The following is a 70,289-nucleotide window of genomic DNA, read 5'->3' as shown; positions in this document are numbered from 1 at the left end:
CTTTGATGGTACTAATTTTGCTAGTTGGAAGCATAAGATGAAAATGCATATTCTTGTACATAACCCCGCCGTTTGGGTCATTGTGTGTATTGGCTTGCAAGGTGAATTCTTTGATGGGAAAGAACCAAACCGTGAAGCTACCGCGAAAGAGTTGAAGATGCTGCAATACAATGCTCAAGCTTGTGATATTCTCTTCAACTGATTGTGCCTCGAAGAATTCAACAAAATCTATCGTCTTGGATAAAGGCTAAGCAATGGTAACCAACACCCGCACCTCTTTCTTAGGACGGTTACCCCCAACGGGTAGGGTGCAGTGGGCGGCCGCGCGAGGGTGCGCCACGTGGTGTGCCCAGCCGCCACTATGTGTCGCTAGTTGTGCGCACACACAGGAAACGATTTTTTAATTCATGCATGTGTTTGCTTTTTAAAATTTTGTGGGGTTTTGGATATTTCCTGGTTTTTCCTAGGTTTCCTAAAAATATAATTTGATTATGTTTATTTATTTATGTTGGATTTCTCGCATGAAGCACGTCCACGTCCTGTAAAAAACACAATCGTGAAACACATTTGTGCTTTCACATGAACTCGCCACTATGCTTTCCGAAAGTGAAAAAACACAGTTACGCTTCTCATAGATGTGCTTTCGCGACAAGCACAACTGTGTTTTTCTGAAAAGTGAAAAACATAGCTTTGCTTACGCGTTAGCACACCTGTACTTTTTGAGAAGTGAAAAAACAAGTGTGTTTCGTGGTGATGCGTATTTTTCGGGGCACCATGAAGCAGACATGTGCCTGAAGTGTGCTTCCCTATTTTTATTTATGTTTTTCTTCTTCTGCCCTGGTATTTTCAAGAAAAAAACATCTAAACCTGTTAACATGGGATTTTGTCTCTGAAATCTCAATGCAAGAAACCCACTTGTGAAAATGGTTCGAGATTTAGATGCATGGCTCGATAAATAAAATATTAAATCTATGAAGAAAAACCCAAAACTTCTAATTGTGACAAAAAATGGTTCGAGATTTAGATGCATGGCTCAAGAAATAAAATATTAAATCTATGAAGAAAAACCCAAAACTTCTAATTGTGACAAATATCACATATGCAATGTGTCACTTATCACCATCAAAGAATGTGTGAGTAACCTTCGCAAGGGCTACCCTGAACTACTGATTTCGCTTTTGAATTTTCCTCCGCTGATGTAACTGCTTTTTTTAGACGTGCCGATGTAACTGCTTGTTTTTGAGAGGGAGAGAAGATGTAATAACTTTTTTTTGAGGGAAAAAGCATTTATTCATTCAAAGACCACATTCAGTGGGATACAAGTTTGGTCATGAGGCTGGCCAAGCCAAACATGACGACCAAAAGCTAAGCTTAAAGCAAATCTAGCTAGCTTATGGGCTTCTAAACTAACATGACGACCTTCAAAAGAGAAATTACATTGGAACGATAATGATCTTGACTTAATTTCACAGATGATCGAACCATAGGAGCCCTTGTGTCCTCTTGTTATGTCACCAATAACCTGCTTACAATCTGAAGCAACCACCATTCTCTGAATATGAAGATCTTCCGCTAGAGCAATAGCCTCCCGGCATGCAATAGCCTCAAGTGTTGTCGGGTCCCAAATCCCCGCGATGACCAAAGATGAGCTCCCCAAGAAAACACCATTGTTGTCCCTGCAAATAGCTACCGCCGTTCCCCCTCTATGTGTCCGTACAACTGCATCAACATGGATCTTGGCATAATTTGCTGGGGGCGCCTTCGGTCTTTGTCTGACCATGCTAGTGCTTGTTGTACTTTGGCGAATAGGCTTTGGAACTCTCACTGCTTCCAAGTCGGATATGAAGCGGGTAATGAAAGCGTGTGTTGCATGGGGGGTTTGAAAAATTGCCTCATGTATAGCCTTTCTTCTCGATGTCCAGATTGCCCAAAGTGTTACTGAGAGGAGAACAAACTTTTCATGAGAAAGCACAGCAAGAAGACTAAACAGCCAGCTCTCGCCCTCATTTCTGTTGTAGCAACCAGTGTACTCCCTAGTTCCTCATCCACCAGGGCCCATATGCATCTCGAAACGGTACACTCCAAGAGTGAATGCCGCCATGAATCCACTGCACCATAGAAACTGCAAGTGCTCGTGTTTTTCATATGGCGATGCGCTCTGACATCCTCCGTCGGTACCGACTGTTTTGACAGTCTCCACAAGAACATGCGTACTTTTGTCGGGACCTCCGTCTTCCATAACAATTTCCATGACCCCTCCTCGGTTCTAGTTGATGAAGATCCAGCCGAACCCTCCAACCATGCTTCCCGCCAGTTCCTCGTCGTGACGAGCATGTTGTAGGCCGACCGAACGGTAAAATGGCCGCTCCTGTCATGAGCCCAGCTCCAGAAATCAGGCATGTTCATGGTGCATATTGGTATGTTTGATATCACATTGACGTCAAAAGGCATGAAGGTGGCATCCAGTAGCTGTTTGTTCCATGTGGCATTAGTGGCATCGATAAGATCGGAGACCCTCAGAGGCGGGTTAGCTGAGATACACCCGTAGGGTCTCATCATTTCCTCGTGGGGTAACCAATTGTCCTCCCAAATGTATGTACTCTCTCCATTGCCTATACGCTTGATTAGACCTTGTTTCAAGGTGTCCCGGCCCTCAACAATTGCCCTTCAGTTCAACATCCCACAATACATATATGATACATCAATTATCACTTCTTTTCATACCAAGGGCTTGGGTAATCCCTTTTGATGGTTGAAATGAAGATTTTAATCGTGGTAGTCTGCTTTCTCCATCTTAGGTTCACACTGTGGATGCATCACAATATCATTGATTGTTGTACGAGAAGCTAGTATTATTTTTGTTGTCGTTGGAAGGTACTTGTGATATTATTATTCTCCTGCGGCATAATAACGTTATTAAGAGGGAAAAGGGTTTGTTTCCTTTCTATTTTGATGTTTGCCTTTGTTACCAGAATAAAAGTATTGCTTATGTTATTTATTTCTTACAGTGGGTACGAAAGTGCCTTCCCTTGCCTTACTTTTTATACTTCTATATTTCACAACTCATTAGAGACCGATAGTAGGAATTTCAGAATTTCTCATAGCATGATTCAAATTTAGTGTAGTGATAGTCTCGAACTTCATGTCAAATAAGCACAGTGAAGTTTACTGCCAACTCTATTGATCTATATATGCTCACCATTCCTTTTTGTTGCCGTCGGTTGTTTCTTTTCACACGATTTATTTTGTTGCACTACTTTGCATTGCGGGAGTGAAAAAATACAGGACTTGATAATGTGTACTCCCTCCCTTGCTAAATATAAGTCTTTTCATGAATTTTAACATGGACTACATACAGAGCAAAATGAGTGAATCTACACTTTAAAATAAGGCTATATTTATTTGTATATAGTACATATTCAAATCTCTAAGAAAACTTATATTTAGGAACGAAGGGAGTAGCAAGTTACTTCTAGTTTAACCTACTGGCTATAATATTATATATTGTGACATATTTTTTATCATGTGGCAGATATTGGTTTATGGGAGCATTTTCAACAATGAAGACATGTGTTCTCACGACTTTGGTGTGGAGGGGTGGATCAAACGGCTAGGAATGTGGGACGACCCGTGATTGATGTTCGACGAGCGTTGGGCCTTGCTTGATGGGGGCGGCGCTGGTTGTAGAGTAGCATAGTGTTCTTTGAGATATGCTTGTAAAATTAATAATTTTGGCTCTTTTTTTGCTCATGTACTGGTATTTTCTAGTGTGTTTACGTAATCTTCTTTTTTAATGACATGAGCATATATTTTTTGTCAAATTATTATTGGCTTAAATTTCCATGGACCAAGTGAAAAGAGACATGGGATAATGTCCTGAATTGAAATTAGTGGGTCGTGCCATAATGGATTGAAATTCTAATGTTTGGGTTGATTACTATATGGGCCGACAATCTTGGACTGAGCTAAAATTTAGTGGGCCAAAAAATTTGATGGGTTGACTACTACATGGGCTGCCACGTCAGATCCATGTCAGATGATGACATGGTACACACGTTAATGCCGTTATGAGCATGTCAGTTAACTACCATCCATGACGGCTAGGAACCTTCATGATCCGTGACGGTTTTGGATGGTCCGTCAAGGAGCGTGAAGTGGTCAAATTATGACGCGATATACATGACGGATTTCAAATCCGTCACGTATGCCCCTACATGGCAGTTTTGTGCATGTCAGTGACGGATTGGATCCGTCACGTATTAACAGATTTCTTGTAGTGTAGGATGGCTTCCCAACGTTGCATGCAGGATCGAAGTGTGGGGGTAGTATATACTCTTAAGCACCCGGGCACTAAGAGACTTTGGGTCCCGTAGCAAGCGCCACGCTTGTCTTGCCAGCATCGCGAGGTTAAACAACTCAAAGTCTTTGAAACCCAGCCCTCCAATACTCTTAGGTTGCGTCATTGCCTTCCATGATACCCAATGAGGTATTCGCTGCCCATTAGTGCTTCCCCACCAGAACTTCCGAATCAACATGTTCAAATGCTCGCAAAGTCCTCTTGGCAGCTTAAAACATGACATTGAGAAGACAGGTACTGCTTGCGCAAGTGCTTTGACTAACACTTCCTTCCCTGCCATAGACATTGTCCGCTTAGTCCAGCCTTGAATTTTTCTCCACGGCCTATCTTTGAGATATTTGAAAGCACCATTTTTCGAGGTCCCGACATCCGACGGCATCCCCAAATATTTCTCGTTCAACATTTCATTTGGGACGTTCAAAAGTCCTTTAATCTCATTACAGACACTCTCAGGAACACCCTTGCTAAAGAATATGGATGATTTAGCATAATTTGCTCTCTGACCTATTGCTTGACAGTAGGTTTCCAGCACTTGGTTCACCTCGGTAGAACCCACAACATTTTCCTTGAAGAACAGCAAGCTGTCATCAGCGAAAAGAAGATGGTTAACTGGTGGCGCCATAGCTGCCACATGCACCCCTCTCAAATTGGATGACTCCCCTCTTGATTTTAAAAGGCATGACAGGCCCTCAGCTGCTATCAAGAATAAATATGGAGATATCGGGTCACCTTGCCGGATCCCTCTTGAAGGTTTGAACTCCTCAAGCCTCTTCCCATTAAACATGACTGAGAAGTTTACTGAAGTAACAAGACTCATAACAATCTCAACCCAGTTACTTGTGAATCCCAACTTGAGCATTATGGCACGTAGATAGTCCCATTCTACCCTGTCATAAGCCTTCATCATGTCCAACTTCAGAGCACAAGACTGGTTTTTCTTTGCCTTGTTCCTCTTCATGAAATGCAAGCATTCATAAGTAGTTATTATATTATCCGTGATTAACCTGTCTGGAATAAATGCTGATTGCTCATCTGAAATTATATCTGGAAGGATTTGCTTGAGCTTGTTGGATATAACCTTGGAAGTGATCTTGTACAACGCGTTACAAAGCCTAATTGGACGAAACTGTGAGAGTAAGGTGGGGTTTTTTACCTTTGGTATGAGGACCAACATAGTATCATTAATGCATGCTGGCGATTCGGTTCCCTCGACAACCTTGAGCACTACCTTCGTCACTTCATCCCCACAGACCTCCCAATGCCTCTAAAAGAAATGTGTAGGGAACCCGTCCGGGCCCGGCGCCTTGATAGGAAACATTTGGAACAGTGCTTGTTTGACCTCCTGCCGGGTATATGGTGCATGAAGGATCTCATTCATCGCTGGAGTAACCTTTGTTGGGGCTGTATCAAGAACTCGGTCCATGTTTTGCACCCCTTCCGAAGTGTACAAGTTTTTGTAAAACTCCATGGTCAACGCTTCCATCTCTGCACTGTCCTCCGTCAAAGTACCATCGGCACGTTGAAGTGATTTTATCTGGTTTTTCCGACGCCGTCTGCTCGCTCTCAAATGAAAAAATAGGTGTTTTTGTCCCCATGAGTTAACCAATCAAGATGTGCCCTCTGGCGCCACAACATTTCCTCGCGGTGGAACAGTTCAATCAGTCTATCTACAACCTTTGTCTCATCGTGTGACGGACCGGATCTTCCTGGGGCAGAGCGCACATACTCCAGGTGGGCCTTTAATTGGTTGATTTCTTTTTTGACCGAGCCAAAGTGGGTATGATCCCAAGCCGACAAGTCCCCTACCAGATTCCCAAGCTTCTCATGCTGAGAGGCCGCGAATTCTGTTGGCTGCATGTTCCATCAGCGGCTGACAGTGATAAATAAAGAATCTTCCCCCTCCCACATAGTTTCGTACTTAAAAAGTTTGGGACCCGCAGTGCATGCATGCAACTCACGTAGCGTGAGAAGGATTGGAATGTGGTCTGATCCGGCTGCACTTTTGTGGGTTAGGGTCGTAGATGGTAATGCCAAGAGCCACTCAGGGTTTACAAGACACCTATCAAGCCTCACCCTTGTGTATGTGCCTCCCGCGACCTTCTTTTCGAACGTCCAATCCGTTCCAGTATATCCAATGTCTGTCAGGCCGCATAAGTCCACCACTTCTCTGAACGCTTCAACTTGAGCTTGACTCCGGGTACCAACTCCGTCATGTTCACGGATATGTAAAACTTCATTAAAGTCACCTATTACCGCCCATGGCCTATTCTGTGTTTCAACTATCCCCCGTAGGGTATTCCACGTATGATATCGTTTCGGTACTTGGGCTTCACCGTAAACAAAGGTCACCTTGACCTGCACATCCACCAAACCATCAACAAGTGTATCAATATGGTACTTCGAGTAACCAGAAATTTCAACTTTTATTTCATCATTCCAGAAAATTCCAAGACCACCACTTCGTCCAGAACTACTAACAGCAAAGCTTTTATTGTAACCTAGAGTATCTGCTAACATTTCAACTCTCGAACCCTCTATTTGTGTTTCTACAATGCAAAGGATATAGGGGCAAAGTGCCTCGCTAAGTCGCGAAGCTCACGGACTGTCGCGGCTTTGTCAATTCCGCGACAGTTCCAACTTAGCAGACTCATTGTGCTGGGCGCGACCCCACTAGGAGGCCCTCCAATCGCGCATCGGTGGTTTTGTTGAGGGCTGGAGCCTTGCTCACAGCGACTTCACTAGTAGATGAACTAGTGTAACATCCCAAATTTCCAATTTGGAATGTTATACATTAGATCATCATTGCATATCATATTTCATTTTGCATTTTGTTTGATCCTAGAAATTCTACGCAACTCAATGACCCACGGAGAGAGTTGAGGATTTTGTTATTTTCATATTTGAGTTTTCTCAAATTTTGATAATAGGATCATTTGATTTTATTTATTTTATCATCAATTATTTCTATTACAAAAATATGAGAGAGGGAATAAAATGACTTTCCTAAAATAAAGAAATACTGAGTATTTAATAATAAAATCAAATAAGTTTTTATTTCGGAGTTTTTCGGTGTTTTATTTGAATTTAGGAGAAATGTGCATTTTTTAAAATTGCATTTAGGTCCCAAATAAATGTTCACCTTGTGCGGCTTGATTTTAGAAGCCCGTGAAAATTTATTTCGGAATTTTTGGAGTCCGTTTAGTATTTCTTCTTATTTTTTCTTCTGCACGCAATTATTTAAAAAAACGAACCGACATAGGGCCGTGTCCGACTAGGACTCCCGGCCCGTTAGGCTATTTAACTTGGGGGGAGGCCCAGCCAGAGCTAACCCTAGCCCGAGCCACCCCAGCCCCAGCCGCCGCCGCCACCGCCACCTCGCCACCCGCGCCGCCGCCAGCTGCCAGCCGCCGCCGCCGCACGCTCGCCGAGGTTTGCCGCCGCCTCAAAATCCGCGCCGTTTTTTTTGCTTTTTTTCAAAAAACCGTTCGGTTTTCCGTCGGTTTTTTAGATTCGTTTTTTATATAGATCGGTTTTTCCGGTTTATTTAAATAGTGAGCGTTCATCCGTTCGTTCGTTCTAGCGAACGTTCGTCGTTTTTTCTTTTTCTCAGATTAAATCCGCGATTTTTCTGATCGCGATTCCTTATCCGATTTTCATTTTAGTATAACTTTTCGCTCGTTTATCGGATTCAGGCGATTCAAGCGCCTAGAGTTTCGTCTCGAAACCCTCTATCCGTTTAACCAACTTAAACAAAATTTTGCTACTATAAAAATTGCCCTAGATTCAGATTAGTAGAACGAAGTTGTTTTCTTTCGCCGTTTGACTTTCGTTGCTTCGTTCGATTTGATTCTTTTTGCCAACCGGAGTTCTTAAGTTGAACCTTCTGGTTAGATCTCTTATTTGAGTTTTACCCGTGCATTAGATGAGTACTTATTGTATGCTTGTTTGTTTGTCTGCGATAGAATACCCAGAGTGCGCCGCTTGTTACTTCGAATCGCTAGGTTTCCCGGATCATCAGCAAGGCAAGTAACACTTTGATCATACCTTTCCTACTATCCAGTTTTATTGCATTAGATCAATCCTCACACATTGCATGGTTAGGATCTAACTAAATTGTGGGATGGGAAGTAGATGAGGTAGTACCTATTACCTGTTTATTATCAAACCTTTGGGAGTTACTTCTACGTTTGCTTAGGCATGCTATGCTAGTAGACGTGGATTGGGTGAGTGATATCCATGACAGATGTGAGTTTTGATTAATTAATGGTTTATCTAAGGTGGCAACTTAAACACATATCTGGGTGGATTGAGGCACCTGGGTATTTCAGGACTTGCCTGTTTTCTTTTGGACCGCCACCCAGGCTCAAAGGGATCATGAGACTATTCATACTAGAAACTTTCGTGTGCAACCACAAGCTATTATGGGCTCTAGCATAGTCGACTAAGTCGTGTGAACTCTTAAAGTGGTAGACTAGTAGATGTAGGGGTTGTGGGTGGTACGGTCTACCCATCGTAAGGTGCAAACGCTTCTGAAAGACTATGTCTCGGTCATCCGTTTCTCAAACACCATGTAGTGCGAGAAATCCAATGGAGGAGATCGAGTCTTGTGGGGAAAAGTGCGCAAACCTCTGCAGAGTGTAATAAACTAATCATGGTTAGCCGTGTCCCCAGTTATGGACATCTTGAGTATCTAGTACCTGAATTATCATGTGAATCTCAACATGTTACTCTAAATTAATTTTGTTGGGTTATGTTTAATGATGATGTTTAATTGGGATTGAGAATGATGTCAACCATTCTCAATGTTTAACAACTACCAAGATAGTTAAATAAATTTATTCTTTTGAAGTAGGAAAAAATTGGCTTTACGCAAAACTGTAACCATAGAGCTTTCCACCAGCCAAATATGCATATAGTATAGCTGTTTCATTCCATTACTCTCTATGTGTTACCTTGCCAGCATATTCCATGTGCTGACCCGTTTCGGGCTGCAACGTTAATGTTGCAGACTTTTCAGACGATGATTAAGGAGTTTTAGGTCGTGGTTCTATACTCAGTGATGCCGTTGGAGTTGATGGACTCACTTATCTTCCAAGCCTTTCGCTGTTATCGTTATTAGATGGCCTTAAGCCATATTTATTGTAATAAGTTCTCTTTTGAGACACTCGATGTAATAAGTGTATGATTGCTACTCTGTTATAAATCCTCCGAGTACTGTGTGGTGTCAGCATTACTGATCCAGGGATGACACCGGAGCACAGAGATCAGACTGTTTGAGGTCTGGTCGCTACAGAGATGGTATCAGAGCACACGCTGACTGTAGGACACGACCACTAAGCTAAAAGACCTAGATCACTATCCATTCTCTTCTCTTCTGACTTCTCATCTTTTCTACTCATTTAGGATGGCGGATGCAAGGAACAAGTTCACACGACCGAATGAAGATACACCCTTTGAACGTCACTTGAAGGAAGTCACTAGATACCTGAACATAGGAGTACCAAGCTTCATCGGAACCTACAACGCCACTTTACCTGAAGAAGTGCGCTGGATGATTCAAGTTCAAGTTCCAGGAAGGACGTTCATGCCAGTCACTGAGCCCATAGAGTTTTCTTTTGATGCACCAACTTGGAGTCTAGGAAAGAGCATGGCAGCTCACATCGCCATGGGACGCATTGGAGAAGTCTACCGCAAGGATCTCAAGGATACTATCTACCAGATTTGTGGGCGCCGAGATGAACACTGGGAGATGATCAGCACCAGGAAGGATAGATCCATCGTAGCTTTTATCCAGGAGCTAAACCAGCACATTCGACAACAGGAGAACCAGATGTGCGCCGACATGATAGATCTGAAGAAGGCTAAGACTAGAATTAAGGAACTGGAGGAAGAACTCAAGACTACACGTGAAGATTATGAAGAAGAAATTGAAGTATTGGTGGAGAAGAATGACAACCTGATCAAGAAGATTGGAATATTTATGGGAGGCCCTACACCAGTAGATGAAGACGAAGAACCCAAGGAGGTTAGCCCGGAAGACTACATCATCATCGACGACACCGATTCAGATCTGGATAGTAGCGATGATGACTATGTTGATGAAGCTGGAGCAGATATCATGGAGTCTATAACCGAAAAATATTTCTAGTAGACCACCTCATCAGTAGTAGTAGTCCACCATGTAAATATAGTAGTCCGAGCACTTTTGCGATAGATAGATCGATTGTATGCCTTGTTTGATTGAATGAAGTGAATTGTTTGTTTTTGCCTCATGTGCATATGGGTAGTGTTTTCTCTTTAGACCCCCTCCATTCTTACATCTCATCTTTTCTAAACCCTCAGATGCCTCCGAGACATGACCCCGGATTTGCCTTTCTACCGGAGCTCACCTAGTTGATCCAGCAGCAGAACACATTGATGCAGTTGCTAGTCCAGAATCAGAATCAGGGGAACAACAACAACAACCCACCACCACCACCACCTGTTGACCACTTAGCCCGTTTTCTTAGGCTGAATCCGCCGGTGTTTTCCAGTAGCACCGAGCCGATAGTAGCAGATGATTGGCTCCGCAAGACAGCTAGGGAGTTGACCACAGCCGGATGCACAGATGCGGAGAAGGTGAAGTTTGCCGCACATCAGCTAGAAGGACCCGCAGCATCATGGTGGGAGAATTTCACAGCCACTTTCCCTGTCGACACTATCACATGCGACCAGTTTCAGCAGGCTTTTCGTACTGCCCATGTTTCAGCAGGAGCTATGGCCATGAAGAAGCGTGAGTTTCGCAACTTGCGCCAAGGAGGACGGACAGTTGGCCAGTATGTGGAGGACTTTAGTAAGTTAGCACGTTATGCCCCAGATGACGTCGCTACGGATGCAGCTAAGCAAGAGAAATTTCTGGAAGGACTGAATGATGAGTTGAGCATGCAGTTGATGGTAGCAACCTTCAACAACTACCAGGAGTTGGTAGATCGTGCTCTTATGATTGAAGGGAAGCAGCAGCAAATTGAGAATCGCAAGAGGAAGTATGGACAAGGAAAGTACAATTCAGGAGCTCAGCAGAAGCCACGTTTTACCCCTAGACCGGGAGGACATTTTCAGCATACCCATGGAGGAGGTAGCTCGCACAATCACAATGGCACCAAGAATGGTAATGGCAATGGAGGAAGCAACGGCCAGAATCGCACCAACCCATCAACCCCAGCCAAGAAGGACCTGAGCCAAGTCACTTGCTTTAAGTGTCAGAAGACCGGACATTATGCCAATGAATGTCCTGAAGGCCAAAATGGCAATGGAAGTTCTGGGAAGAAGCCGAACCCTTTCAACAGGGGACAGGTGAACCACGTTAGCGTGGAGGAGGTTGAAGCTCAGCCCGATGCAGTAATAGGTAAGTTTTTGGTTAAGTCATTTACTGCACTCGTTCTTTTTGATACTGGTGCATCGCATTCATACATCTCAAGGGGATTTGTGGATAAGTATAACCTATCAACCCAAGCCCTTAGGTCACCCATGTTAGTAACCTCGCCTGGAGCAGAGTATGTGGCTAGTCTATGGTGTGATCGGTTACCATTAAGGATTGGTAACTATGTTTTTCCCTCAGACCTAATAGTATTGGAATCTCAAGGATTGGATGTGATATTAGGCATGGATTGGTTATCAAAGTATGAAGGGAATATTGAATGTGCTAGTAAGTCAATTTTGCTTACCACCCCAGAAGGGAGAAGGATCAAGTATGTATCCCGGCATGTGCCAAAGAGGACTCAAGTAAATTGCCTAACAGGAGTTGTGCAGGAGGAAGTACCAGTGGTAAGGGATTTCCCTGAAGTATTTCCAGAGGAGTTGCCAGGCATGCCACCGGATAGAGATATTGAGTTTTTGATTGAGCTATTGCCAGGCACAGGGCCAATATCAAAGAGACCATATAGGATGCCAGCAAAGGATTTGGTGGAAATTAAGAAGCAGATTAAGGAGTTACTGGATAAGGGATATATTCGCCCAAGTTCTTCACCTTGGGGATCGCCAGTACTACTAGTGGAGAAGAAGGATGGATCGTTAAGGATGGTTGTTGATTATCGAGGATTGAATGAAGTAACGATCAAGAACAAGTACCCACTACCAATGATCAATGATCTGTTTGATCGATTGCAAGGAGCTAAGGTATTTTCCAAGATCGACCTGCGATCAGGATACCACCAGTTGAAGATTCGAGAACAGGATATTCCGAAGACAGCTTTTACCACCAGGTATGGGCTGTACGAGTATACCGTTATGTCATTTGGTCTGACTAACGCACCTGCCTATTTTATGAACATGATGAACAAAGTGTTTATGGAGTTCTTGGATAAGTTCGTCGTAGTGTTCATTGATGATATCCTGGTTTACTCGAAGAATGAAGAGGAGCATAAGGAGCATTTGCGTTTGGTACTTGGAAAGCTCAGAGAACATCAATTATATGCCAAGTTCAGCAAATGTGAGTTTTGGTTGAAGGAAGTAGGATTCCTCGGACACGTTATATCTGGAGAAGGTATAGCAGTTGATCCCACTAAAGTTGATACCGTGACCAAGTGGGAAGCCCCAACAACAGTTGGAGAGATCCGGAGTTTTCTTGGACTCGCAGGATACTACCGGAGATTTATTGAGAATTTCTCAAAGATTGCGAAGCCTATGACTGAGTTGTTGAAGAAAGATACCAAGTTCATATGGACGGAGGAATGTGAGGCTAGTTTCCAGGAGTTGAAGAAACGTTTGGTTACCTCACCAGTGTTGATTTTGCCAGACCAGACCAAAGATTATGAGGTGTATTGCGACGCTTCACGTCGAGGACTTGGAGCAGTGCTTATGCAGGAAGGGAGAGTTGTTTCATATGCCTCAAGACAACTGAAACCTCATGAGTTGAATTATGCCACGCATGATTTGGAGTTAGCAGCCGTAGTGCATGCTTTGAAAACATGGAGGCATTTCCTCATTGGAAATCATTGTGAGGTGTACACGGATCATAAGAGTTTGAAGTACATTTTCACACAGAAGGAGTTGAATCTCAGACAAAGGAGATGGTTGGAGCTCATCAAGGATTATGATATGAAATTGCATTATCACCCCGGAAAGGCTAATGTAGTAGCTGACGCATTAAGCCGTAAGAGCCATGTCAATACGTTAATGACGGGAGAAATACCCAAGGAGTTAGCAGAAAATCTTCGTGAACTATGTTTGGAAATAGTTCCGAGAGGCTATGTAGCAGCATTAGAGATTCAGTCAACTTTGATGGATAGAATCAGGGAAGCTCAAAAAACTGACAAAGAGATTGCCGCTATAAAGGAGAAACTGAGCAAAGGAAAAGCTAAAGGATTTCGTGAGGATGAGCACAACACCCTATGGTTTGAAGACCGCGTTTACGTGCCCAATGACCCGGAGATCAGGAAGTTGATTTTGCAAGAGGCACACGATTCACCATATTCAATTCACCCAGGAAATACCAAGATGTATTTGGATTTGAAGGATATTTTCTGGTGGACCGGAATGAAGAAGGATATTGCGGAGTATGTAGCAGTTTGTGATGTATGTCAGAGAGTAAAGGCAGAGCATCAGAAGCCAGCGGGATTGTTACAACCATTGCCGATACCCGAATGGAAGTGGGATAAGCTAGGCATGGATTTTATCACGGGATTACCCAGGACTCGTTCAGGCTATGACTCGATTTGGGTTGTAGTCGATCGATTGACGAAAGTAGCTCATTTCATCCCAGTAAAGACCACTTACACCAGTGCTAAGTTGGCAAAGATATACATGACCAGGATCGTATGTTTGCATGGAGTTCCAAGGAGTATCGTATCATATAGAGGAACCCAGTTTACCTCAAAGTTCTGGAAGCAGTTGCACGAAACTTTGGGAACCAGGCTAGAATTCAGTACAACTTTTCATCCACAGACAGATGGACAGACCGAGAGAGTAAATCAGATTTTGGAGGATATGCTGAGAGCTTGTGCGCTAGATTATGGATCTAGTTGGGACGATAATTTGCAATATGCAAAGTTCTCTTACAACAACAGTTATCAAACTAGTTTAAAGATGGCCCCTTTCGAAGCTTTGTACGGAAGGAGGTGCAGGACACCATTGTCATGGGACGAAGTTGGAGACCACCAGTTGTTTGGACCTGACTTGATTAAAGGAGTCTGAACAGAAGGTGAAATTGATTCGCGATAGGCTCAAGGTAGCCCAGTCCAGACAGAAGAGTTATGCAGATTCTAAACGCAAGGAGACAGTTTATGAAGTCGGAGATAGAGCTTATCTTCAAATATCTCCACTTTGGGGAACAAAGCGTTTTGGAGTTAAAGAAAAGTTAGCGCCACGATTTGTAGGACCATATCGAGTTTTGGAGTGTATGGGAGAAGTGGCCTACAAGTTGGAATTGCCTGAAGGATTGTCAGGAGTTCATGATGTGTTCCATGTTTCTCAGTTAAAGAAGTGCCACACGGAGATGGCTGACATACCGTTGAGAGACACAGTGCCCTTGGAAAATATTCAGTTGGATAACAATTTGACCTACGAGAAGAAACCAATTAAGATCCTCGAGTTTGCCAGCCAAGTTACCCGCAGCAAGGTTATCAAGTTTTGCAAAGTTCAGTGGATCCACCACACAGAGGATGAAGCCACCTGGGAACGAGAGGACGATTTGCTCAAAGACCACCCTCACCTATTTTCTAGCCAACCCGAATCTCGAGGGCGAGATTCATCTTAAGGGGGGTAGGTTTGTAACATCCCAAATTTCCAATTTGGAATGTTATACATTAGATCATCATTGCATATCATATTTTATTTTGCATTTTGGTTGATCCTAGAAATTCTACGCAACTCAATGACCCGCAGAGAGAGTTGGGGATTTCGTTATTTTCATATTTGAGTTTTCTCAAATTTTGAGAATAGGATCATTTGATTTTATTTATTTTATCATCAATTATTTTTATTACAAAAATATGAGAGAGGGAATAAAATGACTTTCCCAAAATAAAGAAATATTGAGGATTTAATAATAAAATCAAATAAGTTTTTATTTTGGAGTTTTTCGGTGTTTTATTTGAATTTAGGAAAAATGTGTGTTTTTCAAAATTGCATTTAGGTCCCAAATAAATGTTTATCTTGTGCGGCTTGATTTTAGAAGCCCGTGAAAATTTATTTCGGAATTTTTGGAGTCCGTTTAGTATTTCTTTTTACTTTTTCTTCTTCGCGTAATTATTAAAAAAAACCGACCTAGGGCCGTGTCCGACTAGGACTCCCGGCCCGTTAGGCTATTTAAGCCGGGGGGGAGGCCCAGCCAAAGCTGACCCTAGCCCGAGCCGCCCCAGCCCCAGCCGCCGCTGCCGCCGCCGCCACACGCTCGCTGAGGTTCGCCGCCGCCTCAAAATCCGCGCCGTTTTTTTATTTTTTTTCGGGAAACCGTTCAGTTTTTCCGTTGGTTTTTTTAGATTCGGTTTTTTTAAATAGAACGGTTTTTCCGATTTATTTAAATAGTGAGCATTTGTCCGTTCGTTCGTTCTAGCGAACTTTCGTCGTTTTTCTTTTTCTCGGATTAAATCCGCGATTTTTTTGATCACGATTCCTGATCCGATTTTCATTTTAGTATAACTTTTCGCTCGTTTATTGGATTCAGGCGATTCAAGCACCAAGAGTTTCATCTCAAAACCCTATATCCATTTAACCAACTTAAACAAAATTTTGCTACTATAAAAATTGCCCTAGATTCAGATTAGTAGAACGAAGTTGTTTTCTTTCGCCGTTTGACTTTCATTGCTTCGTTCGATTTGATTCTTTTTGCCAACCGGAGTTCTTAAGTTGAACCTTCTGGTTAGATCTCCTATTTGAGTTTTACACATGCATTAGATGGGTACTTATTGTATGCTTGTTTGTTTGTCTGTGATAGAATACCCGGAGTGCGCCGCTTGTTACTTCGAATCGCTAGGTTTCCCGGATCGTCAGCAAGGCAAGTAACACTTTGATCATACCTTTCCTACTACCCAGTTTTATTGCATTAGATCAATCCTCACACATTGCATGGTTAGGATCTAACTAAATTGTGGGATGGAAAGTAGATGAGGTAGTACCTATTACCTGTTTATTATCAAACCTTTAGGAGTTACTTCTACGTTTGCTTATTATGCCATGCTATGCTAGTAGACGTGGTTTGGGTGAGTGATATCCATGACAGATGTGAGTTTTGTTAATTAATGGTTTATCTAAGGTGGCAACTTAAACACACATCTGGGTGGATTGAGGCACCTGGGTATTCCAGGACTTGCCTGTTTTCTTTTGGACCGCCACCCAGGCTCAAAGGGATCATGAGACTATTCATACTAGAAACTTCCGTGTGCAGCCACAAGCTATTATGGGCTCTAGCATAGTTGACTAAGTCGTGCGAACTCTTACAGTGGTAGACTAGCAGATGTAGGGGATGTAGGTGGTACGGTCTACCCGATCGTAAGGTGCTAGCGCTTCTGAAAGACTATGTCTCGGTCATCCGTCTTCTCAAACACCATGTAGTGCGAGAAACCAAACGGAGGCGATCGAGTCTTGTGGGGAAAAGTGCGCAAACCTCTGCAGAGTGTAATAAACTAATCATGGTTAGCCGTGTCCCCGGTTATGGACATCTTGAGTATCTAGTACCTGGATTATCATGTGAATCTCAACATGTTACTCTAAATTAATTTTGTTGGGTTATGTTTAATGATGATGCTTAATTGGGATTGAGAATGCTGTCAACCATTCTCAATGTTTAACAACTACCATGATAGTTAAATAAATTTATTCCTTTGAAGTAGGGAAAAATTGGCTTTACGCAAAACTGTAACCATAGAGCTTTCCACCAGCCAAATATGCATATAGTATAGCTGTTTCATTCCATTACTCTCTATGTGTTACCTTGCCAGCATATTCCATGTGCTGTCCCATTTCGGGCTGCAACGTTAATGTTGCAGACTTTTCAGACGATGATTAAGGAGTTTTAGGTCGTGGTTCTATACTCAATGATGTCGTTGGAGTTGATGGCCTCACTTATCTTCCAAGCCTTCCGCTGTTATCGTTATTAGATGGCCTTAAGCCATATTTATTGTAATAAGTTCTCTTTCGAGACACTCGATATAATAAGTGTGTGATTGCTACTCTGTTATAAATCCTCCGAGTACTGTGTGGTGTCAGCATTACTGATCCAGGGATGACACCGGAGCATAGAGATTAGACTGTTTGAGGTCTGGTCGCTACAGCTAGGCTTGGTTCTCTTCGGTTCCTGCTTGGACGAAGGACTTGCTGGAACAGTTGGTGCAGGGAGCGAGAGCATCATTTTAGGCAGTACCGCTTGGCTTGGGGGATGTTGATCATTCATGAGAGCAGCCCCAGAAGCTACCCTATTCCTGTTCTTTTCTACCTCCTCCATAACAACATCTTTATCTGAATCATACTCTGAGCTTTCTCGTTCCTAGCTGTACAGTGGGTTATTTTGCATGGTCGAACGGCCTCCATCTCTACCAGTGCGCCCCCTGCCACGGCCTCCCCTGAACCAGCTCGCCCCGAGATCCTTGAACACCAACGCCTTCGCAGGATGAATCCCGTCACGACATTCCTTAAACAAATGCCCCAAGTTGCCGCACACAGCACACCAATCCGACAATCTCTCGTACTTTACCCTGAATATGACTCGTTCTAGAGAATCCTTCTTTCTGACCACAAGTGAAACAGCGTTTTTGAGGGGCTTCGTCACATCAATCCTCACCCAGACACGAACGAAGTTACCTTCAAAGTCATGCGATTTGGGTTCAGCAAATATGAATTCGCCCACTGTCGATGAAAGAGCCTTTACTTTAGGGAAGTATCCATCTGGTAGGTCATGGATCTGGATCCATATGTCAATTTTGTTTAGTTCAATCAATGAGGGCTTCGTGAACCCATCATACGCCGCGAGGGCCACCGCCTTCCCCTTGAAACTCCATAGTCCTTCTTCCATCACTCGTTCCCAATCACCCAAGCAAGAGAATTGCAGAGTGTAGAGATTATCCTCAAGCGGCCTGATCTGCACCTCTTGCGCCAGATCCCATGCTACCCACATATTCCTATAAAACCAGTATTGACTGTAGGATTTGTCGGTGTGTACCCTGACGATCGCCATCCAGCGGGTCGCCTCCCCTGGCAACTCGCCTTCTTCCACCACCACATCCTGCAGTTCATCCTCCTTAAGCCCCAGCTCCACCATCATTGCTTCAAGATCCGATTTGCTTGTTCCCGAGCTTGACGCAAAAGATTCCATGATGCCCTAGCCCGAGATTGTCTGGATCCGCGGGCGGTATGAACCCTAACGCCATCGCCGATCCCCCGACAACTCCATGGCACCACGGCCTTAGAGATCACCGGAAGGCAGCGGCGGAGCCAGCCTATAAGCGTTGGGTTCAAGTGAACCCAACGGAATTTGCCTGCTACGTGCGTGTAGGTACTTATTATTTGATCACTTGAACCCAGTACAAAATGGTCACTGACCCCATCAAATAAAGGGCCTCACGTGGATGGCTAAATAAAGGGCCCAAAAAGCCCATAAGCAAATGTCGATTAGTCCATTCCTAGGCCTAGACCATGATTAGCCTATAGAAAACACACGCAGCCGAACGCATAATCCCTCATCCGTTCGTTTTCAAATTCGCATCTCTCCTGATCGACTCTCCTCTTGCTCGGTGCCTCGGCCGCCGCACGCCGCCAGCAAGCAGGTTGCTGCAGATCCACAACAACTACAACTGTAGCCCAAAAATTATGGCAACTAGATTACGCCGCCACATCTTCCCTCTCTTGTACATGTTCTATCTAGACTATTTGCCTAGCACTATAGTATTTTTTTGCCCTAGGTTTTTTATTTGTTTTTCTCGATGGACTTTGACTGATCTAGGCTATCAAACAGTATTTTTCAAAGAGAACTCTGTCATCAGATCCAGATATCTGATACAGGCATCTCAATGTCACCCATTAGACGTAGGTATGTCTTGCACTTTTCAGTTTTTAATTCAACATAATATGTGATAATGTATTTCTTATTGTTATATTGTTTATGGGTGCTATAATTTTTGTCGCAATTAGACTTTAATCTTCAAAAATTAATATAAAGTTCTCATAGAGTGAATGAGTGAACCCAATGGTCAAATTTTCTGGCTCCGCCCTTGCCGGAAGGGTAGGACAATAGGGGAGAGAAGTCTCTACGGGAGGTCAGCCACCGTCGCCGAGAGTACGAGAAACCCTAACGAGAGGGGAGGGAGGAAGATGTAAGGGCAACTCCATCGCGCGACCCTATCTTTGTCCGGGTGTGTCCGTTTTGGGGTAAAACGGACAAATAGCGCGGCCCAATGCGCGGCCTCAAACGGACAAATGTTCGGATTTCGTCCGTTTTCGACTCATCCCCGGCCCAAACTTGCGCTCGGTTTGGGATGAAACGGACGCGCGCGGACGGCCTCGACGCACGCCCTTGTCCCCCTCCCCGTGGCACGCCTGTCGGGGACACTAGTAGTCCCTTCGCTCCCAACGCTTCCACCCTCTCTCAGTCGGCGCCGCCGCTATTCTCCGGCCGCCTCCTCACCGCGCAGTCCCTGGCCGTCCATACCAAACCACGTCTTCGCCATAGTTTTGGCCGTCGATCGGAGGAGGTTTGGCCGTCACCGTCTTTGCCGGTGGGAGAGGGGACACGACAGCCGGTGACGTACCACGGCGGCCGCGACAGATTCTGACGAGAGCTCCAGAGCGGCCAGTAGCCGGCCGGCAACCACCCCTGATGCATCGAGATGATCATCGCGGCCTCTTCGCCACCACAACCGCAAGGTGTTCGACATTTTGCCAACAAAGATATGGACAGTGGAGACGAGTTTTTCTTCCATCACTTCCTTTGTTCATCGGATGATTCGTCGTCGGATGATGATGATCTTGTGGTGGTTGCATTGGTCGTTCACGACCATATTCAACGGCAGCTTCCTCGGTACAGGGGGTCAGTCCCTGGTCGTGCTCCCAACCTGAACCGCAATAGGGAGAGAGGCCACGCCCTGCTCTATGCTGATTACTTTTCCAACACCCTGCTCCTTAAGCCGGATAAATTCCGTCGCCGTTTTCGAATGGCAAGGCATGTGTTCAATCGTATCCGAGAGGGAATGGTTGCTCATGACCCATACTTCGAGTGCAAGACGGATGCCCTTGGCAAGCTTGGATTCTCCTCTTACCAGAAATGCACCGCGACCATCTGCATGCTTGCATATGGAATTCCAGGCGATCTGGTGGATGAGTATGTGCCTATAAGTGAGACAACATGTCTGATATCAATGTACAAGTTTTGCCAGGCTGTGATCGAGGTGTTTGGCCCAGAGTACTTGAGGCAGCCAACTGCAGCTGATATAGAGAGATTGTTGGCGACCAACGCAACTAGAGGCTTTCCAGACATGCTTGGCAGCATAGATTGTATGCACTGAGAGTGGAAGAACTACCCATTTGCTTGGCAGGGCCAGTACAAGGGGCATGTCAACGTGTGCACTGTCATATTAGAAGCGATGGCTTCGTAGGATCTTTGGATATGGCATTCTTTCTTTGGCATGGCAGGTTCTCACAGTGATATCAACGTGTTGCAACGTTCTCCAGTCTTCGCAAGGCTTGCAGAAGGCCACTCCCCACCTGTCAACTTTAAGATCAACGGCCACCAGTTCAACAAGGGATGCTATCTAGCTGATGGTATATATTCTCGGTGGTCAACTTTTGTGAAGACAATCTCAAAACCCCAAGGTGAGAAGAGAAAGAGATTTGCCCAAATGCAAGAAAGTGTTAGAAAGGATGTGGAACGTGCTTTTGGTGTGCTTCAATCCCGGTGGGGTATCGTTCGAAACCCTGCACTGTTATGGGATGAAAGGAAGCTTTGGGAGGTGATGACTGCTTGTATGATCATGCACAACATCATCGTCGAGGACGAGCGTGATGAGAGTATCTTCGACCAAGGATTTGATTATCAAGGTAAAAATATTGAGCCCCTGCACCAAGACCCGGCCACATTTAAACAATTTGTGCAATTCCACCATGAGATGCATGATTGGCACAGTCATTTGGATCTTCAAAATGACTTGGTTGAGCATGTGTGGGATCACATTGGCAACCAGCAGACGTATTGGTTCATTTTATGTTCAGTCAAGACAATTTCGATTTGATTGTAAAACTTTTTTATTAAGGACAATTTTAATTGGATTGTAAAACTATTTTAATTTTCAGACAAATATTTGAACGTGCAAACTAGTTTTGATGAGAATATATGCATTTTCGGCCATAACGAACAGAACGAGGCAAACGGATGCAGCCGCGCGCTGGACGCACGGTCACTGCATCCCAGAACACGACTCCAATTCGCTATCAAAACGGACAAAATCCGGACAAAACGAAAGTCACGCAAGAGTTGGCCTAATAATTGCTAAAAGGGTGCTTGGATATAAGGAACTATTTTTAGTCTGACTAAAAATAGTCTCTTTTAGAGGCTAAAGTTCCAAGCACCCTTGACTAAAGAGAGGCTAGGACTAGTCTTGAGGCTAAAATCTTTTAGTCATGGGAAACCTACTAAAATATGTATTAGCTCTCTCTCTCCTCATTTAATTCCTCTCCTTAGTTCTGGATTGGAGGATTTGGACGATAATAAATGCTCAATAACTAGATTTTAGTCTCTTTAGTATTTGAATCCAAGCATGGGTGAGACTACTAGCAAGTTTTAGTCCCACTACTTTTAATCATGGGACTAAAACATATCCAAGCATGCCCTAAATGTGCCACCTCCAAGGCACAACACCAGCCCGAGAGTCCCAGACTGCTCTTCGATCCATGCGTTGCCCCAGACCGCACCCAAGACCCCAATCCCGTGCCCGCCAATCCCATCGCGGCCTCTTCGCCACCACAACCGCGCGGCCCCCGAGGAGATGAGAGGCACGGTGGGGCGCCTCGTGAGCCTTTCCTGTGTCGGTGTCGGAGTACTGTACTACAGTAGTGCGCCACAGACAAGAGTCCAGATCAAAGTGGACTCCGCGCTCTGGCTCCGAGCACGAGAGCCACCCTCCCTCGGTCGCCGCGATATTTCTCCTTGCCCGACATCCGTCCAAGCTCCATGTGCCGCCGCAGCGCGCCGCACCGGAAACCCCCAAAACTCCACCGTGCATGCACACACAAAAGAAGCTCAACACGGAGCATGGCATCATGGGTGGGGTGGGTCGCCCTGATGATGCGAGGCCGTGACCGACAGGCCCAGCGCCAAGACAAACACGAGACGCGGTGATCATGAGCTAGCAGCACAAAAGTGGCATGCAAACAGACGAGGTTGGAACGACAACACATAATTATATGTCTCGGAACACCGTCACCGCTACGAGAAGGAAGAAAGAATCCCCTACCAGATCTCATCAACTCTACCACGACCCGCACCGGTACAGACACCACATGGGGTGGTCAGCTTAATAAGAGTGCTAGTACTCATGGACAGACACACACACACTACGCTGCTACCAGTACGTCCGATCGAACCATCAAAACGACGCCGGAAATGCAGGCGAGCGAGCGGGCACAAAAGCGGCGGGGGCGCGCCCACCGAATCCGGCGCCGCACCCGCATTGCCGACGCGCGGCCAGCCAGTGGTCACCACCGCATCAGATGAGGTGGAGGAGGAGCGGCGCGGCTGCCGCCACGAGAAGCCCGGCGGAGGCCACGCGGCGACCGACGGCGGCTGCGTTGTAGTCCTGGTTCATGCCCGACGGGCCGTACGCGCCGCCGCCGAAGGGGCTCCCCGGCATCCCGGTGCTGGTCGCGCCCGGCGGGGTCATGCTCCCCATGCCGCCGGTGCTGACGCCCGTGCCTGTCCCGGTGCTGCCTGTGCCGGTGCCCATGCCGCCGGTGCCCATCCCTGTGCCGCCGGTGCCCATGCCGCCGGTGCCTGCTCCGGTGCCTACGCCGCTGCACAAGGAAAGAAACATACACAAAGCGCGCACACACAGCGTCCGTCAGTACAGTACATTGCACGGCGAAATGTCTCACACGTCCCATCTTCAAGAAAGCGAGAAAGTTGCTTGGAATCTATCTATCTATTGCATAATGCGGATGCAATGATGCCGACGCGCTTGCCCAGGTCCGATGCCACTTTGAACGGGTGGCATTCGGCGAAAGACGGGTGTATCTTTAAGGTCGGACTAGAGATATCCGATTCAGACGCCTTTTTGGTTCACATGGGCAAAGCAAGAACTCAAGAACAGTAGCCCAAAGGGAGAACACGTCCAGCTACTAGAGCGGACATCAGCAGTGGCACTACTACCATGTGAAGATGCATACTATGTTGTTAAGCTGCAGATGTACTGTAATATTCGTGCATCATTAGTGGGCACGGCACATATTCCTCGAATCTACTTTGACAGCCTTTGCCAATGATTTTTCAGATCAGATTTGTGTTTGCATATTGCAAGCTGAAACACGGTACTACTACGCACTTCAGTATACAGGTCTGGTAACTCACCTAGCTGAATGAACTATCATGTGCGTACGTGGTGTATGTGCGGCCGTGTGAAGAATCTAGATTACGGCGCACTAATAAGAATAACCCAAGTAAACTATGCCGAGCGACTGGTGACAGCAGTCAGGGGCAGTCCTGCATCTCGCTTATTAAGATACTCTGTATACTTGCCAGATTCAAGTAGTCCAATCCAATCAGGAGTATTAAAAGGGAAATGCCAGTAAATCTATTATTAAACAGCTTCATTGATCTAGTAGAGTGGTAAGCATGTTCTAAGCCAAGCAAGCATGTGGGAGGAAGAGCATAGATGGGAGGGGCTATTAACCTAGCGCTGGCGGGGTACTTGCAGGATCCGGCGCTGGGGTCGGCGGCGACGAGGGTGGCGACGCCCATGAAGTCGCAGGTGGCGCCCATGCCGGCGTTCTTCTGGTAGTAGCTGTTGCAGGCGTAGGAGCAGTGGGCGACGACGGAGGAGGGCTGGAAGCAGGGCCCGCTGGAGGTGATCTGGGTGCAGTCGGCGCCCTTGCCGCACGCGTAGTCGATGGCCTTCTGCATCGCCGCCGGGTTCGCGTCCGACTTGCACACGCAGTACATGGCATCTGCTCACCGACTCAAACAGCAATAATAAGCCGGTTAGCTCACGAATCTGACAATGAAATAAATCTCTGTCGTTCTACAGTTACGGAGAATGGGGAAAACTAGGCACAAATAGCAAGAACACCATCTAGCATCTCTGATCTAGGGACAGCAACAGTTCAAGAACATACTACAAGGGAAAGTTTGTTGGAGATGTTGCATAGGACATTCAAGAAGTGCTCTAGAGCAAGAAAGATTCAGGTCCAGGGAGTGAATGGAAAAGAAATAAACCTAGGAACTCAATCTAGACGGTCAAAAACTACTATGTTTGCGCAGGGCGAGCTGGGCCGCTGACCTGAGCCGGTGAACATGGCGACCAAGAGCACGAGCACCAGAGGAACCGCCATTGCAGCAGCAGAAGGGAGCTTTCGCTCTCGCTCTCTCGCCGAGGTCCGAGCAAGCAAGAAGAGAGGAGGGGAACGGAGGAGGCTAGTCGGCGTGGCGTGGGAGAGTGGGGAGTGTGGTAGTGTGTGCAGTGCGGTCAAGCTCCCGAGCGCGGCACCCTTTTTATCGGCGAACACGGGCCACACAAGCCCGCATCGAGCCGTTCGTTGGCCCGCCCCCTGGAGGTGGAGGTGGAGGTGTCTCTGGAGGCGTCGGCGTGCGACCGTGCGGCAGTGTCCTTGCCACGGGGTGACGAGCCGGGCCGTGTCCGCATGCCAACGGCTTTATTTCGCTCGCTCGCTCGCATCAAGCGGCGGTGGTGAGTCATGGGTGGATCGTCCTGTGCGGCTCGTGCAAAGGCGTGCAGAGAGCTCTGGCCGCGCTGTCCCGCTTTGGCGCGGCATGGGTGGGAGTGGCCGATGCGGCGGGCATGCGGCACTGTGCTCCTGCGCGGCTAAATTTCGTGTTTTGACCATTTTCTAAAACATATTTAAGATTCGATCTTAGTTTGAATTTTTTTTGAGATCTGTCTTTTTTGCTACCGCAAGAGACCATGACGGTAGGGTTGCATGCCCTATCGCCAAAAAAACTCCTAAGTATTGAACACATTGCGTGCTCATGCCTACCGCAAAGCACCTTGACGATAGCCTGCACAACCCTACCGCCAGAGAGCCCGGTTGGCGGTAGCAATGTTTCCTACCGTCAAAGTCTATGGCGGTAGGCTATTAGACCCTACCGTCATGAACTCTGACGGTAGCAAAAGGGTTAAATCTCGAAAAAAATTAAAATAGGATCAAATCTCGAATAGGTTTATCAAAATACGAAAATTTGCCCTCCTGCGCTCGCCCGGGATGGCTTTATTTCTCCACCAAACCCAGTACTACTACTCCTACTCGCGCAGTGTGCATGCGGTGGTGAGCCACTGTCAAAAATAAAGCGAGTGGTGACGGCCAGTCGGCAGTGCGGATTAACGGTCGGATGGTGTACTTGGTGCTCTTTATTTTTGCTCCATCTTTTTATTACTAGATTCTGCACTAGTCCAGCGTGGATTGACAGTGAAGTGCTTTTGCGCTCGCTTTTGTTTCCCCGTATGATGGGTGCTCTCACATGGCCTGATGCGTCGACTGTTTTCTGGGTGTTTCTCACATGGGACGTTTACCCTCTTCCTGTGTCCTCTTGCTTCATGGTTTGCTGTGTCCTTCACATGTGGGCAGTGGGCACTGGCCCGTCGTGTACATGGCAAAAATGGCTTGTTCCTTGTGAGTGGTAGGGACCTATGTCTAACATGTTTACAAATGCACTGCAGTTATTTGTTCAAAATAGTAATCACTATGCCTATCAACATTTAGAGTCATCCCGCAAAAAGACCATCAATCAGACTCACAACAATCAACTTGGAACGGAAGCACAAACAGGGGTAAAATAGCAAATAACGTGGCAGATGCATTTAATAGGAGAAACGTCTCCGCAATGATAAGAGCAACTCGAATAGCTCCCATAAAGAAAATTCTGTAAAAAAAACATTTTATGGGATGACAGTAAAATTTTAAGGAAGTTGTCTAACAGCTACTTTTCTCAGTTCCTGCAAACCTCTTCCCCTCAAAGGTTCTTGAGCGGAGGCGTGGCCTGGTGACAGCGGCTAGAGCGTGGAGGCGAGGCAGGGGAGGAGGCTGGGTTGTGGGGCGCAGCAGCGGGATGCGGCCTCGCGGTGACAGAGTCCAAAGCGGGAGGCAGGACATGGAGGAGGTTGAGTTGCGACGTGCGGCCTCGTTGCGGCAGAGGCTGGAGCTAGAGCTGGTGCAAGGGAGGAGGCGCGGCGCTGACCCCGTATGGCGGGGCGAGGAGCTCCTCTCCTGAAGTTTTAGCCCGCCAAAATTACTACTCCCTCCATTCCCTTATACAAGGCCACTATGAAAAATATAATTTGCATCTATACAAAGCCACTAATTGTAATCGAGGCAAAAATTAATAATGTTTTCTCGTATTACCAATTGTTTTAATACATTGTACGTAAGAGTAAGTGCAACCGGATATTAACATAACACATTATAATACACAACATATAAATTTGAACTCACATATGAATGATATTTAAGATGTGGGTTTTACTCTCACCGGCCATCCATTGGAAATCAAATTAATACTACAAAAAAACAGATGAATGCATGGTATACACCACGCAAAACTCATGTGGATAGCGAAGTACTCCATCTACAAAGAGAATTGAACTTTAGGACCATGCTACCTTACCTTGAACCAAAACAATATAGTAAAAAATGTTTATTCTTTTGCAAGAAAAAAACTTGAGATGATTAAAATATGGAAGAGCCTGGAATAAATAAGAAGTGTATGTGTTATTCGCATATTATGGCATGTGAATGATAACATAAAAATGAATGTCAATTCTTTTAATAGATTTTTTTTGGAGAATTAAAGTACTCCCTCCATCCCAAAATAAGTGTCCCAACTTTACTACAAAGTTGTAATCAAGTTAAGGCACTTATTTTGGGACGAGGGAGTATGGAATAATCTAGACGACGGGAGAAGTATCTCTGTTTTGAGGTTTGTGCATACTGTGATTGTGTATAAGCTCAAGTATGGAACCTTCTAAATTAGTACACATGGCACAATCCAGTGTAGTGGAGATAATATCCGACGGTCAACACTACTCGGAATTGGCACCTCTCAACCATTGGATCAGCTTCACCCAACAACCGACATTCAAAGATATTCATACACTATACAGTGGTATACATAAAAGGAAGGCTATGTTCATGTAGATGTGAGGGGAGATGGGCGGAATTATACGGGAATCCGTGAAAAAATCGGGTTTACGAGAGTTGTTTGAGGGCTTTTTTGCATATCTTCCCGTAAATAGTAGTTTTTTTTACAGAATACGGGGTCTATTGAAGTTGCTCTAGCTAGACTCACTATTGATCACCCATATATACATTGCATATATATATGAATAAGATTACAAATCTAATTATTGAGTACTTTCCGAGTGCTAAAAAGAACTAGATTTATAGAGCATGTGATGTAAAGATGGATATGCATATAAACATACAGACATTAGGAGAATTGAAGTTGTTTTGATATTCTACAAATCTTTGGTGTTCCTATGAAAAATGATTCTTCAGTTCAGTTGTAGCTTATGAATATATAGAGTGTTGTTGCATACATAGGTGTCTCGCCACCCTGAATGTCTCTCTCTTTATATCAACAAAATAAAAATGTATATGTGTAACGTAGGCTTTGAAAGCATACAAACAATTAGTTCGAAGGATAGTAGGCATATGAAGATGTACCCTAAGGTGAAAGCTTTGCGCTTCTGACGTTTCGCTTCAAGAAAAAAATGTGACATGAGGTTTGAGCTCGTGTTGACTGTGCTTTGATATACAGGGGAATAATTGATAAGATATATGCATATCTTTTCCTTCCATCATTGTTTTCCCTGTATCTTTCTACTTTGGTGTTCTCATACATGTTTATTTCATGAATTGTCCTTGACGAATTGATTTTTTTCAATATATAGTGAGAACACATGTCATTAATAATCTAGATAATGACACTGTTAATTGGATTTTTTTTCTGACAAAACCACCGTGTCTTGTCAAATAATAATCCATGTCCGAGATTTGCAACAGGGAAAATAGCTAAATATGATTATTTATATTACAATATCATGCCACGCAATATTGAATCGAACATTATGTCTCACTCAAGAGACACAATTTATGATGAGATCCACCCACAGTTCACTATAGCCAAACTTTAGCATCATTGCTCTCAAAATTTCATTTCACTCTATCATAATCCTTATGCATATCCAACTTGACAACATATTACTCATCTTTACATGTTCTTTTTATTCTACATACTATGCATGCATTCACATGCCATCAAAACATTATTAGTTATGAGTCAGTCTGCCACAAATGCACTTTGAGTTGGAACAATTATTTCTTGCAAATCGAATTTAAACGACTAGATAAATACATTTTTTAAACAACATTACAAATCCACGCGCCCCTCCTGTGGGCTGGCCCAGCAAGCGAAGCTCGTCCAGCTCAGAGCTCACTCACACATCTCTCGGGAGAAACTGGTCAACATGGTTGGCCTGTTAACCAGCTGCCATTAACTTTTTGGAAATCTTAAAATTGAAATTTATTTTGCCATTTTTTTACAATATTTAATAGAAAGTTCATGAATTTCAAAAAGTTAAAAAGACCACAAATTTGAAAAAGCTTCTTAAATTAGAATTTTTTGTGAATTTGAAAAATTCCCAAATTTAAGAATTATTCACAGATTTTAAAAAGCTCATGAATTTCAAAAGGTTCATGTTAAAAAAAATGGAAAAAGTTCACAAATTGAAGAGAACTTCACGAAATTAGAGAAGAAGTTCACGAATTCAAAAAAGTTTGTGCAATTAAAAAGAAGAAGAATGAAAAATGAAAAATCTAACAAAACCGGACATAAAACTAATCCAAAAACCATTAACCAAAAAAAGAAAATGGGACCTTCTAGAAGCTTCTCGAAACCGGGACGAGCATCTAGTGAGACTGCCTTAGATGGGCCGGTCCATTGCTATGCAGGGTGCGCACCATGTAGGCTTAACGCTATAAGCAGCACCTTTTGTGCTGAATAGGATCAGGAGGTTGCTTTTTTAGTTTTTTTAGTGGAAATTGGGGGTTAGAACCACCAATTGAGGACCGCTCGTTCGGGAGCCTCCCCAAAAGTCAGTTGGGATATGTTGACGTGCTCTCAACCGCTGCCACAGGTCGCGCTCTAGGCGCTCCCTCTGAATTTTTTTTTATTTTTTTTGCACGTGTTTTCGGCTTTTTATATGATATTTTCCCCGGTTTTATTGGTCTTTCGTTTTTCACATGTCTTTCTTAGCTTTTGAAAAGATATGCGAAAAAATGTGTTTCTTTTTCGTTCGCGAGGGCACGGTTTTGCTTCATCGAAAGGCACGGTCGTGCCTGTTGAAAACAAAAAAAAAACGCATCTTTTTTTCCTTCCGCGAGAGGTATTGTCGTGCCTCATGAAAATGAAGAAAAAACACATTCCTTTTTTCCTTCGCTAGAGGCACGGTTTTGCTTCCGTGAGAGACATGGTCGTGCCTCTCGGAAACAACTCTCGGAAAAGGAAAAAAAATGTGCTCCTGGTATGGTTTTTCATCCTTTTTTCGTGAGAGAAAAGTTTGTCAAAACCTATTAACATGGGATTTAATTTTGAAGATCTCAATGTGAGGAATCCAACATGAAAATGATTTGAGATTTGGATGCACAATTTAATAGATAAACCATTTTAAATAAACGGATCTTCAATAAAGGAGAAAACTCCCGTGTTGCGACAAGTGACGCACATGCAACACGCCGCTTGTCGTAACCTGGGGAGGTGGAAGTGATCTTTTGGAGAAGTATTCCTCAATTAGTGATTTCAGGGATTTGCTGAGTAACATCGTGTGACTCGTGTTAAAGAAAAAACATCGTGTGACTCAACCTGGGCTTCCCCTCGTACCCACACGGACGGCCTACTAAGTTGAACGACCATGTAAAAAAAACCCTGAGTTGAACAACCACGGGCCGTTAGTAGGCCACCATCCCCCGTGTCCCCATGCCTTTCCTCTAAGCCTCACCCGGCCCACCACAGTCTCTTCGTCTCGGTCACCGGGCTCCCCAACCAATTTCGTGGTGGCGCACGCGAAGGGTTCGGGTATGGAGGCGGCCGCCGACGAGGAGCAGGAGGGGCTGTCCGCGCAGTCGCCGGCACAGGCGCCGCCTTCATCAGCGTCCTCCCTTCCAAAGGTCCCTCGCCGTTCCTCCCGACTCCCCCCGCCCCCTCCCCCACCTCACCCCCTCCTCTGTTTTCGCCTCTGAAGATCGCGCGTGGTCTCGTGGCCTGATGCGTTTCCCTCGTATCGCAGGAGCAGTCGCAGGTGGAGCTGGAGCTGAGGCTGCTCCAGGCTCTCGAGTTCTACCCTCCCTCCAAACTCAAAGGTGTGATGCTTCGCCGTTGTGGATACCCGTAACGCATCTGTCTGTCTTAGTGGCCGTGATTTCATTTGTGTATGTGCCACACGAGTAGTTAGTCTTTCAATCATGGCTGACCTAATTGCTAATTCTGTGGATAGCCAACCTATGGGACACTGAAAGAGAAACACAACGACTGAGCCTCCATAGTAGTGTAGTAATAGTACTATCGTGTCCTTTCTCGGTTTCTCCCATGATGAAACAAGTTCACTGCTGCTGTTGAGGATCTCCAACTTTTTTCCTATGATGCTATGAATTTTATGGTCAGGGTTTCAGCTAAAGTAGGTTGACTGGAGTCCATTCTTTGTACCTAGTTAGTATATGAGGAAAATGGGCCTCTGAGGAAATAAGTTCAGAATTTCAGGCGAGCTGTGTACCCCTGCAGGGCCTCCTGTATCATTACTGTTGTGAAAAATGGGGAAACAACTACATACTTGTGCTGTCATTTTAAGCAAAAGGAAAAGGCATTTAACCGAGTATACTCTGAGTGTGTCATAAAGCCTTGCTTGGTCAGGCTTAAGAGCCAACCATATCCTGCAATTTAGATACTTGATAGTTCCAGAGTAGGACACATTTCAAAAAATACTAGTGTAAAAAAGGCTCTTATATTATGGGCCGGAGGGAGTATTTTAGGATTAGGAGCACTCTTTTACTATTAGGTTTTTGTCGTGATGACCGGTGTTTTGGTTACCGAACATTAAAAAAATTACCTTGGGGGGGGGGGGGCGAGAAAAACGTGGTTACCATGGTTACCGCGAAATACCGACATAATACCGTTCAAAATTTTGAAATGAAATTTGACTTCAAATATTTGGCTCAAGTCAAATTGCCACGGGAATTAGAAATTTTCATAAACTGGTTGTTCCTCAGCTCTACCCTTACGTCGTCGGTGCCTCGTGGTCTCGAGTTTGACCCCTGCCCGCCCTTTTTAAAAAAAAAAGAAGATTCTGTTGTATATCCATATAATTAGACAAAAAAGATACTAGAGGGATTCGAACCCAGGACGTTGTCGTCTTAAAAGTCCCAGCGCCCTAGACAATACACCATCGTTTTCTGTGTCAAATGTGAGTTTCCATCCTACTTGACTACATGTTGATTGTTCAAATTCAAAAGGCTTGAAACGCCCATTTACCAGGGGGCAACGAAATATTCGGTAACCGCTCGAAATCTCAAAATTTCGTTCGGTAACCAAAACACTGGTGATGACACCAGAGACAACTGAAATTTGGAATAGTGTGCCATAAGTTACCAAGTTAAACAGCAAACAAGAAACACGCAGAACATGGCAAAGAATGTTGGCCAGCCTTTGCATAAATCCTCTCTATAACTATAATTTTTGGGGCTAAGTTTCAATCACCCTGTAGTTAATTGACATACAACACTGAACTGCATCATCTCTTATGCTTATTATCTATGATTTATTTTAAATATGGTACACGCAAGCTGTACTGCCCTCATTTGACAAAGTTGCTATATTTAGGAGATCTTATTTCATAGCTCGAAACGAGTGCATGATTGTTTAGGAATAGGATGTTCAAACTTAACCATGGAGGAAGACAGCCATCCCTCCATATGTAATGGAGTTCGGCTGTGTGCATAAATTGCTTCTTTTGGAAGGGCGTCCAACTAAGAAGAATAGTCTACCATCAATTACCAAGTTTAACAGCAGAAGAGAAACCACGGAACGTGGCAATCAGTGCTGGCGAGGGGCGTACCCAGCGCTGAAAGCTCCCACACAAGGTGGGGTCTGGGGAAGGGAATTTCTAGACAGCCTTACCCTTGCACAATAATTCTGCAAGGAGGCCGGTTCGAACCCAAGACCTCCAGGCCACAAGTGGAGAGACTCTACCACTGCAACAGGCTCGCCCTTCCGAGCAGTGCTGGCAAGGCTTTGCATAAATCCATTATGTAACTAGAATTGCTGGGGCTAAGTTTTAATCTCCCTGTGGTCAATTAGCATTAAACATTTAACTTTAGAATTTGGTACACACAAGCTGTATTATCCTCATTTGACAAAGTTGCTACATTTAGGAGATCTTATTTTGCAACTTGAAACAAGCACATGATTATTTAGGAATATATATTCAAACTTACAATATTATGTAGCGCAGAGATCAGAAGAAACTTAGAAGATACCGACACCTTTTTCTGTAGTGTGCTTGGTCTTGATTGTTTTTTCCTGGATTTGATGAGGTTTTAAGGAGTAGCTAGTCATTCATTTGTCTTTTAATTGCACTCTGTCATGGGGGCCAGCAACCATGGAGGAAGACAGCCATCCCTCCATATATGATGGGGTACGGCTGTATGCATAGGTTTCTTATTTCGGAGGGGCATCCAACTATCTGTTGAAAGCTGTACTCAGCTAGCTCTAGCTGGCATAGATTGGTCCTTGAGTGCATGCAATTAGAAAGTATTGAGTATGGATTTCTTTGGAGCGTTTTCAGATCTGTCACAAAAGTAGAATTTACAGAGTTTGGTTTAACGTTCTGAAAGAAATGTCCTCCTAGGGTTAACTCTGTGTGTGTGGAGGTGTGGAGGGGGGGGGGGGGGGGGTAAATAGCAAAGCAGAAATAACAATGAGTTGCGCGCTGTTTCTTTTAACATGTCAATGCTTGCATACAAGGTGAATATAGCAAAAGAACTTCAGAAAAAAACAATCGGACACGGAACTAGCTCAACTCACAGAGTTACAAGACTTTGCACACCGATTCGGTGTCCTCCCTTGGCCCTGGGAGTTTTGGCAAAAAATGGTTTTGCGGATGTTTGTTACATACAGGATACAGCTGTTGAAATGCTGATGAAGAATTTTGTTTTTGTTTTTGTTCAGTATGCATTCTAAAGCTGTGTGCTTGTAGGCATTCATCGCCACTTCATTCTCTACGGCCTCATGGAATACTTGAGAAAAAGGTGACCATATGAGAATCCTTCAGTTTGCACTTTCATGAAATTAGCGGGATCTGAGAGCTGACAACCTATGAATTCTTTCAGCCTCGACAGACAATTCTCGGCGGATGAAGTTTTGCAACTGCTGGACCGCTTCTTCAACCTAGAAATGCTGGTGATTGAAACACTCGTCGATTTGGACTACTTTGTTACCGCTCCTCTTTTAGCTTTGTGATTGTTTTGCATCGACGCTACGACCCAAATGAGATCTTGTCTTTTGAAGACATGTTTACTTTAATCTTCTTTGTTCCTAGTTTCGGGAGCATGGGCGTTATTTTTACAGAGTTTTGTCTAAACCAAATGCAGAAACCGGACGACGATGAGAAGGATAACTTCGGTCAGACGGAAGAATTTGCCTTGCCGGACAATTTCTTCAAGAAGGAAGAATGATGTGCAAGTTAGCTGTTTCTTTGTGTTCTTTTCCCCCTGTAGTCTTTGCCCTAGAAGCCTGGAACAGAACACCCATATATATGCTGATGAGCTGTGTTGGTGCTCACTGACTTGACCTGTGCTGTTGTACAGATTCTGTTCTGCTCGGGTACCCGATGAACTGTTATGAGTCTGCTCATTTAGGTTTGGAATTATGTGTTTCGCTTCAATCGTTTCCTTTGTGTCGGCAGTTCGTTGTTAGCTGAAACTGAAAGCAGTTTGCCGATCCGTGTCCCCGTGGTGTGCCTGGGGATGATGGTGTGGCTGCTGCATATTGACAGCATTGTTAATAGTATAGCCAACTGCTGGCTATATAGTGTTGTCATGTCGCGTATAGTCATCACTTATAGTCACCTATACAATAAAGTTAGCTATAAGGTTGGCTATAAGAGTAATTTTTTTTCATTTTATCTCTATCTTCCTCTTTATATGTAATTTGCTTAGGAGTACGCATATAGCTAGGCTTTTGCATGAGAGTCCTCTTCCATCATTATTTTCACGTCTCTCTCCTTCATATAGGCAAAAATGCCATGTAAGCAGACTATAAGTTCATTATTGTACTTGCTCTGATTACGATCACCCCGACACCTCCACTGGCACAAATCAGTCCCCTCTTGTTGTTCAAAGGGTGGTCCGGACAAATCTTTCAGGCCCTCTTTGGACTGCATGGATTATACAGGATTATTTCCTAAGGATTAGTGGATTGCCTTTGGATCAAATGAATGTTGGCACTCACATTCCTTTTCATAGAAATTTGAACATCCATTGAAAGTCTGGAACCCATTTTAAAAGTTGATCATGTAGGATCGAGACTTTCCTGTTCACTGGCTTAACCTGTGCTGTTGTACAGCTTCTGTTTTGCTTGGATACCCGATGAACTATTATAAGTCCGTGCATTTAGGTTCAAAATCACGTGTTTCGCTTCGGTTGTTCCCTTTGTGTTGTCATCCCGTTGTTAGCTGAAACTGAAAGCAGCCTGCCTATCTGTGCCCCCGTGGTGTGCCTGGGGGCTGGGGATGAGAGTGTGTGTGGCTGGTGCATCTTACTGCAATCGCCACGCCACCACCGTTGGCACAAATCAGTCGCCTGCTCTCTCGTTGTTCAGCAAGGGTGGTCCGGTCGAATGGTCCAGGCCTCATTCGGTTTGAAGGTTTTTTTACAGAAAAAAAAGCATAGGAACAAAGATTCCAGAGAAGAATGTCCTATAGATGCATTCGGTTTGTAGAGCGGACGGGAATTTTATAGAAATATTATTCATTTTTTGTATTTTTCAAAGAATCTATAAATCCACTTAAAGCTCTTTTTTGTGCGTATAAACGTGGGAAGACAATTCCTTAAAATGACAAGTGACATCCTATCAACTTTCTATACTGTTCCTAGATCCTATGGATAAACCCTGGCGACGTCAGCGCGCACCCCACCAGTCGGTCACCCTCACCCACACCGCGGCGCCACCACGGCCGGCACGCACATGGCGACAGGGGACGGGGCACACACTTCCTCCGCTCCCTTTCCCTTGCCGATGTGATCCCCCGCCGCCTCCGCCCTCGCCCTCACTCCGTCCCCGCGCCGATCCCACCGCCCCCAGGAAATGTCTCGCCACCGCCACCACCACCACGACCCGGCCCCGCCGCCCTGCTGCTCCTGCTGCGCCTGCGGCTGCTCCCCGCCGCCGTGCGGCTACTACGCGGTGCCCCCTCCCCAGCCGGCGCCCGGGTCCGACCAGCTCCTCCACGCCATCGCCGCGCATCTCCTGCTCAGCTCCGCGCCCCCGCCTCCCCCACAACCCCAGCCCCACCCGCAGCCCCACCCTCAGCCGCCGCCGAATCCCGCCGCGCACCACGCGAATCTCTACGCCTCCTACGCTTACCAGCACCAGCACCAGCACCAGCAGCAGCCGGGATCCGCCCCCCACGCGGCCTATTCCCACCCGCCCGCGGCCGCCCCTGCGCCGCCGCCGCCGCAGCATCAGCACCAGCAGCCGAACCCGCCCGACCACGGCCAGCTGCTGCTCCACTCGCTCCTCCACCGCGTGGCCGCGCTCGAGACCACCCTGCCGCACTGCTTCCCCTCCCCTCCCGCACCGCCGCATCCCCAGCAGCCCAACCCCCGCCGGCATCACCGCGCCGCGCACGCGCACCAGGAGGACCCGCGGTCGCGGTCGCCCTCGCCCCCGCCCCCGCCCCCGCCGCGTCGCGCGCGCCAGGGGCCGCCGTCCGAGAGGGAGCTCGCGGCGCGCACCATCCAGGAGCACTTCCGCCGCTTCCTGGCGCGGCGCTCCCGCACGCTGCGCCAGCTCAAGGAGCTCGCCATGCTCCGCTCTAAGGCCGCGTCCCTCCGGGCGGCCCTCTCCGGCTCCGGCCGCCGCCGGTGCAAGGACCCCATGGCCGTCTCGGAGGCCGCCCTGGGCATGCTCTACCGCCTCGACGGGATCCAGGTGATGCAACGACCTCTGTTCGGTCCCATCGGTTATATGCCATTGGTGTGGGGTTTTGATGCTGGATTTCGGACCAGGGAGGGGACCCCATGATCCGGGAGGGGAAGCACGCCGTGAGCCGGGAGCTCGGCCGGATACTGGAGTTCGTTGACAAGGTGCTCCTCAAAGAGCAGGAGGAGATGGGCGTGGACGGCGCATTCGACGATTATCCTGAAGGTTGTCATGGGATGAATCGCCCAACTGTGAACAGGAAGGTAAGTTTCCGCGGTAATGAGGCCAATACCGAGGCTGATGAGAGCTCTGAGAGCTCGAGTTCTGCCGAGGCCGATGAGAGGAAGGCTGCAAACAGCAAGAAGAGTGCCAATGGCAAGCCTGGGCTTGCAGCCCCAGTGCCAGTACACATGGAGTCAAGGAGAACTGGAGGGGAAATGTGATAACTCGGTCTCGCATCTTGTAATGTTACCTCATGTTTAGAATCATGTTTCTTGAAATTAGATTGGAGCCTGCTAGTTGGTAGAGTTTGTGCTGCAACTACGATGTTTAGACTGTTGTATTACCTCTCTTGTCACATTTGTCTCTGCATTGTACCACTGGTAGTTTTGAACATTCAGAATCTAGATTGGATCATTTTGTCACACACGTGGACCATTTTGTTGCACTAATTATGTCATGTTTCTTGTGGGATCTTGGTCAAACAGCATGTGTTTAGGTGAGCTGTACGTCATGCTCATCTCCTTATCAATGAATCGGAACATGTTTACACAACTGCACCTTGTTCTGATGTTGTCATTAATAGTTCTAGATCGCTTCTTGACCTTGACAGATTGAAGTTGTGGCTTTATCCTTTGACCCGCTTGTTAATTATCGCATGGGGTCAGTTTGGTTATGCCTACGTATGCTGCTTACATGTGCTGGGTAAGTGTTTCTCCATTAGTTGGGCCATCCATGTGATGATGTTTTCAGCCATAACTTGTAACAAGTTTTCTCTGGTGGTTTCATCGTTAAGTCGGTATTGTCTGAATCTGTTGAATGAAATCAACTTTTCCCATTTTGGATCTAGAAAATAACATTTTGTTTGGGGCCCGCTAATTTTTCTTGCTTCGTCTGATCGTTGGGCCTGGTTTCTTATACAGGGTTGATCATTTTAGCAGGACGATGAAAAACAACATGTGAATCACAGCAGGCCTTGAGTCTCTTCGGTGCTCAATATACACCGTCAGGTAGGCATTTATAGCATGACCGTACAGGGTTCTTGAAATTAGAAATGAATAAGAGCCGTTACTGGCCTGTTGCTAGAACATGTGACTTACTAAGGCTGAGGTGATGCTAGTTTTTGTATGCTGAAAGATTCATGTTGTTTTAACGCTTCAATAGGGGATCTGCGTTGTTTTTCGCAAATGTGTATTTTCTTTAGTTTTTGAGATTTGTGATAACTCAGTCTTTCACTGAATGCTACCTCATGTTTAGGATCATGTGGATTGTCTTGCTCTTACAGTACTAAGGTTCTTCTGCACCGGTATTTCTCGAGAAAAGATTGGAACCTTTTAGTCGGTAGGGTTAGTGCTGCAACTACTATGTTTAGACTGTTGTATTGCATCTCTGTTACATTTGTTACTGCATTCTACTACTGGTAGTTTGAACATTGAGAACATATATTGGATCATTTTGTTGCACTAATTTTGACATGGTTCTTCTGGGATCTTGGGCAAACAGCATGTGTGTTGTTTGTCAAGGTCATTTTTGTCAATGAATCAGAACGTGCCTACACAACTGCACTGAGTTCTGATGTTGTCATTAAGAGTTCAAGATCGCTTCTCAACCTTGATTGATTGAAGTTGTAGCTTTATTCTTTGGCCCACTTGTTGGTTATTGTATGGGGTCAGTTTGATTGTGTCCACGTATGCTGCTTACATGTCTCGCATAATGCTAGTGTTTCTCCAGGAGGTGGGCCATCCATGTGATGATGTTTCGAGCCATAAGCCCATAACTCATGACGAGTGTCTCTGGGTGCTTGTTAAGTCGGTATTGTCTGAATCTGTTGAATGAAATCAGCATGCCCATTTTGGATCCGGAAATATAATCTTCTTTGGGCCTTGCTAACGTTTCTTTGCTGGGCCTGGTTCGTTATATGGGGGTTGATCATTTTAGCAGGACTATGAAAAAAGGACATGTGAACCGCATCTTGGATCATGTTTAGACTATTGTTTTCTCTCTCTGTTACATTTGTTACTGCATTGTACTCCCTTCGTCCCGAACTAAGTGTCTCAACTTTGTACTAAAGTTAGTACAAAGTTGTACTAAGCTTGAGACACTTATTTTGGGACGGAGGGAGTACTACTGATAGTTTTAAACATTGAGAGTCTAGCTTGGATCATTTTGTTCCACTAATTATGTCATAGTTGTGGGATCTTGGGCAAACATGTGTTTAGGTGAACTATACGTCATGCTCATCACCTTATCAATGAATCAGAACGCGTCTACACAACTGCGCCGATTTCTGATTTTGTCATTAATAGTTCTAGATTGCTTCTTGACCTTGACAGATTGAAGTTGGTGCTTTATCCTTTGGCCCGCTTGTTAATTATCATATGGGGTCAGTTTGGTTGCGTCTACTTATGCTGTGTACACGTGTTGCATAAGTGTTTCTCCATTAGTTGGGCCATCCATGTGATGATGTTTTCAGCCATAATTCAGTAACAAGTGTCTCTGGGTGTTTCATCGTTAACTTGGTATTGTCTGCTCCGTTGATTGGAATCATCTTGCCCATTTGGATCCGGAAATAAAATTTCGTTTGGGCTTTGCTTGCGCTTTTTCTTTTTCTTTTTTCCTTTTTTGATCGCTGGGCCTGGTTCGTCATACAAGGTTGATCATTTTAGCAGGACCTTGATGAGAAGAACATGTGAACTGCAGCAAGGCTCGAGTCTCTTCGGTGCTCAATATACACAGTCAGGTAGACATTTCTAGCATGGCTGTACAGGGTCAGGGTTCTTGAAATTAGAAATGAATCAGATCCGTTACTGGCCTGTTGCTAGAACAAGCGACTTACTAAGGCTGAAGTGATGCTATCTTAATGTAGTTTTCTGTATGCTGAGAAGACTCATGTTGTTTTAACGCTTCAATTGAGGATCTGTGTTGTTTTTCCTAAATGTGTGTTCTCTGTAGTTTTTGAGACTAGATGTTGTGCCTCTCAATGCTGCACAAGTCCTCGAATAGCTGAACTGATAGATGGAAGTTTGTGGCTGGAAAACACTGAGGTTAGACTCTCTAATGGTGCTAGCCTGGAGTGCTGAATCATTAGCAAAGGGGTGCCTCGCCCTTTGTCGTGCCGGTACGCCAAAGCTAATGAAACACCCTTGTAGACCTCGATGAAAGGAGAACGTGTCATTTTTGCCTGTGCAACTGATGGAGAGTGTTTCTGCAACCCTTAAACTATTCGATGTAAACATACAAATGAAAGGATAGTTGCAGCCAAAAGGAGGTATGCCGACCAAGTGGTTAACCCTGAACTGGCGGAGGTCATCGCTATGCGTTGTGCACTAGAATTTGCTGAATAAGCGGGCTTCCAAAGAATTGTCGTGGCATCCGACTCTACCACTTTGGTCAGCAAAGAGCAAAGTGACAAGTGATGCGATTGGTTTTTGCCTGGCTTTTTCATCGATTATTTGGGCAATTCTCTTCTGCTTAATCAATCGACAAGGCAAATTTATTTTTTTGATAAAGAATGGATTTTATTAACTCAAAATGAAGCATCAAGAAAATACATAACACAATGAGCGTACATCCGGCCCTCTGCATAACTAGGATGCACACAGTCGATACCAATTCGCGCACACGAAAAACACGCCGATAACTAGCAACCTCATATAAGACGGAAGCTATGTGTAGGCGAGGAAAAAAGGAAAAAAAGCCCTAAAGTGGTCAGATCTGCGCGGCAAACTACAGTAATAACCATATCTGCACCAACCATCTCATGACATGACATGAACGGCGAGATTCTTCAACAGCAATGCCTTTAATAAGAGAGCGACACTCGAATGCCGCTGTCATTGGACGACGAGGCAAATTTGTTGCCTCCGTTTTTTTAAAAAAAAGTGCTGCGATGGACCGATCTCAAACAGGTGCCATAGATTTTTATATTATAAAAAGAGTAGGGCTCCAAAGTTTGTGTCTTCTTTCTTTACTCATGGTAATCAGTCATGTAATATGGCTGCTCATGTTCCGGCAAAACCATCGGAACATGATCCTGGGTCCTGCCGGTTGGTTTAATCAAGTTCCTGAGATTATCAGGACCATTGTATGCAATGAACAATCTATGTTTGTATAAAAATGAAGCTGCCATTTGACTGCGTGTACAGTTTGCATAGAAGCCCGGCTTCCCTTTCACTCGCCCACGCCATCGTAGTGATTTTTTTTTTGAAACAGAGGCAAAAGTTTCTTTTGCCTCATTGATTAATTAAGAAGAAAAGAATTGCCCAGTTAATTACGGAAAATCGGGCGAAAACCGATACAAACAACTCATACGTGTACTACTCACAAGGTACAAAACGCCCACACCACACCACTCAAGGGCCATCGTAGTGATTGACACGGCTGGTAACAGCATCAGAGAAATCTTCCGTGTCTTGTGCTCGTTGACGTTTGCCTACCACGATTTTAGTGCATCCTTCCTTCACACCGCGCGGGCAACAAAAGTCGAATGGCAAGACTTGGGAGCTGGGGGCCGTAGTCTTTGCGTCTTCTTCTTCCCACACGGCAGCGGTGTCTGCCCAGCACAAGGCTTGCCGACATATATAGGTGAGGTGAAACGGCTGCCCGGGCAGTTTTTAGACGAGCCGGGGAAGTAGGCGGATCTCGGGGTTTCATGGCGGCATGGGCCTCACGGAACTCTCCAAAAATGCATGCAACTTATTATTGACTTTGCCATAACCAGCAGATTCCCCCAAAAAGAGAAGAGGCACTACTATCTACCTCTTCGGTTGGTTCGCTTGAGAGTTTTGTTACATATATAAATGCATTTCAGAAAACGGCGATTCTTGCATGGTTTTAGTATGCTCAAAACTGCAACTTTTTCCAGAAAAGTGTGTGTATAGCTTATACGTAGTAAAAGAAACATTTGAGATCGCATGTTTAACTAAACTGACGTTGCATTTTTTTTTCCGAACCGACTCGGATGGTGTAAGAAATTCAACCCCGGACGACATAAATGTAGATGGACCGTTATATATCTTTAGTCTAGTTGTTTAATTGTCCAAGTCAATGTAAACCATTTTTTTGATGAGATTGTTATGTTGTCGGTGTTGTACTAAATAGCTGGTGATATTTATAGCGGCGATCGAATAGTATGTGTGATGAACGACACCCTTGATGATATAATCCAAGATCTGCTACAGCAAGGGAAAAAACTGAGTGCCCATCTGTGAGTCTTTTGTGACTTGATTAGGTTGCCAAATTGAGACAAAAGTCTTTGATTCTCGCCGCATTTCAGAAGAGGGTGGCTTTAGCATAGTTTAAGGATATTGGAAATAACAACTTATTTTCCAAGAAAAGTGTATCTTACTGTAGTAAAAAATAAGAACTTGAAGTTGTGCGTTTCACTATATTGACGTTGCATTTCTAGAAGCAGACTTGGACATAAGAAAATCAATCCCAATCGATTTAATGTGGATGGACCGGTATATCTTAGGGATAGGCTAGTTGCTTAATTGTTTAAGTCAATGTGAACCATTTTTGGCGAGATTGTTATGTTGTCAGTGTCGTACTAAATGGTTGGTGATATTTATAGCAACATTTGAATAGTATGTGTGATGAATGACACCCTTGATATAACCCAAGATCCACTGCAGCAAGACAAAATTGAGTGCCCACCTCTGAGTCATGTGTGATCTCATTAGCTCGTCAAATCAAGATACACGACTTTACTCCATTGCATCCTTTAATCCTAAAAGATTGGCTGCTCTATTGCCCTTACTTCGTGCCGAACCATCTCTAGCAGTGAAAAACCACATTTTATCGGCGTAGAGACCTAGATGGGCCTCTGCTTATCCATTTTCTATAATGTCTTCATCATCATAGTCAGACGCCCTTACCTTCTCCCATTCTATTGTCGTTTGTGACTACTGAATCAACACCACCTCCTGGCAATAACCTCTTGTCGTCATCTTCTTAGTCTTACCATTGATCAATACGCCAGCTCATCCACCCCCGCCCAACGCATCCTACTTGAACTACCACTAGATAAAATTACTAACTGTTATTATAAGTCCAGGTGGCGGTATGAATCTTATACCCCGATGAACCCTAACCCGAACCATCATCGGTGAAGATGTCGCGACTTCCTGGCAGAGATGAAGGTGATGTCAACAACATTATCAGTTATGTTTTATTTTAAAAGTCAATAAATAAATTAAATTACCAGCTAAAATCTACATTTGATATGGAACCACATTAACAATAAAAAAAATCTTCCACATCGTATTGACTTGACTAACGTGAAACAAAAGCTTGCTTTTTGTATCTCAATAAGTAGATTCAACGGCACATATGTCCATTTTCAATATATAATCACATCATAACAATATACGAATCTCCGCGTAAAATCAATGACATAAAATTTTGATGTGAGATGAAGTACGTCTTATCGATTATGTTTTTCTCGAATACGCACGAGTGTGCGTATCATATATTAAGAGAGGAAAGGGGAAGAACCCCAAGCACAGTTATTTACAGAGTGTTTACACAATGCACTCCACCACACGCCGACCTAAAGGGACTACTCACCCTCGGCCCGCCCATCTACCCCTACAAAGGAGACTTGGAGGTCACCATGCAAGATGCCTGCCTGCCTCCATGTCACACACTCGGAGGCAATCCGTCGTAGGACATGTTGCTCGTCCGGCCTCACTCCTTCAAACACGATAGAATTTCTGTGTTTGCAGAACTCCCACATGACTAGCAGGTGGATGGCTCGTAGGGTCTTGGCATGCTTTCCATGAAGTATGGTCCTTGTGCACCATGTTGGTAGCTCATCTCCCACCGACGGTGACAGGCCCATCGTGCCCAAAACTTATCGATTATGTTTTATTTTATGCGTCTTACCGGTTATGTTTCATTTTATAAGTCAATAAGAAAACTAAAGTGGCGGCTAAAATCTACATTTTTTGCAGGCCAATAAGTAGATTCGATGGGCACGTACGTCTGTTTTCAACATGTAATCACATCATAACAATACATCACATTTATGTGCAACACTTAGGGCACATCTAGATGTAACTTTAGAAAGACGGTTATTAGAACCAGGCCTTTTACCCCTTTCCATTGCAAAGAACGGAAATACAACCAGTTCAAACTAGAAAAACAGGAGGGGGGAAAGAGGCATAGCGAGTTCTTGCACTACCAGGAAACCCACCATACTCGCTCGCCGTCGAAACGAGTATCATGGGGCGAAAACCTGGGTAGCACAGCATAACACCTAACCTATTACATTCTCAAAAGATCAGATCAAAGTATCAAAACACACAGTCGCATGAAACTCGAAGGGGAAACAGTATTGGGATCGCACGCCCGTCATCTCCTCATCCAGCACACCTCCAGAGAGCATCAGGCACCTTGGATTGGTTTCTTGACAGCACCACACATCTTCATCAGCTGCATCGTCACAGTCCTGATCATCTCAGCTCCATCGCGAAGATCCTTGGCGTCCTCTCCTTGTTGAAGCCCTGTCCGATATAATAGAAAGGAACATAGAGAAAACACAATCTTAAAAGGAGTCTTAATTTGTTTCTTTTCAAAAGTAGCTCGATTGCGTGCCAACCAAATGGCCCAACATACGGCCGCTAGGCTCACCGTATGAAACTTTTGCTTCCCAGGAAGGAATTTGTGGCACCACACAAAATATTGCCAGTAGTCCGACGGGCATCTATCGGTGCCAAGAGCTACTCCAATGGATCGCCAAACAATTCTGGCCACGGGACAAGTAAAGAACAAGTGCTTCACTGTTTCCACCTGTTTGCAGAAAGAGCAACAGGGATTCCCTGTCCAATTTCTTTTGCTCATCACTTGTCTAGTAAGGACTGCGTCTTGCGACATTTGCCACAGAAAGATCTTGATTTTAAGAGGGATCTTGGCTTTCCAAATCCATCTATAATGGCACCCACTCAGGGGTTTCTCCAGCATTTTATATACTGACTTAGTGGTGAATTTGCCATTCTGGTTGAGTCCCCAGAAAATACGATCATCCCTCTCAGTAAGGGGGATTTTATTGACCACAACACGCATATCTTCCCATTGCTTGGATAATTCAGGGGTAAGCCTACGTCTGAACATAGAGGCGTCGTCAAGCCTATCTTTTCGGTCCAGGGTGCTTGTTGGGTAGTTGCAGATTTCAAACAAGCGCGGATACTGATCTTGAAATGGGATCAGCCCATTTATCGGATCTTTCCACAACCTGATCAAGTTCCCAGCCCCAGTCTCAATCTTTCTGCCCATCATATATATATCTTTAATCTTGAGCAAAGCTTTCCAACAGGGCGAGTCAGAGAATTTGGGGGAAACTTCAGCAACAGAGGTGTTGCGAAGATATCTGGCCCGGACTATATCTTGCCATAGCCCGTTTTGTGTCTCTAATTTCCACCACCATTTGACCATGAGACTAATATTTTGCTTTCTAAGATCTTTAATACCTAAACCCCCTTTGTCTTTGGATCTACATATCTTGCTCCATTTAACAAGATAGTATCTCCTCTTTTTGTTGCACCCTTGCCAGAAGAACCTACGTCTGTGTTTGTCTAGCCTCTCGATGAAAGTCTTATTCATGAGCCACATAGACATGTGGTAGAGAGATATCTGTGTGACAACAGAATCAAGCAAAGTGTGCCTCCCTCCTATTGAGGCACCGTTGCTGATCCAGGCCTCGAACCTCTTGAGGTACTTACCAACAATAAACTCCCAGTCGGAAGATTTTAGATTAGTATAGCTCACAGACATTCCCAAGTATTTGAGCGGGAACTGCCAACCTCACAGTTGAAGATTTCTGCATATTTTTTCACCGTATTTTCATCTCCACCCACAGTGAGGATCTCACTTTTCTGAAAGTTAACTTTCAGTCCAGACATCATTTCAAACATATATAGCAGCAACTTCAGGTTGACAGCCTTATCAGCATCATCCTTGATACAAATGATTGTATCATCTGCATATTGCAGGACCGCCACCCCATCAGGGATGAGGTCTGCAGCCAAGCCCACAATAAGTTTGTTTTTTGGGGCATTTTTGATCATTTAAGTGAGGCATTCAACTGCTAGGTTGAACAGGAAAGGAGAGTGTGGGTCCCCCTGCCTAACCCCTTTTTTGCTTTGAAAATACGGCCCAACACTACCATTTAGTTTGATGCTCACCGTCCCATTGTGCAGTATCTTTTCAATCCAACCACACCAGGTTTTGTCAAAGCCCCGCATCTTGTGGCATTCTAGGAGAAAGTCCCAATTCACCTTATCATAGGCTTTTTCAAAGTCCAACTTAAGGACGATTCCCACTTTCTTCTTAACATAAGTGTAATTAAGGATTTCATGAAGGGACAGGACCCCGTCCATGATGTTTCTCCCTTTTACAAAGGCGTTTTGAGTAGTACTAATGAGTTTGTTCGCATAAATGGCAACTCTACGGTCAAGAACTTTGGTGATCAACTTATATGGGCATCTCAACAAGGAGATAGGCCTGTATTGTTGGATTTTCTCGGCTTCAGAAACCTTAGGGAGTAGAGTAATAACTCCATAGTTAAGCCGTTGAACATCCAGTGTCCCTTGGTGGAAAGCTTTAAAAAGGGCCATAATGTCATTTTTGACTATATCCCAACACACCTGATAGAACTCAGCAGGAATATTATCGGGTCCAGGGGCTCTATTAGGAGCCATGTCGAAAAGAGCCTCTTTGACCTCTTGTTCTGTAAATTCTCGACAAAGATCTTTATTATCTTTTTCGTCTAATTTCTCTTCAGGGGACCAGGTTCCCGGGTCAAGATGAACCCGGTTATCAGGGGCTGGTCCAAACAGCTCTTTGTAGAACTCAGTGGCATGTGCAATCAAATTGTCAGTGCCTTCAATCAATGTCTCTCCCACTTTAAGTGATTGGACTGTATTTTTACGTTTCCGTCCATTAGCAATTTTATGATAATAGTCAGTGTTCAGGTCTCCTTTGAGCAGCCAGCGCTCGTGGGACTGTTGAAGCCAAAATATTTCCTCATTAACCAGGAGCTCATAGAGCTCAGCGTTGATGTCCATTTTTCTACTATACAAGTCAGGAGGCAACATATCTTCTTCTTCCAGTTTCTCAAGCATAGCTAGTTCCATACGTAGTTCTTCTTTCTTTTTCTTATCATGCCCATACTTATTCGAGCCCCAACCTTTAAAATAAGTTTTGATTCTTTTCAGCTTGATGTTCAGGGTATCAATTGGATCTGATGAAGCTACATTTCTAGCCCAAATTCTCCTCACAGTGGGCATGAACTTGTCATCATTGATTCAGGACAGGTTAAAACAAAATTCGCGGGGTTTCGGGGCTTCGCGCCCCTCTTCCCTGGAGGACAGCAGGAGTGGGTTATGATCAGACAGCTCCCGAACTAGTTTCCTCACTGAGACCAATGGGAAAATATCTTCCCAACATTCAGACATAAGGATTCGGTCTAGTTTTTCCAGCGTGGGATGAGTCTGGTTGTTAGTCCAAGTATACTTCCCCCCATTGATGTGGATCTCCCTAAGAGCTAGTGTATTGATAATGGAGTTAAACAGGTCAGTGGCTTTATTGTTCACCATCTTTTTATTCTTCTCTCCCGAATGTCTCAGGATATTAAAATCTCCCCCCCACAATGTAGGGTATGGTCATGCCACTACAAAAGGATGCTAGCTCCACCAGGAATTCATTTTTGAATTCATCATGCGCCGATCCATAAACTACCAGCAACACCCATTGAATTTTCTTCTTTTTGTCAAACAACACTAGTTGTAGAACATATTTGCCCTTAGCACAGGATACTATATCAAAAGTATCTTTCCTCGTACCACATAAAATGCCCCCAGATTTGCCCATAGAGGGCACCCAGTTCCACTGGAATATGTCAAAGGGGTCAATTTTTCTCAAACACTTAGGTGTGAATTCTTTTTTTATAGTTTCTTGTAGACCCAGGAAGTCAAGGGAATGGTCACTAATCATGTCTGAGAGGCAGGTGGCCATCCCTTTCTTGCCTACCCCTCGACAGTTCCAAATGAGGCCTCTCATTTGAAACATTTTTTGTGGAATTTGGCTCTAGTAACCCTACCAGGAGGCGGGGCAGGGTTACATAAGAATTCTTTCTTAGTGTTGTTTCTTTTCTGACTCCTAGTCACAGGCCTAGAAATTTTGATATTGGATTTATTATGTTTTTTCTTCTTAGGTTTCACAGAAGAAATACGCTCAAAAATATGCTCTTCCTGGTCCAACCACTCTAATATCACAGGGGTATTCCTGCCTAAGCCATTTGTCACAGTCATGTTATCCTCCTCGTTATCATCATTATTATCTTCTTTTTATCATCTAATTCTTTTCGGGCGCACTCAAGCTCTCTAATAATGTCAACAATAACGAAATCATCATTGGGTATTTCTACCCCTATCTTATGAGCTCTGCTAATTAACTCATTATCAGAAAGCACATCAAATGAATTTTTGGAGGTAGGAATATTATTACCTTCCAGATTCCTCTTACTAGCCATTTTTTTGGCCTTATCCTGCACCTTGTCCTGCATTCCAGAAAGGTTACGCTTGCTGAATCTCAGCGGGGCTTCAGTTGCTAGTGGAGGAGTGAGAATGATCTCTTCAGTGCTTTTAGGGGACGGGAGTTGTACCACATAGCTGCACGAAGTCTTGATCCCAGGGTCCACCTCACCAGTTACCTCCACAATCTGAGAATGGTTAGAAGCAGCCTGACAGGGTGATGCAAAATTATTATGTATGGCTCTCTTCACCTGAATGATTTGAGCAGTTTTCTCCATGACAACAGGATTCCTGGGGACAATCCAGTTGGAGGAATCTCCCTCGCCATCCTTCATTTTCTCCTCAATTTCTCTCTGTAATGTTTCAATGAGCAGGGAATTGTCCTCATCACTTTCAGTAGAGGGAGATCCCTCTTTATCATCGTATAGCAGGCGACAGGCCTTGCCACCACGGTAAGAGCCCCCAGTATTGCCATGCCCAGCAGACTCAGGTTGCGGCATCCCTTTTTCTTGTTCAGTACGTTTCCTCTTGGGAGTCTGGTATGGCTTGGTCCTTTCATCAGGAATAGGATCAACGGTTTCTGTGTCCACAGGATTTTTAACCAAAACCTCCTCAACCTCATATGTAAACCTGTAGAAACGTCCTGCAAGCACCCCTTCAGCAGTGGCAGGGAGTTGAGCTATCGATCTACAACGGATTTTAGCTCTGACAGAGGATGGGCGATTTATGGTAGACATATCAACTTCCAGGGTAATTCCAACAAGGCCTCCCACATAAGCTACAGTTTTATCACATCTCTTGTTAGGTGGAATTTTTCCGATCTTAACCCAAGCAATCTCTAACAGTCCCTCAGAATCAATATCCTCAGACCAAGGAGAAAACTTGACACTGACCCCACACTTTTTCAATTTAATATTTTCAACAAAAAGAGCTCTGTCAACCTCTCTAGGGTTCGGCATTCTCATGACAAACTTTTGTGGAGTAAAGAATCTAGCAGAGCATCGCCATCCCTGGACAACGTAAACACTCAACTCATGTTCAATATCTTTGGTCTGAGCAGAGCCATCAGTAATGGTAACAACAATGTTGAAAATGTTATCCCTACTCTGCCTATCCACGCTGTAATCAGGAATGTAAAAGAAGCCCTGACCCTTAGTTTGAAAAGCACACATCACAGGTGTGTAATCCCAAGGAAAGAACTCATTGCAGACAAAGGACAGGTGACCTCTCTTTTTACATCTATCACAGAGAGCCTGAGGACACCTAACAGTGAAATGCCCAGGAAGATGGCAGATCTGACAAGCATCACAAGGAGGAACGATAGTACCAGAGGAGGAGTACTCGCGGTTAGCAGCAGTGGCAGTGTTCTTGTCGAAGGCGTGGTGAGCCTTGTCGCTTCCGGCATCACCACCACGCAGCTCCTGGCGGTGGGGAGGAGGTGCCTGCTGCCCATCGGTTGTCGCCGGCACCTGAGACTCCTGCAGGTCGCCACCATCCCCATCCCATCTGGATTGCCGGGTTCGGTTCGCGTGCAGGGCGCCGGCCGCCTCATCCCACTTGTCGTTGGTGGTGGAGGAGCTTCCCATCACCGTCTTGCGCTTCCAGACGTTAGAATCAAAGCCGCGGCCACGGCCACGATCGAAACGCCCAGCGCCGCGCCCATGGCGGCCCGCACCAAATCCGTCCCCTCTCATCTCAACAGGTGGCTTCTCTTTGGATCTAGCAGCAGGATTCGCGAAAGAACTCGTAGGTGGCTTCTCTTTGGATCTAGCAAGGGGATTTGTGGGGGATTGAGAGGCAACTACTTGGGCAAAAGAACGCAGATCGCCATGGATTTTGCCCTCCCACCAAGCAAAGCTAGGACGAACCCTAGATCTGGCGAGAGGCGAAGCGCTCCAGAAGTGGGTGAGCCCCTCGTCGAGATCCAAAATGGGGGAAGGAGTAGCAGCCGCAAGATTTATACCCGCGGTGCCCCCGGAAACCCTAGCTCCATCGCTCTCATGGCGGTTGGATCTCCCCTCGCCTACGTGTCGCGCATCCGTCCCATAGCGGACCGGTCCTTCTGCATAACTTGTTTTGTTTTTCGAGCGAGAGGGTCGCCCTTCTGCATAACTTGCCTGCCTCTAAATCAGTCGGGGGGTCGAAATCCCCAGATACGTACGTACCGTAGCTTGACTTCGCCTTTGGCCCGTCTCTGTTTTCCAGCTCCTCATGCACCTCACGCCACCGCCTTTAAAGCCAACCGCACCCTCCCAGCCCAATTTCCACCGCGTCCCTCTCGGCTCAACTCCCCCGCTCGCCACAGCCCCCCTTCCACCTCTCGCCGGGCCGCCCCTCGCCGCGCACGCGCTCCCCGAGCCACCATTCCGCCCTCCAAGAACCACCGGAGCGACGCAAGGCAGGCGGCCCAGTCGCGCGCGCGCGCGTGCGCCGGCGCAGCCATGGCGCGTTCTTGGTCCTGCGCCCTCCGCCTCCTCTTCTTGGCGTCCCTGCTCCTCCTCTGCTCCGCCCTGCCGCCGCCGCCGCCTCCGGGACGCGGGAGCGCGACGGAGCTGACGGACGCCGACGAGGCGGTCCTCGCCAGGATGTGCAACCCGCGCGCCGGCCCGCGCCCGGCGTGGTGCGAGGAGCTGCACCTGATCAAGCGGCGCGCCCTCAGGGGAGGCGCGCGGCACCGCCACCACCGCCACCACCACCGCCAGGGCGCGCCCGCGGTGCCGCTGCCCCCGCCGGGCCGCGACGAGGTCGACATGCGCTACGGCGTCTCCAAGCGGCGCGTCCCCACGGGCCCCAACCCGCTGCACAACTGAGGACGGCCGGCGACGACGGCGGGGCCAGTTCTTGCTTTCTTGGACGGATCACCGGCAGGCGCCCGGGTTCTTCAGCGAGGATCGATCGTCCTCTCTTGTTCCTGCTTTCCGCGGCGGCGCACCCCTCGACTGCGCGGCCGGAAAGGACTTACAATGGAGGAACGATCGATGCCCGCGGCCAGTAACATAGATATAGCATATGTATAGGCCAGTTCTTCTTCTTCTTCTTCTTCTTCTTCCTTGGAATTCTTGGTTCTTTCGTGTCATTTTTGCTCTAGTCTAGTAGCATAATTTCGCCGTTACCCGGCTCGCGCCATCAATCAATGCAAAGGAAGAAAAGCCCGCAAGTTTTTGTGCCGCCGCCGACGTGACGTCCGCTCGATTGTCAATTTCTCGCTGTGGCTGACGGCGTGGGCACCGGCGCGACGCCACGCCATTATTTTTCTTCTCTTTCACACGTATGATGTATCCGTTCTTAAACTGAGAATGAGGCCAGGCTTGGCGTGCCTTGTATCTGACCAGAAGACGAGGCCATGCGTGCCCTGCCAGCGGCCACGGCCGTGGACGGCGTCGGCGGCCGGGCCGCGCCGCTGGGGTTTAATGTGCGCTGCCCCTCCCTGTGACGGCGAGGCAAGGTTGGAGGAGGTTTAATGGCGCACCACCGTCTGTCTGCCTCCGTCTCGCCCTTGCGTCGTGTGGCATTCATTTCGCTCGCTCGTGGTTACTAATTTCGATCTGCATTGCGAAGTTACAGTGGGAGTACGGTAGTAATTTTGACTTGTGATGATGATGACTTGGTTCTGACTTGTGGCCGTGGTAACTGACTTAACTACCTGGTCTGGGCCTGACAGGGATACGGACACGCAGTGAGGCCTCTGACTTTGGGAGTAGGACAAGTCGCGAGTACTGCTACTGCGCCCACGTGTAGTGGCGCGACACCGGCACCGTTTTCAGTCATCGTGCGGTAAGTGTAACGTGTTCACATCTTTTTTACGGGCATAGTGCAACTCTAGAGATTGGCCAAAATTTCTCCGTCGCGTTGCATTTACCCGTACGTGGTGTCTTGGGATGTACTAGTACAGTGTCTCAAAGAAACTACAGTGTCTCAAATAAAAATTGATGTACTAGTACGTGGTACAGCAAGGCCGACTGCAGCACACATGATGTGCTACTCAACGAGCGATGTAAGTACGTACGTGCAGGTTAATGAGGCAACTGTCTGCCGCGTGAGGATAGTGCAGTGCAGCTCCCCGTGTGCCCGCCGGCTCATGGAGGCATTTACTCGACGGAAACTGGATCGGTCGGGCCATGGAATTAACTCCCAAATCCCAATCCACCGTGCATACCATCCCAATCTTGTGCCGTCTCAACGTACGATTCACTCGTCCGTGGCCGGCCAACAAGATGCGTGCTGTAAGTTGCAACGAGATGCACACCAAGGCAAACGCTTCACTGTGTCCTGGCCGATTCTAGCTTTCGGATCACAGATTTTCTATTGGAAAATGTAACCATTTCATCGTACTGTACTGTATAATCTGGGTAAACTAACTCTATACACGCATTCTGCAACAATGTGGATAAATCATTCACAGCAGCAGCCAGTGACGTTTCATTTCGTGACAAAACTAAGCAGAAGAAAAGACAAGGCAGCGGTTTCTCTGGTATATGTATCATCGCTTCCTTCCGGAGACGGTCTTCTTGACGGCGCCGACGGAGACCAGGAAGTCATCGAGCGACGAGAGGGTCTTCATGTCGTCCGGCGGGAAGTAGCTGGCCGCCTTGCCCATGAGCGACGCGAAAATGAGGGAGAGGCCGGGCGAGGCCGCGGGGCGGTCCGGGAGGAACTCGTCGAGGAAGGCGAAGGCGGCCAGGAAGTCGGACCGGCTCGCGTTGATCGGGGCCGCGAAATGCGCCGGGATGATCCGCCGGAACGGCCAGTCCGCGGCGATCCTGTCCACCCAGTCCCTCACCTGCACAACAAGCGGGTGATGTTAGCATGCCATGAAGGAATGACTGAAGTGTAACCATTTAGTCTAGTGCTAGCTATGACAAAACATACCTTCTCTGGAACTTTGCTGAAAACGAGCGTCTTCACGATTGGTGAGACGATCAGTTTCTGTGACATTTGAGCGAAGCTCGCGTTGGGCTCGAGGAGATTTGAGGGACCAAGGAACAGTATTTGAAGTACCATCCTCTCCCATCCTGTTGGAACATAGACGAGGTTAAAGATAATCCTGTCGATATTGTTGATGCAAATATACAAGATTGTTGGTACATCAACATATGATTTGTGCTATGCAACTAGTAGCAATTACAATGTTGCTTCTATCTGTCACGTTAAAGCTTCAAACTGAAAGTTAACAGGTTTGATCATTGGCAATCTTGAAACAATACACATGATCAGGATTGATGATGTACATATCAAGAATACAATGACAAGATAGTAGGAATGATGGTATTCCTGAACGCAGGAAGATAGTAGGCAAATGAGAAAACCCAATCACAAGCGCGTGTACCCGGCGTACTCTACTACGAGTACTTTCTTGATTCTAGGACATGGAATCGCTGAGGACAGAGATTGTCATGTAAACAACATTCAGATACACAAAGCCTAAGCAACAAGAACATAAACAATACACCAATACTGGCAAGATGACCTTCCTACTTAATGTTGCTGCTTTTCAAATTCAAAAAGGCTAACTGAAGTGAATAAGTTAATACGGCCAAGTTTTAGCACTAACCTTTTTTCTGAGCAGTACATACCTAGATGCCTACATGGAAATCAATCTAGTGTTCTACTACACTACCTTATTCCAAACATGCATTCTACATTTTACACATTCCAGATAATTCTTGTACCGTTGTGATAACAATTAGTACAGAATGGAAGCATTTCCACGATTAGACTGCAGTTAAAACGTTAGACTGCTGAATGTTGCCCCTTTCCAAAATGTGGGAAAAAATAACTGAAAAAAGCAAATATGGACAAGTTTGTGAAAACACTTCTCTGGATGAGCATACCTAGACGGGAAACAATCTTGCCAAGGTGTTACTACTACACTACCTCAATTCTAACATGAAGTGCAGATCTCACTGCTTCCAGCTAATTCTTGTTCAGAAATGGCATCAAACTGTATTTACCTGTCTGCCGGGTAAGCTTGTTGTCCTCAACGGGATCATCAGGAACCTCTCTCCCTTTGCTCAATATCTTAACTGCCAAGCCGTTCTTGGCAGCTGCCAACAAGGACTCTTTGCTGATGCAATCGGGCGGCTGCCGAGGGACAAAGATGACAGCATCCGTGACCAGCAATGTCCTGGAAGGCTTATGGTAGAACGCCACCTCCACATACGGCCCAATCCCTGAACGCACCCAATTTACAGAGGCATAATTATCATGTATAGTATGCATCAATGCGTTCACGACGGTGTTCAGAGATGAGAGTGGGCGGTGAGGAAGTGGGAATACCAACTTCCGGCGAGCTGAGCACCTTCTGCTCGATCTCGGCGGCCCAGGGCGTGGCGTCGTCCTCGTCCTCGAGGGGCTTGGAGCGGAAGACCCCGAAGAACTCGAGCGGCAGGTTGACGGGCCAGCTCCACTGCCGCGGCGCCACCCACACCTGCGCCCTGGGGAACTTCCTGGAGAAGGGCCCGAGGAAGACCTTGTGCTCGTACGCGAAGGTCGGCAGCACGATGTGCTCCACCGGCGCGCCCAGCTCCTTGATCAGCTGCGCATGGCATGGCGCCGGATTAATGTCGAACAGGAGTCGCGCGAACTGTTGCTTCCTTTGCAGAAACTGAAGCGTACCTGGATGCACTCCTTGGTGGGGGCGATGGGGGCGTGCACCCAGAGCCCGCCGGAGCGGAGCTTGACGACGGTCATGCGGGTGTTGGTGGAGACGCTGCTGAAGCCCAGCGCCTGCTCCTGCTCGAACAGCCATACGCTGCCCTTCACCGCCTGCATTCGGAGAGGAGCTCAGACTCCAGAGAGCAAGCGAAGTGAGGCGAGAGAGGATCAGGCTGAGGCGATTGTCTTTTACGTACCTCGGTGCGGGTGGTGCGGCGGTTGAGGAAGGGGCCGAGCGGGAAGGGGAAGCCGGTGAAGTTGAAGTAGAACCGGGACGACGACGAGGAGGAGGCGCTGCTGGCTTCGTCGGTGGTTGAGGAGGCCGAGACGGCGAGGCGCGGCCTGCGGAGGGCGTGGGGCGGCGCGGCGTGGTGGTGGCGGCAGGGCGCGCAGGGATGCGGGCGCGGCGTCGCGCGCAGCGGGCGCGGGGCGGAGGCGACGGATGTGGCTGCCATTCGTTTGGGCGAGCTCGGCCGGAGGGAGCTCGCGGCTGGAGAAGTTCGAAGATGGGCCCGGGAGAGAGTGAGAGGTGTGGTGCACCTGGGTTCGGACGGATGGCTGGATTGGGGGACGCGTGGAGACGCGCCGGCCGTTGAGTTTGCAGATGGTTCTAGGACCTGCAACCCCGAGACTGGTGATACGGGCGATCCGAAATGTGGTGAATTCTCTTCTCCATGCGCAGAGCCGCACCTAGGCTGCTTTTCTAACTACTAGATGACTCGTTGCGCCAATGGCGCAAAGGTCAAGAGGGAGCCAAGTATTGTGAGAATATTTAGACACTCAAGTCGAAAACTAAATGTGACCAACACTCCCTCATTTTTTGCTTGGAAGCCGCCTTTTCTCACCGGATCTAACATAGATACATGATTCTTCAAGACCAAATTTCAAAGAAAATATAAAGCATGCAAGGCTTTAAGTTGTACTATTGAGACCATACCACCATATCTTCATTTAGTTTTTTTGGAAATCTAAAGGTCTAAGAGGATGGTACATGTGAGAAGATGTGAATCCACAACAAAAAACTAAACTAACTTCCAAACAAAAATTTCAAGTTTGGAAGCCACAAAGAAGCAGCCCAGATCTCTCGTTGTAGTGCAGGTACATGTCCTTAATCCTGCATCCACATCCCATAATTTTTCAACACCTAAATCCATGAAAACCAACCGAAGGAAATCATGGCAGAAACATGCGTCGTGACTTACGTCTCCAAGGACTTCTTGGCATTATTGAGCAGGTTGGACACAACAATCCTCGCTGCGAGCTGCAGAAGAACCACACAGGCACCTTTCTTCACCATGCCCTTGGGGAGGAGGGGGCAACACTTGCAGCGTGGTGACAAGGCTTTGCGAATGCCGCCGGCGAGAGCGTGCAGCGGAGGGCGTCGAGAGTGGCAGCTGCCTCCGCCTCGGCGCGAGCGTAGTGGCCGCGCGACTCGAGGCAGCACACGAAGCGGTCATGCTGGAGCATTACGCTATGCACAGATGTGTAGGCAAGTAACAAAGATTGGTCAAAGGGAAACAAATTATCCAAAAGAAGAAATGTTTTATATATTTTCAGCGTACCCAGCCATAAAATCAGATGCTTTTTGATTAACAAAATGAACACACAATTAAGTGGGCATAGGAGGTGTACAATCATGTACTGACAAAAATCAGAGAGGTTAGATTATGTTCAAATGAGATAAATTATCAAGGTTCCAATGATAGAAAACGTTGGGCCTGATGCACTAATTAATGTTATAGCACACAAGCAAGCTAGACATCTTCGTCTGGAGCGAATACTTTCTTCTTCCTATATTATCAAAGGTGTCTGAAAGTATGAAGACTGGAATCAAAAAATAATAGGAGACAAAACATAAGTAAGCACTCATTGCAATGTACCTGATCAATCGGTATTAGGTTGTGAAACAAGGGCAGGCAAAAAGAAATGAAAAATAAGATGATAATTGATGCAGCCTTACTATACCGGCCATTGAAACGAATCACCAACCAAGATCTTTAATTTTTTGATGAATGCTTGTTGGGTTCTAAAGAAGGGTGAAAGGAACCTTAGCAGAAGACGATGCCTATCCATTGGTTTTACAACTTCCGTCAAACTACATTAGCATGATATCTATGTGAGGTTCACGCATTCAAAAATATGGCCAGCTATAATTCTATGGTCTGTAATTCTACATAACCAGATAAATGTTTTGGAATGGCTAAAGATAACAAGAAAAACAAAATTAGTAAATTTCGGCCAACAAAGCAGAAGTCCGGGATTACTGATTTGGTGTCAGCCTATTTCTTAAATCACAAAGTAGCATGGCTAGACAACCTTTCTTTGAGCAAAGTGAGCATAACAGCCACCTTTAAATGCAATTATGAAGGAAAATTGGCAACCTAACTATAATTGCATAACAACTTATTTTCCAGCAGAAAATACATCATTTCATAGGCCAACCTGGAAGCAAGGATTCACCTTAAATGAAGAAGGAAGCCGAACACACCCACATTATAGCAGCAACAAGAGAACTTCCAAGAATTTATAGACTATAAAAACTCACAGAAACTCCACTATGTGGGATAAACTCACAATTGGTGAGGTTGGTGAGCAATTGCACAGGGACACGGTTAAGCAAGCAAACTCAAGAACCTGATTCTAAAAATTGGCAAGCATGAGATATTACAATTGGCGAGTGTGAAATATTAGATGCTAAGCAGGCAAATTCAAGAAGATGATTCTAACAACCACCTCTAGGAAAGTAGTCTAGAATTCATGTAACATGTGGTGTTCTCTGAATAACTGAGAAAAACAGAGGAAACAATAGAAGACGGTAAGAAATAACAACTACCTCTAGGAAAGTAGTCTAGAATTCATGTAACATGTGGTGTTCTCTGAATAACTGAGAAAAACAGAGGAAACAATAGAAGACGGTAAGAAATAATTTTATATTGCATAATAAGAATACTTAATGAAGCATTGGGGCATAAGAATACATAAATGACTCCATGGTCAACTCTTTAGCAAGATCTGCACTTCAATCCAAAAGTAAGAGATGCATGTTGCTGATCACTTGCTAAACGATGAAACATTCATACGGACATTATCACTCACTAACTGGTAAACTGGAACACAAAATACACATGCACGAGGTAATGGCTCTATGGGCATCAAAAACATCACCAATCCATACCTGCACATGAATTGATGAACAAAGGTGAGGACACATGCGACTGGCAAGGTAGGAGGAAGCATTGGCAGGTAAGGAGGGAACTGCAACCAAGGAGCTGAGTTTGTTTGCATTCTCAAATCACCGTGTTGATGTTAAATTTATTCCTGAAGATAGAACTAAGGCATCACAAAATATTTGAACGACTGCAGCGTAGAGGAATCTGGGAAGCTACATCAGTGTTCAGGTTCACCCATGAACGAAATGATATCACCCCCTACCAAATCCAGCAATCAGTTCAGTGCGGATGCACTAAACGCCAGAATCCGAACCTAGCCAAGCATAAATTTGCCATTCAACAAGAGAAAATTGAAATTATGGGCTGGAGGAAGTACACACTGGGATGGTACTTCTCGACCAGCAGCATCACCATGCCATCCCTAGCTTATGCATTTTTTACAACGTCATCTTTGTGAAATAGAAGGAAGAGATTGGGATTCGGCACAGCCCATAGGGCGGCCGGGGGAGTGTTTATATATGCAGCCTCTAGGGCACGGCATAGCCGAGATTACATAGGTTGTTACAAGAGATAAGGAGATAACTACAAATATTAATAACCTCCTAATCTATAACAATATTCTGTTTAACATCCCCCCTCAATCTAAACTTCCCTCAAGAAGGTTCAGATTGTATCTATTTGAGACAAACATTGTCTCAGCCAGTGGTTTTGTGAATATATCAGCAACTTGCTCTTTAGAAGAGATGAACCGAACATCTAGTGCCTTGGCTGCAACTCTCTCTCGGGCAAAGTGAAAGTCTACTTCTATGTGCTTAGTCCTGGCATGAAATACTGGATTGGCAGATAGATAAGTAGCTCCCAAGTTATCACACCACAACACAGGTGGTCTTGCCATGAAAACCCCAAGTTCACCAAGGACTGATTGGATCCAGATTATCTCAGCTGTTCCATTTGCAAGTGCTTTACATTCAGACTCTGTGCTTGAGCGAGAAACCGTGGCTTGTTTCCCCGAACTCCAGGACACAAGATTAGGACCAAGAAAGACAGCAAAACCACCAGTAGATCTCCGATCATCACTGCACCCTGCCCAATCTGCATCAGAAAACAGCTCAACAGCATTGAAGGAGATTTCCTTATAGAGAGACCCATGCTCCGAGTATACTTTAAGTATCTCAAAATCCGTTTGGCTGCTGAGAGATGTACAGTTGTGGGTGCATGAAGAAACTGGCAAACACGGTTTACTGCAAAGGATATATCTGGCCTGGTAAGTGTTAGATATTGAAGAGCACCAACCAAGCTACGATACTTTGTGCTATCATCTTGAGACAATGGCGTCCCACTCTCCTTGGTAAGCTTCTCGGCCGAAGACATGGGTGTGGTAGAGATATTGCAATTCTCCATATTTGCTCGATGAAGAATGTCGTCAATATACTTCTGTTGGGAAAGTACAACCCCCCTGGCGACGATCTCACCTCAACTCCAAGGAAGTAATGCAGGGGACCGAGGTCTTTGATAGCAAAGGAAGCCTGAAGATCAGCAAGCAACTTGGTGGTAGCAGTAGAAGACGAGCTGGCCACAATGATATCATCCACATAAACAAGCATAAACATGGTGAGACGAGCATGATGAAAGACAAACAAGGAGGTATCCGCCTTAGACGCCACAAAACCAAGTTGAAGAAGCCGAGAACTGAGCCTGGAGTACCATGCTCGAGGAGCTTGCTTAAGACCATAGATTGCCTTCTTGAGCTTGCAAAGATGTCGTGGGGCCCTGGGATCCACAAAACCAGGTGGTTGTCGCATGTACACCTCTTCTTGAAGCACACCATGAAGAAAGGCGTTTTGGACATCCAGCTGACGCAAACACCACCCACGAGAGACCGCAATGGAGAGAACCAAGCGAACAGTGACCGGTTTGACGACGGGACTGAAGGTATCATCATAGTCCAAGCCATATCGTTGTTTAAACCCCTTTGCAACGAGTCGTGCCTTATGACGATCAATTGTTCCATCCGCCTTGTGCTTGAGTTTGAAAACCCATTTGCAGTCAATTACGTTGACATGAGAAGGTGGTGGAACCAAAGACCAAGTGCCATTGTGATGAAGAGCCGCAAGCTCGAGTTGCATGGCCGCACGCCACGCGGGAGAATGGAGAGCTTCACGATGATCAGAAGGTTCCCGTGAGGCGAGAAACGCACGTCGAGACGAGTCATACATGACCGTGCCATCGGTACGTTGCATGGTCTTGCGGGTGTTGTCACATAGGCGAGTCACCATGGGGTGGCCGGGCGGAGCATCGGATCCGCGCGGAGCAGAAGATCCAAGCGGGGGATCCTCTTGGGATCCCGTACCAGCGGCAGAGCGAGCGGGGCCGAGATCCGCCTGGGATCCCGAGTCAGAAGCTGGTGGGGCGGCAGGAACTGCTGCGGCAGCCCGCCCGAAAGCCACATGTGGCTTGGCCAAAGGCATGTCGGGCTGGAGGGAGGTCGGCCCAGATGTGGACCCCGCCACTGGCGCGGGTGAAGCCGCGGGTGCGGGTTGAGGAGAGGCCGGCCCGTCAGTAGGTGCCACGTGGCCCGCTGTGGAGGCCGCGGCACCGCCGCTGCCTGTCGCGGGGGAAGACGCGTCGCTGTCCGCCGACAGCGCGGGATCCAAGACCGGATCAGTCTTGGATCGGGCACCAGGATCCTCCTGGGATCCCATGGTGGTTTCGCCTGGGATTTTCTGTGCCGTAGGAGATCCTGCATCCAAGTTAGCATGCAAACCAGGTGTACAATAGTTCATGTGGTCATGCGGAAATAATAATATGGCATGTTCGGCTATCCTGGGTGGTATGGGAGAAGGGAGAGGACTAGAGAATGGAAAAACCTTTTCGTCAAATATGACATCGCGAGAGATGTACACGCGGGCAGTTGGCAAGTGTAAGCACTTGTAGCCCTTGTGACGAATGTTGTACCCAACAAAGACACACTGTTGAGATCGAAAAGCTAGTTTGTGTGTGTTGTACGGGCGTAAGTTGGGCCAACACGCGCATCCAAACGTACGAAGAGATGTATAGTCAGGTTTGGTGTTAAACAGTTTTTCCATACGACTTGTGTTGCCAATGACACGACTAGGAAGTCTATTTATGAGGTAGCAAGCTGAAAGATATGCCTCATCCCAAAAACGAAGAGGCATAGACGCATGAGATAACAGAGATAACCCCATGTCAACAATGTGGCGGTGTTTTCTTTCGGCAGAACCGTTCTGTTGATGTGTATGTGGACAGGAAACATGATGCATAATACCAAGTTGGCGAAAAAAGGTGTTGCTGAGTTTCTCGTACTCACCACCCCAGTCGGACTGAACACATAGGATTTTGCGAGACAAGAGGCATTCAACGTGAGCAAGAAGATCACGAAAGACATCAAACACATCACATTTCCGTTTGAGAAGATAAATCCAAACAAACTTACTATAATCATCAATGAACGGGACATAGTACTGGAACCCGCCAGAAGAGGTTTTGGCAGGTCCCCACACATCCAAAAAAATAAGTTCTAAAGGAAAGGAAGAAACACTCGATGATCTAGGGAAAGGTAGCTGGTGTGCTTTGCCTTGCTGACAAGCATTACACACATGGGTCAAAGACCGACTAGATGAAGCTAGCTTATTTGAAGATAAAACTTGCTGAACAACTTGCGTGGAGGGGTGGCCAAGTCTTGCATGCCAATGTTCAGCAGATAACCTAACCGAAGACAAAGCACGAGGAGGTGATGGCCGAATGGGATAGAGCCCATTCTCACATCTGCCTTGAAGTAGAACCCTCTTGGTGATCAAATCCTTCATAAGAAAATGAGTAGGGTAGTACTTTAGATAAGCATGATTATCAACGGCAAGGCGATTAACGGAAAGCAGGTTTTTGTCACCATTAGGAACATGCAAGATATTACGAAGTTTCAGATTGGCAGAGGGAGTAGGAAGGATTGCATGACCACGATGAGCTATGTGCAAACCTGAGCCGTCGGCTGTGTGGATGCGATCCCTCCCTGGATACTTCTCCCGGATCGTGAGGCAATCGAGGTCGTCGGTGATGTGGTCGGTGGCGCCGGTGTCAGTGAACCAGGCGGGATCTCCTAAGATGGAAGGAGGAGATGCAGCAGCGAGACCAGCCATCTTGATTCTTGGGGTTGAAAGGCGTGGTTGTAGCGCTGGCCGCACTCCCAGGCATAGTGCCCAAGGCCACGGCAGAGCTGACACTGGACGCGGTTGTCACCACGATCGCCGTAGTCGCCGCGGTCCGCCGCGGTTGCCACCGAAGTCGCCTTGCTGGCGCGCACCACCACCGCCACGGTTTCCGCGGTCACCTCCGCAAGAGTTGTTGTAGCCGCCGCGGTCACCGCCGTTGCCGCGACCATTGCCGCGGTAGTTTCCCTTGCCCCGATTGGGAGGGTTGTTGTTGGTGTTGCCGTTGGAGTCCCGAGCGACGTAGTTGATGGAGGAGCCGCTGGGATGAAGGCGAGCGGCGTTGTACTCACGACGGCGCTCGAAGGCGATGGCGTGGGAGTAAAACTCCCCAAGAGACATGCCATCAAGACGAGTCATGGCAGCAGTGATGAGTGGCTCGTAGTCGCTGTCGAGACCGGTGATGACGGCGGTGATGATGTCCTCATCACGCATGGCACGGTCGACGGCAGCAAGTTGGTCGGCGTTGGCGCGGATCTTGGCGAAGTAGTCCGCCATGGAGAGGTTGCCCTTCCGGAAGACCGCCATGTCCAGCTTGATCTGGACGATGCTGGCACGGCAGTGGATGTTGTACATCTCCTCGACATGCGCCCAGATGGCGCGAGAGGTCTCAAAGCGATGCACCTGCTGCAGCACTTCATCGGAGAGAGAAGCGAGGAGGTAGCTGAGAACAATCTGGTCCTGACGGTACCAGTTTGCATATGCAGGGTTTGGAGCGCGCTCACCCTTGTCATCGGGTTCCAGGAGCTTGGCAGGGGCTGGGAGTGTGCCGTCGACGTAGCCCGTAGCTCCGGCGATGCGCAGAGGAGGAAGAACCTGAGCTCGCCATAGGAGGAAGTTGGAGGTGGTGAGCTTGGCGATGATGAGGCTGGCAGAAGGCGGAGGGACGGCGGACGCCGGCGGCCCGTTGAAGGCGGCGGGCAGGGATAGGGTTGTGAGAGCAGCGGAGGAGGAAGCGGAGGCCGTCGGGGAACCCATCTTGCGATTAAGCGGGATGGCCTCATACCATGTGAAACAAAAGGAAGAGATTGGGATTCGGCACAGCCCATAGGGCGGCCGGGGGAGTGTTTATATATGCAGCCTCTAGGGCACGGCATAGCCGAGATTACATAGGTTGTTACAAGAGATAAGGAGATAACTACAAATATTAACAGCCTCCTAATCTATAACAATATTCTGTTTAACAATCTTCAAACAGTAGCTAGCATGTGCAGTTTGGCAAGGAATGAATAGTCTGCATGTGGTGATCTGCACATATTATGAACATACATACTAAGGCTTTAGTTCAAATAAATTAGTCCTATTGAATTAGTAATGTACTGTGCTGATTATTAGTCCGACCATGCAAGTACAAGAAAATCAATACAGTGGTGCAAGGTCATACAAGAAAACTGGTCCTACAAAACTAATTCTTTTAGTGTTCAGAATTTATCACCTCAAATTTGTTAGAACCGTACATGCCAAAAACATTTTCTGCAAATACAATATATGCAGAACTTGGTTCTGTTTACAGTACACATGCCTACAAGCTTAGCTGCTTCAGTTCGCTGGAAATTACCTAGTCAGTCATGCTCCTTTAGTTCTACAAAATTAACATATACTGAGATCTGTTCAAGCTCCTTCTTAAAAAATAGCTATATTAGACAGTTCCCAAATTCAACAAAAGGTGGGTTCAGCCATGCGTACTATCAAAGACCTGACCACTTGAATTTAAAGCAAGATGACAGTTTTATGTACGACCAAATAAGGGCGCAGGTGACAAGATCTCTGCAAAAATCAATCCATTCAAATGCATTTGAGATCAAAATACATCATGCAGGGACAAATGATATTAGTTACGCTGTCGTTATCCTACTTTGTTTCTTGAGCAGCGACTCAATTAATATTCTCACTGATCCAGTTTACTCAAGAACTTTTGAACCAGTTCCAGGACTCCTATGGACTAAGGTACTCTAGCTGCTTGGATCTTTCATAGGATCTAATTAGAACCAATTCTATGGGTGGTTTATCTTTTTAGAACTATTAGCATTCACTCAGTGGAGAAGTGCAAGCAGGAGCTGACTTCAGTTGGAATAAGTGTGCTAGAAAATGTGGCCAATAGATTGTACGTCGGCAAAGTACGAACTGAAACACTTGAGGAACCCAGTGTTAAAAGTGGATGTTAAATTCAGACCTTATCAATGCAGGGTGTGAATCCCAAACACTAAACACGATATGCAGGCATAAAAAGAAACAAATAATCTTTAGATTCTCCCCTGCAAAATAGTAAAATAATAACATTTTGATTCCTGGACAACTCCTTCCTCCAAATCACATTCAGGTGACCCTTCTCCACTCTCAAATCCTCCTTCTAGGGCCGAAGATTTGGAGGGCCGCATCTCAGATTCTCAAATAGATAATAGAGCAAGTAGAAACCAATCCAATCCAATCCTCCTGCAGCAGCAGAGAGGGAGCTGCATGAGCGCGAACACGAACAGAGGGCATCTCATATTCCTCAAATAGATAATAGAGCAAGTAGAAAACAATCCAATCCAATCCTCCTGCAGTAGCAGAGAGGGAGCTGCACGAGCGCGAACACGAACAGAGGACAACAACCATCCGCTTGTGTGAGAAATCTGAATCAGAGGACCAAATCGAATAGAGACAGACGCGTGGAGGAGGTGAAGAGGGACGAGAGGGCACCTTGACGAGCTCCGTGGCGTCGACGTCCCGAGAAGAAGCACACGGACGGGGGACGGCCGGTGGGCGGAGCGATCGCTCACGGACAGGAAGCTCAGGCGCAGGCTCAGCGGCCTCGCGGCGCCGACGAGGGGAGGAAGTGGCAGCTGACGCCGGCCATCGTCGTGGCTCTCCCTGTCGACTGCCGCTCGCTTCTCCCCACCGCTTCCCGTTGTCCACCCCGTCGTGGCTCTCCGCCTCTCCCTGCCGGCTGCCGCTCGCTTCTCCCCACCGCTTCCCGTTGTTCACCCCTGCTCTCAATGGAGATGACCTGAGCCCGATCTGGACCAGGCGACGTCGAAGGAGGAGGGAGGTGGAGGGGCTACGCCGAGGGAGAGGAAGAGGAAGAGAAGGAGGCGGCGGGAGGAAGCGAGCGCTCGGGAATAAAAGGAGACGTGGCCACGGCCGCTAGTTGGGCGCACTGGCTCATCCTTTATATGTTCAATGAATGTTACATCATAATTTCTGTTGATTCGATTTTGGCCCTGTTTGGATCCCTAAGTTAGAGTTAGTTTTAGTTAGTTGAGGCTCAAATAACCCAAAAGTATACAAACATGATGGGTTAGTTTGGGTTAGTTGGATCTAATCCACACCAAAAAACTAGCCCACACTAGAGGAGCTTATTTGGGTTAGTTCTCCTGGGCCCACTAGAAAAAATATTAAAAAAAGTTACCCCTCCCATCCAAACAGGGTCCAAAGTAGTCAAATGATTGAGAAAAAATATTTATTATCAATCTAACTCTATCATCCAAACAACTTTTTGGTTAGAGTTAGTTCAAGGTTAGTTCAGGGTTAGAATCTAACTCTAACCTCTAACTGAGTTAGAGTATCCAAACTGGGCCTTTGTAACTATGAATGTAGCAGAACTGATGGTACTCTTGTGCATAAATTATGATGTGACAGAAATTATGATGTAACATTCATAGCTGACTGGATTTTAGGTTTTAACTTTTTTGCAAACTTGGTAACTATGAATGTTACATCATAATTTCTGTTATATACCAACACCTTGTGCATAAGCTCCTCAAATTTGTGATGATACTCTTCTACTATAGTAGTCTATCTAATGCATTCCAAACTTTCTAAATGCCTATGATACTTATCTCTATCAACTTTTTGAGAAATAGCAACTGTTAATTCTTCCCAACTATCAATGTTATGCATAGCTTCATAAGTTTGTAACCACAAAGCAACATTGCCTCTAAAATGCAGAGCTGCAAAACTGGCCCAAGTAACATGTGGCAAAGATACACAATGAAGTACTTTTCGCCCAAGTTTTCCAACAAACAGGATTTTAACCATCAAATTTTGGGAAATCAATTTTATGCATATGTCCACCAGGATTTCCCGAACGAAATCCAGACCCAAGAGTGTGATTACACGAATAAGCACCGGCCTCCAATTCAAACTGAACTAACGTGCGAGGGGAATTTTGCTTACCCCTGACCAGGGCAGGCACACGGCCGTTGTTGGTCATGACGAGACCCAAGACGCGGTCGATAGGCCGAAGCCAGGGATTGACTGATACAAGTGTCGTGTGGTCTGAGGGGTCACCGACATCAAAGAAGAGGATTATAGTGATGGTCGCGGTGCCAGACCCGTACAAGGTTCTCACACAGGATGACACGGTAGCATGACACCAGCCGTGGGTGGCGGTCGAAGATGGTTCGATCACAAGGAAGACAATGGCGGAACAATTGATTGGTGTCAATAAAATTTAGGTAACCAAAGAACAAAGAGGGCCATAGAATTGCATCAAAATTTGAAGTGTACAAGCTATGTACATTGTGGTGGTATGATTGATGGCAAATTATTCAATTATCAATATACATATGGGGGAATAGGGTATACCTCTGCGGTCGTCTGATCGGGCGCTTAACGAGGACGCGACTAGTGGGACTGTGGGAGATGCTCATGATGCATAAATGCCTCCGTGCGTGTGTTAGAGGGTCTAGAGACCGGACAACCAGAGAGCGGAGGCCCAAAGTTCGTCGGGCATTAGTTCCTTGAGATATGTTGGCATGAATTACCAAAATCCACCTAAGCGGTTAGATGCACTTCCACTCTCATTTTATAGCCATGGGTTTTTGCCATTACCATCTGTTCTATTGACAGGAATACCATTTCTCAACCTAGCGGTTGTAGGTGATAAGGGATCCCTATTTTCTTGAAAGAAACACCTGTTTTAATTTATCCAAGTATTTCTCTTCCAATTCAATATCAGAATTATCACCATTAGAACATAACTCAATTAAAACTGCATCACCAGTATCAACAGGACATGTTGTGCTATTGAATTGCTTTTTTCAAACAAAGTGTCTTTTCTAGACACGTGTCTAGCCTATCATTTCCTAATTTTCTCATAATGTCAATATTGTAACTAATCATATACATAGTGCATCCCAAATCAATTCCAATGCAAGAAGACATGGTTTAGGTTTTGTGTCCAGTTGACGAAGAGGAGATGGCGGCGGCTCCCTGAAGATGGAATAAGGTTTTCCCCACCTAGCCCTCGCCCCACTGATGCGTCTAGCATCGTCGTTGGGTGTGTGAAGGTGTGTCTCCGACGGATTTGTCCTTGATGGATTTGCTCGGATCTGGTAATAGTTCATCTACGTTCATGTGGCTTCTGGTTGGATCCTTTCGGTCTATGCTATTCTTCAACGGTACCGGTTGTTGTACTAGTGCGTTGGTCCTATAGGGCCTTAGCACGACGACTTCCCGACTGCCTACTACAACAAATTTTACCTGGCTCCGGCAAGTGAGAGGCGATGACGGTGGCGCGCTTTCGGCTCACTTTAGTGTCTGTAGTCGTCGTTAGCTAATCTATGAATCTGAATATATATTTTATTATTTTTGGTGTTTGATGTATTGTGTGTCAAGATTAAAGATGAATAGATCAGAAAGGAAAAAGATGGTCCACTGCAAGAAATAATTTCTTCCGAGACAAAGAGAAGAGGGGAAGACACGTATTGCATTAGATTTCTCAAAATCAGAATGTTTGAGAAAATGTTCAGAATCATCCAAAATGTGAAGAAAAGTAAGGATCCCTATAGGAATTTCCAAAGGTAAAAAATCTTACAACCCCAAAGGCATCGTAAAGCAAATCCTTATCGGACATGGAATTCGTGCGGAAGTCCTTTGTTTACAACGGCCGGGGCGGCACGCCACCGTTGCAATTGCAATACAGGCAGCCGAAATGGCTCAGTGCAGACGACGACGCGGTGCGCGTCCCAAAAGGCCGAAACCCAGGTGCGCGAGAGCGACGCGGTTATCGCCAACGTCGTCGAGCCCCGCCGCGCGCTTTCACACGGACACGGTGGTGCGCTCAAGTGGTAGTACGTGCTTTCTGTTCTGGTGACGCCCTCGTACGTACGCGACCGCGAGGCTGCTCGCTCCCTTCCTTTGCGTGGAGTATCATGACTTCGCATGACTATCATTTGACGGTACTCTCTTCGTTCGAAAATACTTATCGTAAAAATGAATACAAATGTATATATATAACTAAAATACATCTAGATACATCCATTTCTCGGACAAGTATTTATGGACGTAGGAAGTATATATCTAGCCAAAGCAACTAACTGTTAGAAACAATACATAATTTGTCATCAATTTAATTCCTTTAACTAGTACGTACGGGAGCAGGTTAAACAGCCAAATGGTTTTCTTCAGCAGCATGCAGCATAGATTCAGAAATGAGCAGATTGATAGCACCCAACCATGTATAATTAGCATGCAAAAGAAAACATCACGTAACGAGCTAGGACTATCTACCATACTAGTGTCGGCCGAGTAGTAGTACAGGCAGATTAAAACAGAGATACTGAATCTATCGAACACAGAGGACATGGCTGAAACCACTAGCAGCAAGAGCAGAAAACAGTCTAAAGCACTAGATAAACCTGATGGAGAACGGCTAGAGCATGGAAGATTTATCTTGTACTAGAAATGAGCAGATGCAACTTACAGTCTAGAAGTCGGTGCACTGGTGTTCGTGGATGGAGTTTGTCGGAGACGATCTCGTAGAGGAAGCAGCGGTCGCAGATACGATGTCGACGAGGACGTTGAGGAAGCAGCGGTCACCAGAGACGATGTTGTCGAGGACGGCGACGAAGCAGCCGTCGTCGGAGATGATGTCGTCGAGGACGGCGAAGGAGCGGTCGCGCGGACGCTGCCCAGAAAACTCTAGACCGCCCCCAAGGATGCGGCCGGAGTCACGGAGACACCGCTCGCCGGGCTGCCGTTGCACAACGGACAGCACGGCCGGCTTCGTTCAGACGGCGGCTCAGCACTTGTGGTATGTGAGGAAGAAGATGGAGATGTGTTGTGTTTTTCTCCCGATGCTCTCCGCCCTTTATACAGATTGTGAAGGAAGAAGTCCAATGAGCAACGTTTCAATGAAACGTCTTGCCGAGCGAAGCGCGGTGCACTCGTTGGAACCAGGAGAATCGGGAGGAACAGCAGGATAATGCTCACGTCCTAGCAGAGGACTCGGGAAGGAGTTGCAGCTTGCCGAACGGCCAGCAACGTGCGTGCATAAAGTTTCAGTTTGTTACGTGACAGGATATGCCCAAAGCATCAGACTTGGAATTCTCTGAACCGGTGCATTATTTCCAACACTAACAAGACCCCCCCCCCCCCCCCCTGCAACAGTGCAAGTAGAGCTTAGACTGGCTAACGGCATGCAACCACGCGTATATACATAGAACACGAGATACTTATCGACGCGGGTACTCCATTTTATAGCAAACCAAAGTAAGCTGATCGGGTGACAATTACATTGGCTAGATAATTGTAGGGGAAGCGTAAGCATAGGCTAAAGGTCAACGTCCGACTGTAAACAATACACGATGGCTACGTGGTACGCACGGACTGGGTATAGATTAACAGTAGGCACGGCGGCTATACATCTCTGGCGATCGGTCAAGTCAAATGCATTGCGCCGATTCATTGCCCCCTAGTATAAAAGCATGTACGTACATACGTCACGTGCTTTGTAAGATTGATGTAACGGTTTTCTTCAAAAAGAAGAAGATTGAT

The 70,289-nt window shown here is 46.1% G+C and overlaps 5 protein-coding genes and 1 long non-coding RNA gene across 7 annotated transcripts; 3 read left to right on the top strand and 3 right to left on the bottom strand.

Annotated features, from left to right (window-relative positions):
- Positions 1-22,697: 22,697 nt before the first annotated feature.
- On the bottom strand, positions 22,698-25,093 carry LOC123062695 (PLASMODESMATA CALLOSE-BINDING PROTEIN 4). 2 transcript variants are annotated; one of them, XM_044486333.1, is made up of 3 exons: positions 24,808-25,093; positions 24,202-24,475; positions 22,698-23,326 (listed from the first exon to the last, which is right to left on the bottom strand). In XM_044486333.1, exons 1-3 carry the CDS (start codon positions 24,857-24,859, stop codon positions 23,023-23,025), a joined length of 630 nt encoding a protein of 209 aa, XP_044342268.1. In that variant the 5' UTR covers positions 24,860-25,093; the 3' UTR covers positions 22,698-23,022. The 2 variants fall into 2 exon arrangements, with proteins under 2 accessions (XP_044342268.1, XP_044342276.1); XM_044486341.1 differs by lacking the exon at positions 24,808-25,093 and adding an exon at positions 24,598-24,622.
- A 5,423-nt stretch (positions 25,094-30,516) lies between these two features.
- On the top strand, positions 30,517-34,473 carry LOC123062684 (uncharacterized). The gene is made up of 5 exons (XM_044486323.1): positions 30,517-30,706; positions 30,826-30,898; positions 33,787-33,838; positions 33,920-33,989; positions 34,181-34,473. Exons 1-5 carry the CDS (start codon positions 30,617-30,619, stop codon positions 34,262-34,264), a joined length of 369 nt encoding a protein of 122 aa, XP_044342258.1. The 5' UTR covers positions 30,517-30,616; the 3' UTR covers positions 34,265-34,473.
- A 1,248-nt stretch (positions 34,474-35,721) lies between these two features.
- LOC123062674 (formin-like protein 5) lies at positions 35,722-37,505 on the top strand. Its single transcript, XM_044486314.1, has 2 exons — positions 35,722-36,740; positions 36,818-37,505. The coding sequence occupies exons 1-2, from the start codon at positions 35,895-35,897 to the stop codon at positions 37,172-37,174; spliced, it is 1,203 nt and encodes a 400-aa protein (XP_044342249.1). The 5' UTR covers positions 35,722-35,894; the 3' UTR covers positions 37,175-37,505.
- A 12,976-nt stretch (positions 37,506-50,481) lies between these two features.
- LOC123042386 (translation initiation factor IF-2) lies at positions 50,482-51,649 on the top strand. Its single transcript, XM_044464876.1, has 2 exons — positions 50,482-50,537; positions 50,720-51,649. The coding sequence occupies exons 1-2, from the start codon at positions 50,482-50,484 to the stop codon at positions 51,474-51,476; spliced, it is 813 nt and encodes a 270-aa protein (XP_044320811.1). The 3' UTR covers positions 51,477-51,649.
- A 1,071-nt stretch (positions 51,650-52,720) lies between these two features.
- LOC123062671 (uncharacterized) lies at positions 52,721-55,665 on the bottom strand. Its single transcript, XM_044486300.1, has 6 exons — positions 55,333-55,665; positions 55,097-55,246; positions 54,758-55,016; positions 54,433-54,651; positions 53,351-53,493; positions 52,721-53,261 (listed from the first exon to the last, which is right to left on the bottom strand). The coding sequence occupies exons 1-6, from the start codon at positions 55,588-55,590 to the stop codon at positions 52,962-52,964; spliced, it is 1,329 nt and encodes a 442-aa protein (XP_044342235.1). The 5' UTR covers positions 55,591-55,665; the 3' UTR covers positions 52,721-52,961.
- A 395-nt stretch (positions 55,666-56,060) lies between these two features.
- On the bottom strand, positions 56,061-59,424 carry LOC123172736 (uncharacterized). The gene is made up of 2 exons (XR_006485705.1): positions 56,338-59,424; positions 56,061-56,249 (listed from the first exon to the last, which is right to left on the bottom strand). It is a non-coding gene; the product is annotated as an uncharacterized lncRNA (long non-coding RNA).
- Between the last annotated feature and the right edge of the window lie 10,865 nt (positions 59,425-70,289).

This window comes from Triticum aestivum, chromosome 1A (genome assembly GCF_018294505.1).
Source record: "Triticum aestivum cultivar Chinese Spring chromosome 1A, IWGSC CS RefSeq v2.1, whole genome shotgun sequence".
NCBI classification, from domain to species: domain Eukaryota; kingdom Viridiplantae; phylum Streptophyta; class Magnoliopsida; order Poales; family Poaceae; genus Triticum; species Triticum aestivum.
This window is presented reverse-complemented; position numbering and strand designations above follow the sequence as displayed.

What these genes read in the sequence shown, in the direction of transcription:
- LOC123062674 (XM_044486314.1), top strand. Translation starts at nt 35,895, where the DNA reads ATGTCTCGCCACCGCCACCACCACCACGACCCGGCCCCGCCGCCCTGC. An exon ending in ACCGCCTCGACGGGATCCAG is followed by an intron (nt 36,741 to 36,817) that starts GTGATGCAACGA and finishes ATTTCGGACCAG; the next exon opens with GGAGGGGACCCCATGATCCG.
- LOC123062684 (XM_044486323.1), top strand. Translation starts at nt 30,617, where the DNA reads ATGGAGGCGGCCGCCGACGAGGAGCAGGAGGGGCTGTCCGCGCAGTCG. An exon ending in ATGGAATACTTGAGAAAAAG is followed by an intron (nt 33,839 to 33,919) that starts GTGACCATATGA and finishes GAATTCTTTCAG; the next exon opens with CCTCGACAGACAATTCTCGG. An exon ending in TCTTCAACCTAGAAATGCTG is followed by an intron (nt 33,990 to 34,180) that starts GTGATTGAAACA and finishes AACCAAATGCAG; the next exon opens with AAACCGGACGACGATGAGAA.
- LOC123062695 (XM_044486333.1), bottom strand. Translation starts at nt 24,859, where the DNA reads ATGGCGGTTCCTCTGGTGCTCGTGCTCTTGGTCGCCATGTTCACCGGC. An exon ending in CGCCATGTTCACCGGCTCAG is followed by an intron (nt 24,476 to 24,807) that starts GTCAGCGGCCCA and finishes GTCGGTGAGCAG; the next exon opens with ATGCCATGTACTGCGTGTGC. An exon ending in AAGTACCCCGCCAGCGCTAG is followed by an intron (nt 23,327 to 24,201) that starts GTTAATAGCCCC and finishes TTCCTTGTGCAG; the next exon opens with CGGCGTAGGCACCGGAGCAG.
- LOC123042386 (XM_044464876.1), top strand. Translation starts at nt 50,482, where the DNA reads ATGGCGGTTGGATCTCCCCTCGCCTACGTGTCGCGCATCCGTCCCATA. An exon ending in ATCCGTCCCATAGCGGACCG is followed by an intron (nt 50,538 to 50,719) that starts GTCCTTCTGCAT and finishes CCGCCTTTAAAG; the next exon opens with CCAACCGCACCCTCCCAGCC.
- LOC123062671 (XM_044486300.1), bottom strand. Translation starts at nt 55,590, where the DNA reads ATGGCAGCCACATCCGTCGCCTCCGCCCCGCGCCCGCTGCGCGCGACG. An exon ending in GCCGCACCACCCGCACCGAG is followed by an intron (nt 55,247 to 55,332) that starts GTACGTAAAAGA and finishes CTCCGAATGCAG; the next exon opens with GCGGTGAAGGGCAGCGTATG. An exon ending in CCACCAAGGAGTGCATCCAG is followed by an intron (nt 55,017 to 55,096) that starts GTACGCTTCAGT and finishes TGCCATGCGCAG; the next exon opens with CTGATCAAGGAGCTGGGCGC.